Below are 61,284 nucleotides of genomic sequence, written 5' to 3' on the forward strand. Positions count from 1 at the left end.
CATATCCACTCTTCTTCAACTTCAGCCAGGCATTGGAGCATTTTTTGCTCAAAATTATTCTACGTACTTCTAACACAGCACTACCCTGAGGCGTGGACCCTGCCGGCGCCTATTGTAAATAATAAACCATGGCCAGGTAAAAATGAATCATAAATTTGGAATTATTTTTACCAGTCACATCGTTTGATTAAAGTTTATTACAAATCACGACAAAGTTATTACAAATTAGGACAGCTTTGCTTATTACAAATTACGAGGAATTGTTGTTACAAATTTAGTTTACGACAACTTTTTTATCACAAATTACGACAGCTAGTACAAATAACGACACAACAGCGGAGATGTTTTACGGCAAGGTTTGATTGTCTGAAGAACAACGTGAACTGCTATAATGTCACAATGTGCCTAGTAGGTTAAAATTATAGTTTGCTGAATATTTGTTGGTTGAAATCCACATTTCATCAGTTTTTTTTTTTGTTGCAGGCCATTATCCCGGCAGCGAAAGAAAGAAAGAAATACACAGTGACAAGAGTTGTTGGAATACGAAGTGACGAGATAGTAAAGGAAAATGCAGAAGAAATCAGCTCCCGCTCGTTCAAGGATTTCAATAAAACAGAAGAGAATAGATAAAGTAGTCGAGAAATATTGTAAAGCGACATAAAGAAAAAAGAAATTCAATTAAAAAATGCCAGTTCCACAAGAGCAATGATCTTGTTTCTTCTAAAAGAACTAGGTTTTTTTTCTGTAACTATCTGAAAGCAAAGTTCACTGCGCGGTGTGGTCGTATTAGTATCGGTTGTAATTCAATTTTATCCCTTGTTTTAAATTTTGTTTTCTTTCGTTTTTGGGTATGGTAATATATGATAATGATATAAACCACAGCATATACACTAATGCACAGCCAAACTAAAAATGAAGAGAAAACAAAATATAGAAGATAGAGTGTTTCCTTGTGACTTCACTGCCGCCATACTGATGTGACGAATACAATAAACTCGGGGCCATGTTGGCGTACCAAGGCAACCATGTGGAAGTCCACATTTTTTTCTTATGTCAATAAGATGTCATAGCTGATGGCCACGTGACTAAAAGCGTTCCATAAGTCGCTTCTGAAATTTCAATTTTTCGATCATTGTCTTGCTTAAACCATAATGGCGCTGTAAAACCCGGGGTAATGATAATTTATATTAGTCAATGGATTGTGAGGCAAAACTTTTTGACCCATCCCCTGAACTCAAAAAATATTCAGTCAAGAAAAGTTACATCCCATGATTTTTCAGATAACATTTTTTCATCACGTCCCGACTGCTCTACTGCGATTGATTTCACCAATCAGCGCTTCGAGAGCGTCATTAACTTTCTGTATAATTACTAATTCATTCGTTTGCTTTTTTTACACAAGGCCGGTTGTAAGTCCTTCAAATAACGAGTAGAATTTTTCTTTCTAAGTGAAACAGTTGATGCACCTTTTAGAGCTAGAGAATTTTAAACTGGTAATTTTGATAAATCAAAGTATTTTATCCGTGACTTTCCAGGGTACAAATGCAGATTGAAATTAGCAATGAATCAACACTCTTTTCGTAGCCCACAAATGAAAAATAAACATTTAACTGTATATTCCTCAGACTACTTAAGTCAATATTGGTGTCAAATACGATTGTTCGTGAATACATGCACCTACAGTTTTAAGGACAAAACGAATCTCAAAAAAACAAAAAATATATAATTTCTCGAAAATTGTGACGCATATGGTGGCAGCACCATGGCTATTTCATCTCACGGGCGCCATGTACTGAAAATTTTGCCATTTGTGCTTGGCTTTTATAATGAGGTAGGCTTGTGGCATATATAAAGCATTTATAAGCAAAATCTGAGATAACCACTATTGGTCGTAAATTATATAGTTTTTAGCGCGGGTATTTTCCTCAGTTCCCTTTTTCTACTTTGCAGGTTTCCGTGCGGTGCATGTCTGATTCTGGAGGTACAATATTTAATCAATATCATTAATATTGGGTTTGAGTTCATATTTTTCATAATGATTCACATTTTTTACAAATAATCCCTCCATCTTAGATGCGCCACTAGGGCCAAATAGCCTCTACGCGTCTCAAAATGTTTGGTAAGAATGTGTGCCTCTCAAACTAAAGCTTTTCACAGAAAACAACATTTAGATTAAATAATCTTTTTCAGTTTAAAAATGCTTTTTTATCTTTCGCAAATGCTTAATTTAGGGTTCGTTCCATAGACTTTCTCTAATAAGGATATACTGAAATAAGCACAGTTTTAAATGGTTTGACTCGTGTCAGACCTTTGTGGCCACAACTTAGGAAGAAGTCGATATCTTCATATTTTGTTTACACCTCGGCAAAAAACGATGGATTTGTTTGCACAGTTTGTCAATCTTTGAGCAAACCAAGCGTCTGCTGTAAGTTTTAAAGAAACAAAACCTAACACAGCTTGTGAAAGTTTGGAATTTCAGCTGTACAGAGAGAATGGCGGTATCTTAAGTTGGTACTTCAGCTTTGCATTTGTTTCGTACCCGTGTCATAACTACTTTAAAACGGTAAAAAGAAAAGAGTCTGGCACAAAGAAGGCCTGTATACAAAACCAGCTTGAAAAGAAAAACACACAATCCTTTATACGAACAGAGAACATCTTCCTTGTCGGCGCAGTTTGTATCTGCGTTTGTAGTTCGTGAAAGAAAAATCTACAATGGCAAAACTTTTTCAAATCTCCATGACCACGTTATTTTTACGTGCGTACGCGCGTAAAGTAAAATAGAAAACTAAGAAGAAAAGCGCGTAAACGTAAAAGTTGAGCGAGGTTCAACTTTTACGTTCACGTGCGACTTTTTATACATTGCCTCTGATAACGTACGCAAGTAAATTTCACGCTCGTACACACGTAAATAGACAGACAGTGCAGTGGAAAAGAGAATTTTGAAGAAACAATATTTTCTTGTTCAGTTAGTGCTCAAACTTTGAGATCGTTAAAAGTTATTTTATTTTATTAGATTCGCCAATTATTGGCTGGGTCACCGCAACAGCATTACGCCAATTACTGCGGGCCTGTAACAGTCCCTCTCCTCATGAGAGATAGTTACGAACAGTGTGTGGGTTCTTTAACGTCCCACAGAATTTATATATGCAAGGGTTGTGAGACGGGGCCCCTGGTTTATCGTCCTTATCCGAGAAGACTAGAAAGTCTAACCGTTTGCAGATGTCTTTACAAAGGCAGCACTTTTCCTCAGTTATTTAAAGACCCCGAGTGTTGGTCCGGCCGAGACTTGAACCAGCGGCCTCCCGCTCGGCAGACCGGCGCTTATCCAAAGGAGCTAGAATTCACGCAAACGCATTCTATTATTATTATTATTTCTATTATTATTATTATTATTATTATTATTATTATTATTATTATTATTATTATTATTATTATTATCAATATTGACTTAATTGATATTCTTTATTTTCTCCTTTTATTATTATCATCATTATTGTGGCTATTATTATTATCATTATTACTAACTTAGAATTGTCGATTTTTGAGTACACCCCTAAGGAATGAAAATACAAATGAATTATTTTTATCCTTTAACAGGTTGTGTTTCAGGTTTCAAATATCAGGGTCGTTGTGTTGAATTTTTCAAGGAGCGTGTAACTTGGGCTCAAGCTAGAAAACTTTGTCAAACTTTACACGGAGATCTCGTCGTAATTCAAGATGATAAGAAACAAAAGTTCATTTACGACAACTTTGCCGCTGGAAAGACCCTTTGGATTGGCCTGAGAAGAAAACATGTGGGGTAAGCAATTTTTAAACGATAATGTTTATATTAGATTTATTATTCAATACTTTGTTATAAACAATCACAAAAAGGAAAGACAAATGAAAGAACCATGAAGAACTCAGAATAGGTACAAATAAGAGAGGGTCTCAATGGGGTTAACCGATAGGCGTAAAACGGCCAAAAATTTAGTCGATAGCCGTAAAAATTGAAAAATTTTAACCGTTAGCCGTAAATAGGGCAAAAAAGAGTTAACCGTAAAGAAAATTGTTCTCTAGATTTGCTACTTTTAAGGAAGGTACTAAACTCACTTATGGTTGCGTTTTTTATTTCCCGGCTAGTGTGACTCCGTACGCACGTTAGGCGAAGCGCCTTAACCAAGACCTAGGCTCCATTTCCGGCGCTCCGGCTCGGGGAACTAATTTTTTCCATAGCGAAAGTGTGGCTTCTTGCTGGGGATTAATATTTGCAATTTTTCTGGAGGTCGTGCCCTCGAAACACTAGTGAAACAACACGCAGAGATGTCACTGTTTGTAAAAACATGTTGCCGATAAATAACATTTCCTTGTTTTTCTCTGACGCTACGGTAGACTTTGCCATGCCTAGTCCTTGTACAAGGCATTTCGGTGGAGAACTCGCTCGGACCACGTGACCCGAAACGCATTAGCCGCGCGGAATAATGCGGGCCTACGGACAAGGCAACGGCAGACAATCGTTCCTTACAGTCCTTCGCTATCATTATAAACACCGGACACGGGAATTTTGTTATTGGCTGTTTTCACACTAGGGCTAGAAATGGATCATCCGTCTGAGCCTAGCCTGTGATTTTTTCTGGGGGGAGGGGGCGGCCGTACACAGGCTATCTGGAAAGGATAATCCCGTCTTCAAAAGTCAGGCGGATTGTTCATTCAAAATTAAAACTATTCCATTTTTAAATTAAGACGTATTACCTATCTGACGCGAATCATCAAACGGATAACCCGTCTCACACGAATAATCCTTCTCTAGTGTGAAAACGGCCATTTGTCGCGCCCCGGCCCTGAGTTGGGCGTTTGCGTGTCTTGTTTTGCTTTTTCACAAAGATTATTTTTAAACTGACTGTTGACATTTCTAAGTGTAAAATAATATTAGAAGTGGAATACTTTATAAAAACTATGATCTATCAAATGTTAAAATTTTTCAAAAGAATAGCTTATTTCATCCCGAGATGATCCGAAGACCTTTATTTTGATTTAAAGATACAAAAAAATACGGGTTAATTAATATTTAACTTTTTGAAACAAAAGAAGTTAATTTTTAACTTTTTCGTTAACCGTAACTGAAAAAAATTAACCGATAGCCGTAAAAGAGCCAAAATCTTAGCCGATAACCGTAAGAGCCACCACCCCATTGAGACGCTCATAAGAGAAGATTTATCCTCTCTTGTTGACACCGAATGATGGCACCTTGACCCACTACCCCACTATCCTCAAACACGAAAAGCCTTCATTAAATTAAATACCTCGTTATTGTACCAACAACACAAGACAAAGCCTGTGAAATTAAACTTCTTTTCTGCCTTTTATTTCAAAAGAAGGCATCTGATCTAGAGCAGGTTTTACGCCGATATTCACCCTTTTTTCTCTTTGTTCTCTTTGTTGGGACCGAACATCAAGTGGGAAATTTAAATGGGTAGATGAAACTGAACTTGGATTTGAAAACTGGATCACTGGATCACCCGATACTGCAAAAGAGGAGTGCGCTGAAATGACAGATTATGGAAGTTTTAAAGGAAAATGGAACGACAACCACTGCTCCCATAAACAGGCCTTTATTTGCGAGCAAGGTTGGGTATACATTTTTATGTCCGTTAATATATCATAATCTCTATTAACACCTTTTCTGCTGTCTACGACAGCTCTCACAGACAAAAAACTTTCAACCGTTATCAACCTTGAAAGCGAGAGTTTAGTCAAATTATTTGAAAATGTATTTTCTTGTCAGTGAGGTGATTTTGATTTCTATTTTTAGTAATAGTTGTTACCATGAAAATCGCTGTTAACTTTAAATTTGTTTTATTACTAGCTCCATCATCATAGCCCTGTTTATTAGTGAAATACTAAAGTGATTTTATTTTCCTACCGTTGCAGTGACACACCTTGAAAACTTTTTTAAAGTGGTTCCAGGCAAAGCAATTCTTGGCCTTGTTATGGAACGCCTACAAGTAACGACAGAGATAGAGTGTGCTTTGCTTTGTCAAAGATTTCCAGGATGTGACTCAATAAACTTCTTTCATAGAACTACGGGTTCAAAAACGAAAAGTCTCTGTCAATTGAATCAAAAGGCAAACAGGGCTTCATCCGAGACTGAAGCGTTGTACGCAGATGGTTACAATTTATATTCTTATAAAGTCGTTACTTAACCCTTAGGGTCACACGGGAGAAAAGAGGAGATTATTTAAACGTCTGGGTATGGTTCAGTGAAGCCTCATCATTTCTCATCGATTGATCTGTCCAGTTAGTAGATAAACAGATACATATATAAACAGTGGGGTGTGGTGCACACTGAAGACTGGGAACTGATGCTATCTAGTATAGCTATCCTTCTCTTTTAATGACCCCATTGTTGTTGTGGGAACGCCTGTGAGTTTAGCCCACTCTCCGCATCTACATATATACATACATATTTATTAATTCTTAAGTGAAAAACACTATACAGTACTATACAATGTATCTAATACGAAGAGTACACGAATGAGAGGCAATAGGCGACACTTAGAGCCGACACAACTCAAATTGACTTGATTAGTTTTAATAAAAATTTATGTATACTTAAATCTTATAGTACTGTACTTGTCATGGTACTCAGACGTACACCTCGTCCATCTGGACCAGTAAGTTGTACCGGTGCAAGGGGTATGACAGTATGACACCAGCAGGTTTTCAGCTTTTTCAGGTTTTTTTTTTGTGACGTTGCTGGGATAAAGCAATCAATTATATGTTGTGTAAAGAAAAGTCCACATTAAGAAACAAAAACCAAAAAATAAACTAATTAAAAAACAAAGCCTGTCATCCTTTGCTAGAGTCTGTCAAATAAGCCCAAACCTCTTCCACAGGATTAGCCTGCATAGCTGGCGGGAGCAGCGTGGGAGTGCTGTTTTGGCAGCGGACCTGCGAGAAGAGTTGAAAATCCCTCGCGGCTTCGCCGCTTGCTTAGGGACCGGTCACTATTTATCACCTGGGGGGGGGGGGGGGGGTCGGAGGATTTTGGGGGGGATCACTTGATTTTTAGGAGAACAGAGGGGGGATCAGTCGTAACTGAGAGCCCAAAAGGGGGGGATCACTGAAAATTTTGGAAGGATTCAGAGGGGGGACCACTCAAATCTGCTTGAACAATGCCAGTTTGAAAGCATACAACATAAATGTGCCCATTCTGCTGGGAGATGATAGCATTTGCAATCTCAATTTGTTCTAACACAACTTTATTTAAAAAACGGAAGTCCGTCACACTGGCGAATGTGTGCATTTCAATTTATATCAAGAAAGCTTTGTTTTAACGCTTTTATATTTTTCCTTTTATAACGTGCTCATGACGTAGCTAATATTCATCTTTAAACATGACAGGTGAATTCTAAATTGTGAACTATATAAACTTCTGATAACTGAAACATTGTAAAAAAGCGTGTTTGTTTAAACATAAACCATTTATCGCCTCTCCAGGAATGGGCGTCCTGTGTCAGCTCTATACTAAATTCGATTCAACTGCTTCATCTGCCTCATCTTGAGCCTCATCATCCCATTCAACAACTTCATTTGCCTCTTGAGCCTCGTCATCCGATTCAACAACAACATTTAGTCCCCTTCGGCAGGTTGACCCTGGACTTTGTGCCCTTAAAATGGCCGCTACTTGCTCTAGATTTTTTGCTAGGGTCGTGCTAAAAATACCCTTTTCTAGTAGCCATAGCAAAGGGTCTAGATGCAAACGCCTTGTTAGTTTCTTAGCAAAGTCAGCATTGATGCTATCTACAGGAGTAACTCTATCATTCTCTTCGATTGAACCGAAAATTTGCCCCCGCGACCTCGATTGAGGTCAAGTTTCCTAAGAGATGACGTGCCCTCTGCTTGAGTCGCTTGTCCTTGGTTTTTCGGACCTTCCTCTTATTTTCCTTCTTTCTTCTTGACATTGTTGATTTTCTCGCGCACAAAGGAAACTTCTTTGACAGGTTAATATGCGCTGTTGTCAACTTGTTGGATGCGGACTGAAGTTCCTCGTGCAGTGTAGTGATTCGCCTATGTGCTTCTTCTAAATAGGCCAACTCATCGCCTTCAAATGACTTTAGAGTGTGGTCCTCTGAAAATTGTCGCTAAATATGACCTGCTGATAGGGACTTGGCGGACTGCTATTTGGCACTCTAAAAAAAGTAGCTTTGCAGTTTCAAGCACTGATTGCAGTTTCAAGCACTTTGCAGTTTTAAGCAAGATTGCTTGTATGTCAACTGAATTCAGATGTCTGGATCCAGACTAGAAAAAGACACGGATCAAGAGACACTTTTAAAAAAAGACTGCGCGATAACGGCTTTATTATGCTGTAAGTACATCATAGTTAGAAATACTACCTGTATATGAACGTTTAAAACACTAAATATACACGTCGAAAGGTGAATATGGGTACAAAGACATGGGGGGGGGGGGGATCACGAAAGTTATATATAGTTATGAGGGGGGATCACTTCAATAAAATGACATTTAAAGGGGGGATCGGCTAAATTTCATCGTGTTTAGCCCAAAATCCTCCGACCCCTCCCAGGCGATAAATAATGACCGGTCCCTTAGCGTAGCAGCTCCACCACCAAGAAATCCTGCCAGCTTCGCAGGCCACCCCAGGATCTTCTCCCGGGAAAAGCCCTTGGAACGAGGAAGAAATGAACACCGGCGGAACCGCGGCAGCTCCCCCACTGTTTGGTCTTGTCCATTTTATTTCTAACCCATCGGCCATCGCTGGATGGTGGTAATCCTGTTCGATGGATGTCCTGTGTTGTAGAAAGAGACTGGGCTACTGCGAAGGAACGCCTGGTTGAAAACAGTACAAAGTGTTGCAGGCTTTCTCTTTTGAGAGAATGTGGGTTACAAAAGCTAGCCCTGAAGAGGATAATGGGGATTATGGATCATTAATTGTGGGTTTCTCAAGCACTGGATTCACAGAAATAATTAGGCGCTTTTATCGCTCGGCTGGAAGCAGTATATCACGTCCGCGTACAGTCGCTGCCATATTGGCCCCTCCACTCTGTGGAAGTATTGCTGCGCTTTCCTGGCATTACCTCGTGTCTAATCCAATCAAGACACGCAAACTCAGGTGTGCAGCATGTGCATCAATAAGAGGATCTTTAATTCTTGTACTCAATGGCTGTCTGTTGCCATCATTTCTAGTTGCTTTGTTTTATTTTAAGAGGAACCCAAGTTTACAACAACCAGTTGCCGCGACTTTTCTAGACTTCTGTTACAATCCATATCTCGGTCGATCAAAGCCGTATGTAATTGGCCTTGGTGCTTTCCAGGCTGTACTTGGCTATGGACTGGCCAGCTGGATTTACACTGAGGAATTTATTAAAACAAGAAACAAAAAGAAGCTGTAAGGAAGTCAAGGATTTCACGTACCCTTGTTGTGAAAAGTAAACACAGTTACTAGTGAAACGGCTTTTGAAATGTATGGTTTGACCTTATGAAGTATTGTAACAGCCCATTAAGCAGCCAGCCTAGTAGCTCACCAGCTGATGTTAGAAACCAGGAGAGTTATTAATTCCATGATCACCTCAGTTAAGAAATGTGTAATCATTCAAGAACAATAGCAAGTGTCACAAAATGGGCCATAGAAGAAATGCTTTGTACACTGTGTTTTAACAGTGGAAACGTTCCTTTTGGTCATTGGTTCCATTGCTGTAACCAAATTTTTTGGTCGCAGTCTGCAGTTTACGATCCCCTTTCTTCCAGTGTTGAATTTGTTCTCAAGTGCGGTGTACTATTAATTTTAGTGGCATGTCAATCACGATTTGATTACAACTTATTGCACAAGGGCGGTGAGTGGATGATGATGCACCTTAAGATATCTTAATCCACGTAAGATAGAGAGTCTATCCTTAATTAAACATGTTCAAATATTTCACCTCAGGGTCAGAAATTTCTTTTGGCAATTATTCTTTATATCAATATTATCATGTATATAAATAAAGAATGTTTAAGGCTATTCAGAGTTGCCATCCCAGACTTTCCAAGAGCACATTTTAATTAACAAAAATGGGTCCCAACAATGACTACAATGTACATTCTGGCTGCTGCTTTTAATTAATAAAAGAGTATTTTGTCTTTGCCAGTGGGATCAGTTTGCCATGAGTTACTTTGTTACACCTTTGACCATCAACCTGCCATATAAAGAAATAAATAATAATGATTTAGTGGTAGCACATCCATGTACTGGTCCTTTGTCTAGCATTCCTCGTTGAATTGGAATTTGGAAGTGTTGGTTTTTGAGAAGAGGGAAAAAATTGAAGTACTGGGGGAAAAACCTCTCTGAGTAAAGGAGAGAACCAGAAACAAACTCAACCCACATAATTATGGCATTGATACTGAGTTCAACCTGGGTCGGATTGCTATCATTACATCAATTTATTTTTCTTGCTAGTCTAAAGACATTTTGCAAAAAAGGGTAATTGTGACCTGTTGCGTCAGAAAAATAAGCAAGACCTGTTGCATCGAAAAAAATATTAATCTTGATGCAAGAAGTCATGCTTCACTTTCTTCAACGTTGCTCATTTACATGCTATATGAATTGAAGGTGAAGCATAATTTGTTGAATCAGATAAATAAGCCTCACCTTGTACATAAAAAATGTTTTCCGAGATGCAAGTAATCACTCTCTATTTTCTTAGACGCAACGGGTAATACATAATAGGGCCATTTATATGAGGAAAAATAAGACGCATCTTGAGATGCGAACTTTCCATATAAACGGCACATTTCGTCTAAAATAAGACGCGGCTTACCTAAGACGTGTCTTATTAGATAAGACATGCTCGTATAAATGGTACAGTTCGTGTCTTATTTAAGATGCGTCTTATTTTTCCTCGTATAAATGGCCCTAATGTGACATAGCAAGCCAATAAAATTGCATGTGCACAACAGACATAAATAAAACTGTAAACTCCCTAGAGAGCCATTTTTTAATAAGCACCTTTATGGCGTTTAGGCATTTTTTAACATATTTTTGGTAGTTTTTAATCCTTGCTTTTAAATATGTTTTAGGCAATTTTTTAAACTCATTTTTGGTATCTTTTAACAAATGTATAGCAAAGCCATATTTAGTACAGGTAAAGGAACTTGACCTATTTTTAAGAAAAACATTTTGAATGTGTTGTAGGCAGTTTCTAACGTACTTTTGGTAGTAACGTTTTTTTAAATGGTTATACAGAATATTTAGATTTTAAGGAATTTTTCAGTTTTTGTTTTTACTCTAGGGCAGTTAGAAGTTTTAACTCCCATAATAATTTGTTGTACTTGTTAGTGTCAGGAATCTCATGCTTTGTCTAAGTATTTTTATGTTTTCGCAGCATTTTTTGTTCTTTTCATGTTTGCATCTTTAGTGTAGTTTTCTAATTCATTAGTCGCTCATTGTTCGCGTACCTTTGTTCTTCTTGTTAGGTTTTTCCTTTTGCATATGGTATATCTAGCTTCTGTGTTAATATTTTGGGGTCAGTTCTTCATTGCCCTCGGTTCTTTCCACATGCAGTTTGTTTAGCTCATCCTGGTGTTTCATCTTTTCTCACTATCATCTTGTAAGTATCTCACTTGTTTCTTTTGCCTTCGCCGTATTGGTTTCACTTAGTCCAGTAGTTATTTTATCATAACCTTGTATTATTACTATTTTTTTTTAGCACCAATATATTTCGATCGCTTTGTTTCACTTGTTCCACTTACTACAGATCGTTTTGCCTTGTATGAGGTCTAGAAAGTCTAGAAATGAAGCTTGTGTGTCCGTGAGGAAATTTTAAATTGTGTAAAGGCTGCAAATATAATACTAATAACAGACAATTTTATGTGCATTAAACTTAAACTATAACAATGATGGAGGATGTGATTTATTCCACCCCCAACATTTAAAGATTAGTGGTACATGCACTTAATCATCTCGCTTTGGTCGAATGTCTTCATTGGGGCAACCATGCTAACTTGGTTTTAAAAACAGACAACTCTAACAAGCAGACACTCACTATAAACAGAGACCAAAAACTGCTGTCCTTTCAATTTAACCACTAAACCCCCACACATTTAACCTTCCATGAGGAACATTGTCCTCAATTTTAATAATATACAGATTTAGCCAGGGCTAAAAGCGAAGCTCTCGATTATATTTATAGTTTGTTCAAACAAAATATAAAATCATGTAATGCTAAGCGAGGAAGGCATGCAACGCCGGAGCACACTTTTTCTGTATATTTCTTTGCTGTTGTTTTGCACAACTACAACGTGTTTCAAAGATTCTTGAACGCCACGTCCACTCAAATCTCTATGATTTTCTTACTTGTCATGACCTTCTCACTGATTCTCAGTTTGGCTTTAGATGTTTTCGTTCTTGCGAACTTGCTCTAGTTAACCTTACTGATACCTTACTTGCAAACATACTGAGATCAGGGCCTTCTAAGTGGTCTACTTTTAACTGATCTAAAAAAGGCCTTTGACTTAGTAGACCATACTACCTTACTCTCCAAACTTAAGCTGTATGGTTGCTCTGAGTCTTCTCTCAAGTGGTTTTGCTCCTACCTGACCAACCGCTCACAGAAAACTACTTTTAAGGGTTCTATGTCTGATCCGCTACCTATGTCCGTGGGGGTCCCTCAGGGGAGTATCCTCGGGCCTCTATTTTTTCTTATATTTATCCCACTTGCTAAGCTTTGCTGGCCTCCCGCCCACTTTCTCTTTTTCTCTGTCTTTCTCTTGCTCTATATTCCAAATTTGTGGACATGACAATTTATCTAAGTTTAATACTTTAGACAAGATACAGAGACAATTTCTGCTTTCTGTTTTCGTCTTTATTGACTCTTTTGTTGTCTCTGCTTTACAAGATGTTGGTGGCAATGTGATTTCCTGCCAAAATAACCTCAAGTTGCATTTGGGTTGCAATACCTGTTGATTGAGTTATTTTACATTTGTATGCCTGTGGTGCGGACAGACGGTCTCTTGAGCCAGCGGGGGGCGGTGTACGGACATGTGATTACCAAATTTTCTCAGATGGGTAGATTACTTCATTTTCTTACCCATGGTGCTCCGCTGGCGCACTTCGCGTATGAGAGCTCTGCTATAAAATTTAAAAAGTAAAGTTTCAGCTTTGAAGTAAGCTTTTGTGTCTGTTTTTGTCTGTTGCTTGCTCATACCTTTACGATCATTATTTCCCGAAATAGCAGCTGAGCTGTGACTAAGATTTATCACTGCTGAGTATATTCAATAAGCAGGCAGGGAATTGAAGAGTTAGGAAGTTCTTTTGGGTCTATTTTTGCTTTTGTTTCTAATAAAAGTGTCCGGGGGTGTCAAAGAAGCGAGGTAAGGGGGGGGGGGGGGGTGGGGGTGGAATCCCCAGCAAATAGTGACAGCCCTGCTTGCTCACAGGCTATGTCAGGCAAGAGACAGTTAATGGAACTCCTTTACTTTCATCCTTTGGTGAGGTAAAACAACAACAATTAGACAAAAGAAATATAACAAAACAATTTCCACTGTAATTGTACATACTGTAACTTTCTTTACAATTATGCAATCTTATTTCATAATCCCTTACTATACAACAGTTATTTATTTAGTCAGAACCTTGCATTCCAAATAGCCATTGAAACAATTATTAATACAAAACAAAGTTATGCTTTCCAAATGATAAATAAGTACCATTTTGAACCCCAATGAAAATAAAGACAAGCTGACTTTCTGTTTTCTATGGTACCAAACTTGATTAGCATAATGTATTGAAAGCCAGGTATTGCTTGTAATAACAAGCCAAAATCACTTGCACTGTCAACTTCAATGAACTCCATGTATTTACACACAATGTAAATATATTTAATTTTCATAAATAATATAACCTCTTTACACTACTAACATAACACAAGTACTAAGCAATGAGCAACTGATAGTTGTGTTTTAAATTTAGATCTGCACACTTATAGTACAAATTAAGTGACTTTATTTTAAAGACTATATATGAATTTCATCTTTATTATGATCAAGTATGCTAATCACTTAGTATTGGTGCAAAACTCACAAAATTGTGAAAACCAAAAATATTACTGGAATGTCATTTTCTTGCAACGAAAAACTACATGTACACTGTAAAAAGCAACAGTAATACCGGTAAGTTTATGGCTTTTGGCTTGCCTTTATGTATGAACTTTACTGTGATTGGTGAGATACTGTACAATCCACATTCCTGTATTATTTTAGGTGTACTGGTACATGGTCTTCCGAATTTTGACATCTGACAAAAGACGTCTCTGATATTTATCTCTTAAAGCAAAATAATTTAAAACTTAGGAAACTGAATCCAAGAAAATTACTGCAGCATTGCAAGCAGCTCAAGTTATTGTAATATTGAAAGAGGACAGACTATAAATGATTATTGCTACAGAAAATAATCTAACTGTCACAACCATTTATCAGTGGGATGCAGAAAATGCATACAATTCCACTGGTTTATAAAACATTAATTTAAATGCTGCATTGAAGTATCATGGAGAATGGTTCTCTGACATGTCACTTGCTGCCATCTAGTCTCCAAAGCCCCTTTTTGAGATGATGTGATATGACAAACGGATGTGGGCAGGATGCACAGTACACGACTTTTCTCACATCCAAAAGATTCACCACCAAAAAATGAAATATAAAGCCCACATTAATTTTTAGATTCAATTTATTTCCCTGGTAAACAAAATTTCCATAAAATACATTTTAGCTGCTGTTTGTTGTTTAACCAACTGCTGCCATTCGCTGCAGGATTGGCAATAGTCAATCCTGAGGTAGAATATCAGCATGGCACATAGGGCACTTGTCCTGTACGTAAAGCCACTTCCGCAGACACAGACTGTGGAAAAAATGCTTACATCTGGTTACTTTGGCACTATCCAGCTCTTCATAACAAATGCAACATACATCATTTAGCTGTTGAAGTTGTTCCTCTGTTGCCCACTCTAAGGAGTTAAGTCTTTTCACAGCACTGCGTCTTAACAGAAAATTGTTCCATCCTTCTTGAGCTCTTTTGTACACATTGAAGTAGGCATGCATTGTAATAACCAAAGCGCCTAAAGGAGGCAAATAAGAACATGGGTAAAACTGGAGGAAAATGATGGTGGTAATGATGATACATTGTGTAAGTATAAAAATATATATTATACAATGTAATTTATGATTTCTCTTACAAAATTACCATAAAATGTGGACAAAGGCATGATCCAAAGCACATCTCAACTACTTGCAGGTACAATATGCATGAATTGGGTATAAAATGACATGATCTTTTTCGCAGGGTATACAGTACATACATGTAACACTAAAAAGCTGTTCACTAGACATACCTATGTAATTCCACTCTCCAGTTATGGTTGCCCAAGCAGTATAACCTAAAACAACCACAGCTACAAGAAACTCAAATATTTTTGAGCCAGCATTGATATAATACACATAGTCATCCAAATCCTTAACTTGAGACTCTGAATGAACATTTGACACAAAGAGTGCATAAATAATGAGGGAACCCATGACTTGAACAATAGTCACTAGATTACTGGATAAGATCACAAATAACCAGGCATCAAAGCTGAATAGCTTACACAACACAATAACCATATAACCAGGAAGTAGTAGGACCATGGCACAAACTGCTAAAGTGCGCAAATGTTTGCTGTTGAAAACACCAGTGTATGTTGCCCCTAGTGACATAAGCACTGGTTCAGTAAGTTCATAAGCAGACTGCAGAAACAGTGAGATTGTAACAAACACAATGAGACCAATTAACATTAGACGTTCTGGTTTGGGTAAGCCAATAAGCCCAACTTGTAAACCCAAAAGGAAGAAAGATACACTGTCATTCCATGCTTCCTGGTGACGCTCTTCCATAGGCCTGTCAAGATTGCCTTTCAGGATTTTGTTCACTGCGTCAAGGGCTAAATTAGCAGTAAATTAGCAGCAGAAAACAGTACAAAGTGTTGCAGGCTTTCTCTTTTGAGAGAATGTGGGTTACAAAAGCTAGCCCTGAAGAGGATAATGGGGATTATGGATCATTAATTGTGGGTTTCTCAAGCACTGGATTCACAGAAATAATTAGGCGCTTTTATCGCTCGGCTGGAAGCAGTATATCACGTCCGCGTACAGTCGCTGCCATATTGGCCCCTCCACTCTGTGGAAGTATTGCTGCGCTTTCCTGGCATTACCTCGTGTCTAATCCAATCAAGACACGCAAACTCAGGTGTGCAGCATGTGCATCAATAAGAGGATCTTTAATTCTTGTACTCAATGGCTGTCTGTTGCCATCATTTCTAGTTGCTTTGTTTTATTTTAAGAGGAACCCAAGTTTACAACAACCAGTTGCCGCGACTTTTCTAGACTTCTGTTACAATCCATATCTCGGTCGATCAAAGCCGTATGTAATTGGCCTTGGTGCTTTCCAGGCTGTACTTGGCTATGGACTGGCCAGCTGGATTTACACTGAGGAATTTATTAAAACAAGAAACAAAAAGAAGCTGTAAGGAAGTCAAGGATTTCACGTACCCTTGTTGTGAAAAGTAAACACAGTTACTAGTGAAACGGCTTTTGAAATGTATGGTTTGACCTTATGAAGTATTGTAACAGCCCATTAAGCAGCCAGCCTAGTAGCTCACCAGCTGATGTTAGAAACCAGGAGAGTTATTAATTCCATGATCACCTCAGTTAAGAAATGTGTAATCATTCAAGAACAATAGCAAGTGTCACAAAATGGGCCATAGAAGAAATGCTTTGTACACTGTGTTTTAACAGTGGAAACGTTCCTTTTGGTCATTGGTTCCATTGCTGTAACCAAATTTTTTGGTCGCAGTCTGCAGTTTACGATCCCCTTTCTTCCAGTGTTGAATTTGTTCTCAAGTGCGGTGTACTATTAATTTTAGTGGCATGTCAATCACGATTTGATTACAACTTATTGCACAAGGGCGGTGAGTGGATGATGATGCACCTTAAGATATCTTAATCCACGTAAGATAGAGAGTCTATCCTTAATTAAACATGTTCAAATATTTCACCTCAGGGTCAGAAATTTCTTTTGGCAATTATTCTTTATATCAATATTATCATGTATATAAATAAAGAATGTTTAAGGCTATTCAGAGTTGCCATCCCAGACTTTCCAAGAGCACATTTTAATTAACAAAAATGGGTCCCAACAATGACTACAATGTACATTCTGGCTGCTGCTTTTAATTAATAAAAGAGTATTTTGTCTTTGCCAGTGGGATCAGTTTGCCATGAGTTACTTTGTTACACCTTTGACCATCAACCTGCCATATAAAGAAATAAATAATAATGATTTAGTGGTAGCACATCCATGTACTGGTCCTTTGTCTAGCATTCCTCGTTGAATTGGAATTTGGAAGTGTTGGTTTTTGAGAAGAGGGAAAAAATTGAAGTACTGGGGGAAAAACCTCTCTGAGTAAAGGAGAGAACCAGAAACAAACTCAACCCACATAATTATGGCATTGATACTGAGTTCAACCTGGGTCGGATTGCTATCATTACATCAATTTATTTTTCTTGCTAGTCTAAAGACATTTTGCAAAAAAGGGTAATTGTGACCTGTTGCGTCAGAAAAATAAGCAAGACCTGTTGCATCGAAAAAAATATTAATCTTGATGCAAGAAGTCATGCTTCACTTTCTTCAACGTTGCTCATTTACATGCTATATGAATTGAAGGTGAAGCATAATTTGTTGAATCAGATAAATAAGCCTCACCTTGTACATAAAAAATGTTTTCCGAGATGCAAGTAATCACTCTCTATTTTCTTAGACGCAACGGGTAATACATAATAGGGCCATTTATATGAGGAAAAATAAGACGCATCTTGAGATGCGAACTTTCCATATAAACGGCACATTTCGTCTAAAATAAGACGCGGCTTACCTAAGACGTGTCTTATTAGATAAGACATGCTCGTATAAATGGTACAGTTCGTGTCTTATTTAAGATGCGTCTTATTTTTCCTCGTATAAATGGCCCTAATGTGACATAGCAAGCCAATAAAATTGCATGTGCACAACAGACATAAATAAAACTGTAAACTCCCTAGAGAGCCATTTTTTAATAAGCACCTTTATGGCGTTTAGGCATTTTTTAACATATTTTTGGTAGTTTTTAATCCTTGCTTTTAAATATGTTTTAGGCAATTTTTTAAACTCATTTTTGGTATCTTTTAACAAATGTATAGCAAAGCCATATTTAGTACAGGTAAAGGAACTTGACCTATTTTTAAGAAAAACATTTTGAATGTGTTGTAGGCAGTTTCTAACGTACTTTTGGTAGTAACGTTTTTTTAAATGGTTATACAGAATATTTAGATTTTAAGGAATTTTTCAGTTTTTGTTTTTACTCTAGGGCAGTTAGAAGTTTTAACTCCCATAATAATTTGTTGTACTTGTTAGTGTCAGGAATCTCATGCTTTGTCTAAGTATTTTTATGTTTTCGCAGCATTTTTTGTTCTTTTCATGTTTGCATCTTTAGTGTAGTTTTCTAATTCATTAGTCGCTCATTGTTCGCGTACCTTTGTTCTTCTTGTTAGGTTTTTCCTTTTGCATATGGTATATCTAGCTTCTGTGTTAATATTTTGGGGTCAGTTCTTCATTGCCCTCGGTTCTTTCCACATGCAGTTTGTTTAGCTCATCCTGGTGTTTCATCTTTTCTCACTATCATCTTGTAAGTATCTCACTTGTTTCTTTTGCCTTCGCCGTATTGGTTTCACTTAGTCCAGTAGTTATTTTATCATAACCTTGTATTATTACTATTTTTTTTTAGCACCAATATATTTCGATCGCTTTGTTTCACTTGTTCCACTTACTACAGATCGTTTTGCCTTGTATGAGGTCTAGAAAGTCTAGAAATGAAGCTTGTGTGTCCGTGAGGAAATTTTAAATTGTGTAAAGGCTGCAAATATAATACTAATAACAGACAATTTTATGTGCATTAAACTTAAACTATAACAATGATGGAGGATGTGATTTATTCCACCCCCAACATTTAAAGATTAGTGGTACATGCACTTAATCATCTCGCTTTGGTCGAATGTCTTCATTGGGGCAACCATGCTAACTTGGTTTTAAAAACAGACAACTCTAACAAGCAGACACTCACTATAAACAGAGACCAAAAACTGCTGTCCTTTCAATTTAACCACTAAACCCCCACACATTTAACCTTCCATGAGGAACATTGTCCTCAATTTTAATAATATACAGATTTAGCCAGGGCTAAAAGCGAAGCTCTCGATTATATTTATAGTTTGTTCAAACAAAATATAAAATCATGTAATGCTAAGCGAGGAAGGCATGCAACGCCGGAGCACACTTTTTCTGTATATTTCTTTGCTGTTGTTTTGCACAACTACAACGTGTTTCAAAGATTCTTGAACGCCACGTCCACTCAAATCTCTATGATTTTCTTACTTGTCATGACCTTCTCACTGATTCTCAGTTTGGCTTTAGATGTTTTCGTTCTTGCGAACTTGCTCTAGTTAACCTTACTGATACCTTACTTGCAAACATACTGAGATCAGGGCCTTCTAAGTGGTCTACTTTTAACTGATCTAAAAAAGGCCTTTGACTTAGTAGACCATACTACCTTACTCTCCAAACTTAAGCTGTATGGTTGCTCTGAGTCTTCTCTCAAGTGGTTTTGCTCCTACCTGACCAACCGCTCACAGAAAACTACTTTTAAGGGTTCTATGTCTGATCCGCTACCTATGTCCGTGGGGGTCCCTCAGGGGAGTATCCTCGGGCCTCTATTTTTTCTTATATTTATCCCACTTGCTAAGCTTTGCTGGCCTCCCGCCCACTTTCTCTTTTTCTCTGTCTTTCTCTTGCTCTATATTCCAAATTTGTGGACATGACAATTTATCTAAGTTTAATACTTTAGACAAGATACAGAGACAATTTCTGCTTTCTGTTTTCGTCTTTATTGACTCTTTTGTTGTCTCTGCTTTACAAGATGTTGGTGGCAATGTGATTTCCTGCCAAAATAACCTCAAGTTGCATTTGGGTTGCAATACCTGTTGATTGAGTTATTTTACATTTGTATGCCTGTGGTGCGGACAGACGGTCTCTTGAGCCAGCGGGGGGCGGTGTACGGACATGTGATTACCAAATTTTCTCAGATGGGTAGATTACTTCATTTTCTTACCCATGGTGCTCCGCTGGCGCACTTCGCGTATGAGAGCTCTGCTATAAAATTTAAAAAGTAAAGTTTCAGCTTTGAAGTAAGCTTTTGTGTCTGTTTTTGTCTGTTGCTTGCTCATACCTTTACGATCATTATTTCCCGAAATAGCAGCTGAGCTGTGACTAAGATTTATCACTGCTGAGTATATTCAATAAGCAGGCAGGGAATTGAAGAGTTAGGAAGTTCTTTTGGGTCTATTTTTGCTTTTGTTTCTAATAAAAGTGTCCGGGGGTGTCAAAGAAGCGAGGTAAGGGGGGGGGGGGGGTGGGGGTGGAATCCCCAGCAAATAGTGACAGCCCTGCTTGCTCACAGGCTATGTCAGGCAAGAGACAGTTAATGGAACTCCTTTACTTTCATCCTTTGGTGAGGTAAAACAACAACAATTAGACAAAAGAAATATAACAAAACAATTTCCACTGTAATTGTACATACTGTAACTTTCTTTACAATTATGCAATCTTATTTCATAATCCCTTACTATACAACAGTTATTTATTTAGTCAGAACCTTGCATTCCAAATAGCCATTGAAACAATTATTAATACAAAACAAAGTTATGCTTTCCAAATGATAAATAAGTACCATTTTGAACCCCAATGAAAATAAAGACAAGCTGACTTTCTGTTTTCTATGGTACCAAACTTGATTAGCATAATGTATTGAAAGCCAGGTATTGCTTGTAATAACAAGCCAAAATCACTTGCACTGTCAACTTCAATGAACTCCATGTATTTACACACAATGTAAATATATTTAATTTTCATAAATAATATAACCTCTTTACACTACTAACATAACACAAGTACTAAGCAATGAGCAACTGATAGTTGTGTTTTAAATTTAGATCTGCACACTTATAGTACAAATTAAGTGACTTTATTTTAAAGACTATATATGAATTTCATCTTTATTATGATCAAGTATGCTAATCACTTAGTATTGGTGCAAAACTCACAAAATTGTGAAAACCAAAAATATTACTGGAATGTCATTTTCTTGCAACGAAAAACTACATGTACACTGTAAAAAGCAACAGTAATACCGGTAAGTTTATGGCTTTTGGCTTGCCTTTATGTATGAACTTTACTGTGATTGGTGAGATACTGTACAATCCACATTCCTGTATTATTTTAGGTGTACTGGTACATGGTCTTCCGAATTTTGACATCTGACAAAAGACGTCTCTGATATTTATCTCTTAAAGCAAAATAATTTAAAACTTAGGAAACTGAATCCAAGAAAATTACTGCAGCATTGCAAGCAGCTCAAGTTATTGTAATATTGAAAGAGGACAGACTATAAATGATTATTGCTACAGAAAATAATCTAACTGTCACAACCATTTATCAGTGGGATGCAGAAAATGCATACAATTCCACTGGTTTATAAAACATTAATTTAAATGCTGCATTGAAGTATCATGGAGAATGGTTCTCTGACATGTCACTTGCTGCCATCTAGTCTCCAAAGCCCCTTTTTGAGATGATGTGATATGACAAACGGATGTGGGCAGGATGCACAGTACACGACTTTTCTCACATCCAAAAGATTCACCACCAAAAAATGAAATATAAAGCCCACATTAATTTTTAGATTCAATTTATTTCCCTGGTAAACAAAATTTCCATAAAATACATTTTAGCTGCTGTTTGTTGTTTAACCAACTGCTGCCATTCGCTGCAGGATTGGCAATAGTCAATCCTGAGGTAGAATATCAGCATGGCACATAGGGCACTTGTCCTGTACGTAAAGCCACTTCCGCAGACACAGACTGTGGAAAAAATGCTTACATCTGGTTACTTTGGCACTATCCAGCTCTTCATAACAAATGCAACATACATCATTTAGCTGTTGAAGTTGTTCCTCTGTTGCCCACTCTAAGGAGTTAAGTCTTTTCACAGCACTGCGTCTTAACAGAAAATTGTTCCATCCTTCTTGAGCTCTTTTGTACACATTGAAGTAGGCATGCATTGTAATAACCAAAGCGCCTAAAGGAGGCAAATAAGAACATGGGTAAAACTGGAGGAAAATGATGGTGGTAATGATGATACATTGTGTAAGTATAAAAATATATATTATACAATGTAATTTATGATTTCTCTTACAAAATTACCATAAAATGTGGACAAAGGCATGATCCAAAGCACATCTCAACTACTTGCAGGTACAATATGCATGAATTGGGTATAAAATGACATGATCTTTTTCGCAGGGTATACAGTACATACATGTAACACTAAAAAGCTGTTCACTAGACATACCTATGTAATTCCACTCTCCAGTTATGGTTGCCCAAGCAGTATAACCTAAAACAACCACAGCTACAAGAAACTCAAATATTTTTGAGCCAGCATTGATATAATACACATAGTCATCCAAATCCTTAACTTGAGACTCTGAATGAACATTTGACACAAAGAGTGCATAAATAATGAGGGAACCCATGACTTGAACAATAGTCACTAGATTACTGGATAAGATCACAAATAACCAGGCATCAAAGCTGAATAGCTTACACAACACAATAACCATATAACCAGGAAGTAGTAGGACCATGGCACAAACTGCTAAAGTGCGCAAATGTTTGCTGTTGAAAACACCAGTGTATGTTGCCCCTAGTGACATAAGCACTGGTTCAGTAAGTTCATAAGCAGACTGCAGAAACAGTGAGATTGTAACAAACACAATGAGACCAATTAACATTAGACGTTCTGGTTTGGGTAAGCCAATAAGCCCAACTTGTAAACCCAAAAGGAAGAAAGATACACTGTCATTCCATGCTTCCTGGTGACGCTCTTCCATAGGCCTGTCAAGATTGCCTTTCAGGATTTTGTTCACTGCGTCAAGGGCTAAATTAGCAGCTACTCCAACAACAATACTAGCTCCTGCTAAGTCTTGAAGGTTATCAAAACAGTCCACTATGCTTCCAGCAATGGCAATAAATACACCATATTTCACAAATTGACAAAATTTGCCAATAAACTTAATCAACCATGCTAACATGAGCACTCTTCCTAAGTTAATTCTCTTCCAATGGTAAACAAAAAAATCCAACCATCCAAAGTTGACAACAACACTGCAAGCATTTTTAATCACCCCTGGAATATCTTGAACAAGTTGAAAAAGTCCAAGACAGGCTTTATAACCTTGGATTACCGAGGCCAACAAAAGGTAAGCCAAACAGACCTCTCGCAACATTGCTGTCGCTTTAACAAATGGTAATGTCACAAAATGGATAATGATGGGACAGACAACAAACATTCCCACTGTCTGCTTGGTGTTTACTGTATTGACCCACTTGCCAGGTGCAATGGCTATACTGACAGCAATCAAGACTTGGGTATATAAAAGTGAAGAGCCATAAATGGTTCCCAGATAAGATGAATTGTCAAGGTTAGAACTTTCCTTTGTGTCAGCTTCCTCTTTCTTTGGATATGGTGGAGAGTACGTAGCAATTGCAAAGAAGGCTATAACAATGACAACTTGTTCAATAAACCAGACAAAAAATTTTTGAAGGTAGCTGAGACTTGTAAGCAATCCAATGGCACCAACCAGGCCACTAACAATGGCTGCAAGAAAAACAAATAAATCATTTCAGTAGAACTATGAAAATCGTAAACACCAGAAAGATTTCCTGAATATTCACTGAATATTTTGGTTTGGTATTTTTGGAATTTTTTTGAAAACCTATACAGGCCATTCTCTTGAACGTGGAACATGATCATGGAATATTACTTCCACAATTCACGCACTTGGCTTTTAGTTGTTTTTTGTTCCACGGACATTGGTTGTTGCTGCCACTTACCTCTTAAGTTGACACCCTTCCTCTAGCAAGGTACATGTAAATAACCAAAGAAGTTTTCCTAGCCAGTTTAGGAATTTTTTTACTTGTCTATGTTACAGGTCAAAATTCAGGTTAGCACTTTTTAACCTACAATACTCGTCACAAATCGTTGAAACAGACACCGTTTCTCTCTAATTTTCTGGAAAAATCCTGAGATTTACTCTTCACACTGTTTTTCTCACTGAAATGTGCCTTACCCCCTCCCAATGTTGAGCCACGTGTATTTTGAAGCACTGTGACCACTGTGATACCGAAATCAACATTGGGGAAGGGGAAACAGACACAAGTGTTTCAAGATTTTTGACCAGTATTGTAGGTTGATTCTCAATTTCCCTTGTCTCATAGCCTTAATTATTCATGAATTAGGACCAGGAGACAAAGGAAACTGAGAATCAACCTAGTTAAAAAATTTTAACCTGAATTTAATTTTGACCTGCAACATCTATAGTGCCATGAGAAATTTTAGCACACCAACACTAATTTCATTCATTACTTTTTTTTACATCAAATTTTGATCTTTTTCAAAAGTCAGAACTTAGGAAATATTGTAATTCTTCCTACACATTTTGTTACGAATGGAGATTTAATGAATTCCCATAGAGACTGGGATGCCTGTGTGTTGATACTTCAGTTAAAATTTGCCATATTTAAAGTGCACCTAAAGTGTCCGAAGGAAACTTTTGGAAAAATGAAACACTTCTTAAAAACAAAAATCATGACCTTACATATCTAACTAAAAATAAAAGAGAGCTTTTAGGCAGCGAGGCTCTACAAGACGTAAGCTGATATCTATCCAGACAGGAAATTCATGCCTCTGCACAGACGTCAAAAATTCAAATTAAACAGTGCTAACATAAATTTGTCTACATACAGTCTTAAATGAATAACTTGCACAATGTCATACAAAATAAAGAAAATTTCGAAGCGAAAGGAAATCACGTTATTTACAGGCTCCGTGTCAAAGATCATACATGTACATACCAGCTATCTCATACCAAATTTTTGTCTCTTCGCCAGACTCCTTCACATGCTTGTCAAAATACACTGCCAATTGCAGACAGAAGCAAAATGGTACTCTCAAAATAACATTCTCGTTTCTGAAATAAAACGCCTTAAAATCAGGCAATAACTCAAGCTCCATATCTGCCCTACAAAAAAGGCAGGGACGGGAAAAAGAAAATTGTTGAATGCTGCTGTTGCTTGCTGAATGACGTTTCCTCTCCCGCCTCAAACAATGCGGTCAGCGGAGAGTCAAGTCGGGAGATTTTATTTTTGAGGGGAAGGGAGGGCAAGGATAAATGTTTTCGTTTTGAATATCTCAAATGATTTTATTCTATTCTCATTGAGTTAGCAAAAAAACATGCATAAATATTAAATACCTCTGTTTCTGTAAAATGACGCAAGAGCTGTTCTAAGCTTCTCTTTTTTCTTTTAAGTCCTTCCAGTTTTGAATGCCTTCTCCTCCCCAACATTTCTATTCTATCTTCCAGTTGTACCTTCTCCCCAGTTCCTTTTCCAAAACAACAATATGGCGGCCATCACGGGATTTTATCCTTCAAGAAAAAGATATCGGGTAAAGGTTGGAATTGATCATCCCAAAGAGAAACTGTAGTTTGACTATTTTAAGTGCAGTTAAAGACTGGGTAAAAATGAACTCTGTTGTAAGCCACTGGACTAAAAACCTTGAAGAATTTAGTCGCTCTCCGGAGAAATTTCTTGCCGCTAGAAAAATCACCGCTCACAGTTTCGTACTGGACGTTATTGAGGTACGTTTTGACAATTTTTCGAGATTAAGATAGAAGACCGCTAGTTGATACTTGGTTTAGACTTCTGCTTTCGTTTCACTTTTTACAATCACTTTGATCTGAGTTGGGTGCGGTGAGTTGTAAAGATTCCGCCTCATGCTACCCCTATCTTGGTCAATATCCCCTATTCAGAAGGCTTCAGCGGAAAAACCAGCCCCCTGAAATCTGGAAATAAGTGACAGGAATTGAAGTTCAGGTAGCTGGTGTTTTGGCTAAAATCTTATTGTCAAACAATTCCAGCTGCACCCATGCCACCCTCCCCCTCCCTAATTTGCTGATGCCCCACCCCCACAAATGCCCCACAGTTACTAGTGGGGGATGGGTGCAGTTGGAATTGAATGATGCATTACGTAAAAATTAACATTTGCACTTCCAATAATTGGGGAGCTTGGTGTAAGACTATGACAACATTATTTATAAGTAAGAGAGCTCTGAGGCTCTTAAAAAACACCTTTTATACACTTGGGTACTATAAAAATTAAACAATACTTGCCTTTTGAAAATCATATTGTAATATTGCGTTGTATTTTTTTATATATATTTGGTAGGTTCTTTGTCATGAGAACCTTCCCGAGAATTTGAAGCTCCAGTTATTATTCCTCATTCAAGAAAAGGTATGAACTACAATGTGTGAGACTTGACAGTAATGATACATTATCATTTATGATTGGACTGAATAGTGAAGTCATTTTACCATACAATACCATACAAGAGTGAAACTTTCACAGCTCATTATAAAAAAAAAGCGTAACTAAAATTGTCTTTAACTGAACAATATTAAAATAACGGTTGTTTGTGTTCTGAACAGGGGTACAACCCTGCACAACAAATAACTGTATAGTATATAGGTGATATTAGTTATGTGAATCAAATAGTGAAATTATTCCTTAATTTCCAAGTATATCAGACCATTTGATTACCTATTAATTTCGTGGGTGACAAATTACGCACACAATCATAGGTTTTTGACATTGTTCTTTGAATTGATTATCGATTTAGAACTCCTCACAGTGATCATTTTAGAGCTTAAAATTTGGCTTAAGTTTATAGTTTTCAGAATTTTTCAACAAAATACCTGATAGAATCCTTCTTGATGTGCTCTTTATAGTGTTTTGGTTTTGTATAGCGTTTTAACTAGTGCCCTGATATCTTCCTCCATGACATTTTATAACTTGCCATGTCAATTTTATAATTTCACATTTGAAATTATAAATTAATGCCGAGATTTGGGGCCAAAATTAAGGAGTAATTTGTCACTTATGAAATTATGTATGTTCTCTTCATTGCAAACTGTGTCATATCAAAGAATTTATAAGAAGGTGTATTTGAAATTAAATGCTGCAGGTTTTAAAATATTATATGATTCTTTTATTCTTTTGGTCAGTTTGTTTTAAACCAATGCATTTAGATCTTTTAAAAGATCAATAAGTTGTTTTCATCATCCTCTTTTTGAACCTGCTGCAGATGCCAAGTGTCTTGTTCAGCTGATTGTCAGAGTTAATTTTTAGCTGTTTTGTTATGCAGGCTTCAAGTCTTTTCCTAGAATCAGTGAGGTAATGCATTTTTTTAAAAATAAATCACATCACTCCTGGAACTATATTTTCTTGCAAACATGACCAATGTAAGACCCACATGACCCTTGTGCCTTTTATTGTAAAAAAAGATAATTTGCTTGTACAGCTTAAGTCACTAAGGAGGGTGAGTTAGCCCTGTTTTGGCTACAAGTAAGCCTGGTTTTCTAAGCATAAAATTTAAATATGAGTCATTTTCCCTCACCTCTAGTTCACAACTCAAGTCATAAAAGACCAGTAAATAGCACAGGGTAATTACCTCCCAGCTAGCCAATCAGAGTTTGCAAAAAGCAATATTCACTGCTTTGGTCTATACATGTACTAATTAAAATAACAATGTTACATGTAAACATTCTTCTAATCAAAAATGAATTGAATAGTCTACATCTCATTCTAGATCTGTTGTTTTTTGTTGGTGAAAGGTTGTAGCATCTTAAGTTATTTGCTATCTGCTTCTCAATCAAATTGCAGTGTAGAATGTGCAGTTGGCTCACTGAAGGAAATGTTTACCATTCCCTTTAAAAACATGATTGATGTTTACCTAGGTCAGGTATGTGAAATGTCTGTTATTGTGAAAAGTTAATAATTAGAAAAAAAATAATAATAAAAAAAGGTAATAATTTTACCAAGTTCCCTCTTGGTATTTTTGTAAAAGATGTAGCTTCTGCAATGTTCTTACATTAGAAGTATTCAATATCATCCTCACGAAAGAAATGTATGTTATCTCCCAATGCAGACATCAAAGTTTCCGTCTTCAAATATTCCAAGGTGAATATTATGAAACTTGATATTATTGCTAGTATCAGTCATAGTAATTTGTTTGTTAGCAGTGAATGAAAAATATTAAATTGTAGTTTAGATTGGAAAAATTTCAAAAATCTGCAACTTTTTGCTTGCTATTCTTACATTATTTGTGTGGTGTCTGATGGTTTCAGGGTGGAACAAGCAACAGGCTCTAAGAAGGATTTGTTTGCCCATTCCCCTGGGCATTTATCTCAAATTTTTCTCAGCCAGGTAAAATGTTGAAACTGATTTGAAGAAGCTCTTACATAGACAGTAGTGTGGAGGTGAATCTTTGCTGACCTCATTGTTTACATTTTATCTCATTAGCATATGACTTAATTCATAGACGCCAGGGCCATAGATACAAACTAAATTCAAAAGTTGAAAGAACTGATTAACTTGAGTAATTTGCAATTTTCAGCTCTATACAAGCAATATTTCAGGAAATATCAGCCATCAAAAACTGCAAAATTGCTGAGTGGCAAAAAAGTTAATGAACCATACATTCTTTTTAAGTTTTTGAGTTTTTAAAAGGGAATTTCTCTGAAACCATTTGGTTTATTGGGCTCAAATTTCAGAGATAGCTGAAATTGTTATGCTCTTTCAATATTCAGAATTTTTTTTATTAGCTTCATCAGTTAATGATGAGCGTATGTTAATGAGGCAAAAAATGTAAACAATGATTCGCCTATTGCTGGGCATAAATTTATGTTACTTTATTGAATTCATCATAGTGACTCAACACTGTGACAGGGAATGAAACAGGACAAATGTCCCAATTGATATCAACCCCTTCATTACCCACTCAGCCCATGAAAGGTTGCACCACAAAACCAGGCTCTACGCCCCCTACTCTTTATGAACTGCAGTGTGGGTTCTTTTATGTTCCACAAGAATCAGAACAGTGAAAGAGCTGTGAGATGCCTGCGGTTTTTCATCCTGATATGAGAAGACTAGAACCAGGCATCATCACACTGTTGACCAGTGAAACCAATTAGCATAATAAAATTGGAGAGTAGATCACTAGAAGTATGTGCAGTGAGGAGCAATGGGAACTTAATGGTCTGACCTCAACAGAGAACTATAAAAACCCATCGGCCCCGGCAAAGCTATAAAAGTGCCTCCTTTTGGCCAGCATTGTCTCTAGTTTAACTTAGACTGAATTTCATTGAGCTTTACTGAAAGTTTCTGGAATATTGGTTTTGTTTTTAGATTCTTGTAACAGGCACCGTGATCCTGATATCTTCAGAAACCGTGGTAAGTTGAACATAATATGCTAGTGGTGAATTTCCCTTAAAAGAGTGTCAACTCTACTTTTATATATTCTTGTAAGAGTTATATTGATGTTTGAAACTAATTTACAACTGCCGTAACAATAATTATTGCTTCAAATGACAGGAAGCTAGTCAAGATGTTTTTGTGGATTTTGCAGGAGTTCTTACAGACATCATAGAAATGGTAAGAAGAAAATTGTTTGGAAAAATTTTGCTGTAATTTCCCTAAGTATTTTATGAAATAGAATAGAAAACCACAACATTTTTGTCGTTCTTCCTAAGCATTGAGATTTGTCATGCTGAAATAGACAATCTGTCTGGACAATTTGTAATAGTTACATGTATGGTCATGGTCTTTTTAATTTGTTTAAACAGGTCAATAATCCTTTCAACTTGCTTGTCAGGAAAACTGCATGTGAATGCCTGTGGGAACTGGAAATGTCATATCCGGTATCATTATCGCTTTCATTGTGTCTTTATCACTGGCTGGGGTACAGTATTTTAACCCTCCCCTCTTAACCCTTCCTCCACCCTCTGATGCAACATCAGGGTGCGAAGAAAGTCAGTTTTACAGCCTGCCATTCGGGCAAGTTCTAGCTAGCATGCACTAGCCCACGAGTCATTTCAACTAGCCCCAAAACCCTTTTTGATTAACAGGATTGATTACAATCCTTCTGTAATATGAATTTCCCCCAACAACAGCACTTGCCCGTTGGGCAAGTTAAGAACAAAAATCACTAGCCCAATAGCAAAATCCTCTAGCCCCGGGCTATCGGACACGACTTTCTTTGCACGCTGAACATGATAGGGATATACAGTTTATGAAGAGCAGGATATAACTTAGTATGTGAAAATATAGAATCAAGTGATGTAATAAGAAATGTCTTGTCTGTTTCAGCTGCTGTCAAGCGTGGATTCATTCTCTATAGTGAATAGCTCATAGTTGATATATTAATATTCTAATATGATTCCGAGGCTTTCTGGTCATTTTTCTATATTTGGTTTGGATTTCTTTGTGCTCAAGTCTCTTATGGGAATTGCACGACAATGGAGTCATGAAAAATTTGCAATTTTGACCCTAAAGCCTTTTCTGCTTTTCAAGGCTGTGCTCTAAGGAAATTTAAGGGAGCCCAGCTCGCTGAACCGGTGAAATCTAGAGTGCCCAACCTCTGACTTCAATGACAAAAGTTACAGTTCCTAGTCACCTGCACGCAAAAGTAAGATGCCAGAGGCCACAAGATACGGCTAGAGCACAGCCCTGATACCACATTTGCTTAACATACCAGGGCCTTAGGTTTGATTACTCTCTGCCGCACCGTGTTTTTACGTTGTGACATACGATCGTTTTGATGTGCTCATATTTCTTTGTTACATTATTATTATATAACAGAGTATCTTTTTATCATTCTAATCGAAAATTATTGGTGGCTGATTCCCTTAGTCAGAATATTTCTTGCTGTCCCGATAATAATTATTGTTTTAAGATTCATAAAAGATTAATAACTTCTAGTAGTCATAGTTTAAGATAATAAATAATTAATATTAGGCCTAGAAGACCATTGGCTAATTAAACATATCCTTCACAATTTGCTCTTACCAAGGGACTTCTCCATGCTAAGCTTGATCATCTCTATGCCAAATGTGCTGCTGAAAACAGTCCAATTTTTCAGAGCTATATGGTAAGAGTATTAAAAAGTTGTTATTTGTTATTAGCCGAGCAGAAGGCTGAGGCTGATAACACTTACTGAGACCTTGATCATTCCAAATATCGCAAAAACCAAAACTAAAATGAAACCAAAAATAAAGATCAGCACACTGTCACACCGAACGCAGTTTGACATTGCTCTTGAAAATCATGCATTACATTCCCAACCCACAGCTTATGACTAACTAATCTGTAGGTCATGCTAATATCAAAAATTAACTGTAGGCTCTGAGCCAATGAAAAGACAGTTGGCGAGTACAATGTATAGTAACATGAAATATCAGCAAAATTCTCTCAACTGCTTCATTTGCTGTGCTTCTGATCAGGGGAATATTTTATCGTTAATGATCTTTTCCTTAATTAATATCTCTCTGATTAATTCAGTATAAAAGGTCCAGTAACAATGCTGACTGATTGCATGATGTTTATGTTTCAGGTTTTGTTTGTGACTGTTCTGCATCATGCCATAGAGCACCTGTTGCAAGAGCCTACTAATAAGTAAGAAAAGTATTGCTGGTTACAATTCCTCTTTTGGCTGCAATTATGTAAAATTATATTTCATTTCTTTTCTCTTAATGTATAAAAAATGCACTGTTTGAGAGTCAATGGATTTAGTACTTAAGACACGTACCAATTGAGGGCAATATTTTTACGTTTCTTACTGGAGACGGGACAGCCATTTTACGCGGTGATACGAGCTATGCGAAGGTCTAGCCAAACTTCATTTCTCAGTTATTTTAAGACGCTTAGTATTGGTCCGGCCTCGTGAATCGAACCCACCACCTCCCGCTCTGTAGTCAAGCTCTCCACTCACTGAACTAATCCTGCTGTGATTCTAGAACCACTGAGATGGAGTTAGGTAAGTTCACAGTAATGTACCACCAGTTATGTAGAGTTCCATGTTTTACAGTTGAAACATTTATGTATAGTTTCCATAATGCTCTTTGGAGACAACGAAGGGAACCTGCGAGTGCTTTGAGAAAAAACAGCCAGAACCTCAGATCAAGTGCAGTTGGAATGGAACAGTCAACAGATGATGGTGATGATGATGATGATGATGATGATGATGATATAATTGCCTAATGATCGGCTTCAATGTCTCATTTTTCTAATGTTTAGAAAAAATTTCGTTTTGATTTTCATCGTGTCTCGAAAAAGTGACTACGTAGTTTATTCGTACTGATTGCTATTGTTTACTTACAGATTAGATGATAACTGTGTTAATAACTTGCTCACAAGTCGCACAGAACCCTTTAAGGTACAACTTGTTTCACAGTAAAACTGAGAGGATTTTATAGATAAAGCGCCATGTTTTTTTCTTGGTAAACAACAAGAGGTAAAGTGCTGCGTTGGTGAAGGATTATAAGACGAAAAATAAAACCTTCTTAGACCAAGAAAAGAAGCTCAATCAGAACCTGCCAGGACCTTTGATCTCTCTGACAGTTTTTTCTTTGGTTCCTTAGTTTTCCCTCCTATCAAAGACCAGTGCTTTCAAATTCCAAGTCTAAAACATGAAGCATTTAAAGAGCTGCTAGATACTTCTATATTAATTTAAAACATTTGCAGGGTAGCTTCTGAAAATAGTACTCCTGTGACCTCTTGCTTACTTTTCTTACTGGAAATCATCGTATCTACCTCTTCTTTGTAATGACATATTAATTTTTTTTACTAGCCACTATATTTATCTAAGGAAGCTGCAAAACAATGTTTGCCAGTAACAATTCAGGTAAGATGAACACGTCAATACTTGAGCTGGGGCAATGATGCCGGGCTGCAACTTCTTTTCTCGTCAGCTAATGAAACTCTAAGTTGTTGACCATTTACATGGATAAATTGTTCTATCGATGGTTTAGGCAAATGGTAAATACAATTCAGGACTGGTACTAATTGCGTTCGGGAGTCGCCACAAAACAGCCCAAAAGCCCACGGTCGATATGAATTACTAAAATTCTAACATGACTGAGAGGCTTTCTTGTCATATTTCTATATTTGGTTTGGTTTTCTTTGTGCTCAAGTCTCTTTTAAGAATTGCGAGACAGTGGAGTCTTTAATTTGCAATTTTCACCCTAAGGCCTCAAAGTCATTTTTAATATATCGAACGTGGGTTATTAATTTACCGGAAAAAACTACCTCGAAGGCCTGAAACTGGTATCAAAGATGGACTTAAAGAAGCGGAACAAGAATTTTCCGTTTTGAAAATTTCGACCGGGAAAACAGGACTGCCTTTTCAGACATTCTGTTTGTTTTGGAATTCTACTGATACTACCCAAAGAGTCGAGTTCTCTCCAACGGGATTTTCCAGAACGTTTTTGTGAATGATAAACAACTTTAGTTTCCAGTTCACCATGAACGCTTTAACGTGACAGCTGTTTGTGCGACCGAGATCTTGATAACCTGGTCTAGCTCAAGACATCGAGTTTTTTATAAAGGAAATATATGCGAGGTGAGGCCTCAAAAACCAAACCCTCACGGTTTACCTGGCTAAAATCGGCATAAAAGTGATGTAGAAAGTAGTGTTTAACAAAGCCCACTGAAACAAATTTCCTTAACAAAATGAAAAACCAACAGTGAAGTCATAAGGAGTTGAACCCTTTTTTCCTTAAGGCCTAGCTGATTCAAAATAGTTATCTTTTTTTAATAATTCGCGGAATTGTTTTTGTTTTGTACAGGCCAACGCTTTTAGCCCCAACTCGTCAAGTCTACCTGGCAATGTGGACACCACAGAACTGAAACGAACAATTTCCTTTCTGATGGACAACATTGGTTTTCTTAACACTACTGGTGTGTTTCATGTCATGTGCCAAGTATGTCAATATCGATGTTTTTTATGATGACTTAGAAACGCTTTATCAGTTTTTAAGGGCCTATTGATACTCCAAAGGTCTTAGGAATTGATGAATGCATGCACTCGCCAAGGGAAGATGTCATTAATTTTGGAATATTTTTAGTGCACCGTTTGCTGGGAGAACTGTCGGAAACAGCAGTCAGTGATCATGTTTGTTACAAACAGTTGTGGTTAGTCGTGCAACTCAACTTGTGAAAAATTATGAGTCCCAGTCCCGAACCATTGAGTCCCAATTCCAAAAAAACAATGAGTTCTAAACTGAAAATGCTTGGTCCTTTATGCAACCAGACAGTTATTCTGAAGACAGACTCCAAAACTCTGTATTAAAGTTTACTGAAATAAAAGTATACTCCTTCTATTGTATAGCACAACAAAGACTAAAAGAAATATGTGTCGTTAAACAACAGCCACAAGAACGGCTACAGAAATCACACAAACAGGATGTTCTACAAAAACATCTTCAGACCGATCGATCGATCTTTGCGTCCTACGGGACGCCTGTAATCAATTATTTTGTGTCTTTCTGTTGGGCATCTTTATGCGTCAGGGACGCAGGACGCAGAGGCAACAAAATCACTGAACAGTTTGATAAAGGTCATAAACAATACACGTAACCTTAGACCAGGGAATCAGTAACAATAGAGGCCTAGAACAAGAAGTACAGATATCACACTACAGATCGGCCGTTCTTTCAAGTGGCTTAGATCTGGCTGCAAAGTAGCTCCGCTGGTTGCTGTTGTAGATTGGTGCGTCACGATCTCCACTGAAGTTAGTGAGATATAGCAAGAAGGATGTTCAAGAAATGACGATAATAGAGGATTTTTAATACTTAGTTTCTATTGCAGAAATTATCGTTCAGTGAAGATCATCATGCAACAGTATAAATAACCCGAGAAGAGGGCTTCTGAAAAATGCTTAACTGACTTCACTTAAGCTTGAGACTAATAGTTAAGCCACGCAGATAAATCGAAATCTAAAAGGGCTCAAACCAACAGGTATTATTGAATATAGAACTGAACGTGCTAAGAAAAGTTTGGTTTTCTTTACAGCTGTTGCAGTGCGTTAAACTTGCGCAACTTTCACCAAATGTAAGTTGAACATTTTTTTTATTATTTTTCCTTCAGCGTCTGTCGTAGCAGTGATAACTTCCATATTTTTGTCAGTTGTATTTTTAGTAGACCGTAAACCCGTACTCTTGTAAGTGAAAGTGGAGTTGTTGACCTGTCAAGGCTGTGTAACTGAAGCTGTGTATATTAATTTTAAGTTTATTTGAGTGATCAGTCACTATCCCCTGCGAAAATTTGGACTTCTCTTTGTGTAGTGTTTTTTAGGACGCAAGTGACTTTTTCTTTTTTTTCTTTTTTTTTTTAGACATTTAAATCTCAGTTTATCTCTTGGGTCTCCACCACAGACCTACCTGTGTTTCATACCCTGTTGCTTTTAAAAGTAAGTGTATTTTACGTTTATAACTTCTACATTTCCCCACTCTCCCCCCTCCCGAAAAGTAGGGTTGTTTTTCACACTCGCGGGAACCGAAAACTGAAGTTAAGGACATATACTTAAGACCAAAAAGAAAAACTCTCTGTTCCTCCCAAAAAAGAAACCGCATAGCAAAACTGGCTTACGATAATTGCAATTTTAACAGAGTTTTTGTTTATTTTTGTGGTCATGTTCACCTTGATTAATAAGCTTGTCAGGATAGCTGTTTGCACTTGTAGTGGTATATACTGTGGCGTTTGGCCAAGAAAAAGGGCCTGCCGTTGATTTCAGATAATAATTTCGGTGTTCATTTTATTAACCGAGAACGCTGTTTTTGGTCTTTGCGGACTGCCTAAAAATCTGCATTCCACGTAAATTAATCTGCCTCTGATTCACTAGGTGAGCATCGCCAAACATCAACAACAACAACAATCTTTATTACGTTTTACCTTTAAGTGGTTTAATGCTTGCCCACCGCAGTTCGCCTGTATGCTATTCCAGGAGGTAGCATGATGGCAATCATATGAGTTTTGGCTTTTAGAGTAAATTTACTTTTGACTTAGACACTGTATTAAACTCTAATTTCTTTGTTTTCTTTTGTTTCCTTGTGACGTAAAGTATTCTTCATTAAGCCTTCAACACTTGTAACTTTTTATCCCTTATAGACATTGTTTCATCATTTAATGCGGTCACTGTAAGTTTGAGATTAAGTTTTTCGGTATGAAGTTAGAGCTTATGATTCTTGCAATGTATTTTCCTTATTTCAGCTGAAATTTTTAGACGACTTGTTTCTGGAAGGAGATGAATTGCTTCTACTTCAAAGGTCAGTTGATCATATCATGATTGCCACGCACTCGACGCCATTTATTAAAGTTCTCCATTAACTAAAGGTAGGCCGAAGAGGCCTATTTCCCTTTCGTAAACGGTCTATGCCATTTTTAACGGTCGATGCCACCATTAGTAACCAAGCCTTAAATCATGATAAATGTGATATATTCCCTGGATTAAGTTACAAAAAGGCAAAAAACACGTTTTCGGATAGTGTTAGAACGACTGATTTTGGAGCCCAAGTTGAATTTTCGTTAAAATTTACGAAAAGGGCTAGGGTCACCTGTTATTGATGTGACAGTTAAGAAAGACAGTTTATTACTCTATACTTAAATTTTTCGGAATTTTTGCGGGTCGGTGTGGTAGTGTAGTTGTTAGGGGAGAGAGATTAGGATACGAAGGGTCCGGGTTCAAAGCCCTGGTTCTACTCTGGGTTGCGATTTTCTTTCTTTTTCATAAAACACTCTCAATAACAGGTCAAAAATTTTCTAAGTGTCGTAAAAATGGCAGCGACCGTTTACGAAAGGGACAACTGCGTCGATGACACAGAAGAGAGGTAAAAATCACGTTTACTGCAAAAGAGAGTCAAACGAGACGTTTTTCCATGATATTAATTTTGGATTTCGATTATGCAAGTCACACCTGCAGTACCTACGCCAAATTAAACCTATTTCACATGAAGGTGGGGGACCCCAGGTAGGTGAGGTAACATGTGTCAAGTTACCCCACCTAACATGTAAACGTGATCACATTAAAATGAGAGATTATTTGGACAGGCGGGTTACCCCACCTAAGCGGGTTACCTCACCTACCTGGGGTCCCCCACCTCCATGTAAACAGGCCCTAAACCTATTTCACATGACACCGGTCGAATTTTCGACCGGCTGTACAATTTGACCAGACATTTCGTTCACACGGGATGGTTCAATATTTTTGCTCTGTTCACGGAACTTTGAACTGCCAGGCGCCAGAATTTTGGTACGGTTAAGGTGGTTATGTGTGAACGGAACACCCAAACGCACTAAATTTCAACCTGTCGAAAATTCATCCGGTTCCCGCTGTGAACGCAGCGTATGAATAAAAGCAAGTTCCATTTTCCTTTACAGAATTTTGTTAGTGTCAAGTCAACCTACTCTTCCTCAAGGACAGAGGCTGTTGTGTTTTGAATGGCTTATGTACTTTCCTACTGACGAGGTACTATTAGATTAGATCTAGAATCAAGTTTGTGATAAACAGCACAAGTCTTTTTGACCGGGTTACATCTCAAGTGACAAATGAGCAAATATTCTCATGGATGAAGCCGACATGAAATACTTTTCAGTTTCAGTTTTATTGCTTTGCCACACTTTGGCTTTTAAAATTTGTGATCCCGCTATTGGTCAATTTGACACTCTTTCAATCAATAGAATCTAATTAAGTCGTGTGTAACTGAAATGGTGAGCAACCAGTAAAAGGACCAGTTGGAGAACCAACATCTTACATTATAAAGAACGCTACTGCGCCAAAGATTCGCTCATGGTTAAGAACTTTTCGCGTCCATGGCATTGTTTTACCTAACTTACTGTTTAACAACGAAAAAACCGTTGCCCGAAAGCTTGAGCGATTACGTCAAAGAAAATTGATACAATAAACTGTGCCGCATTGATCAGTCAAACACTTCACGCATGAGAAAGACCCTGTTTTTTCTTCATGTTTTTACAGGAGACACTTGAGTTACAACCCAGCGTTCCCCAGTGTCTAGATTACTCCCAGTTCAACTTCTTTTACCCGTCCGTGTTTGATTCTTTGGGTGAGTACAAACTACTCCCTCAATTGACTGCAGCAGTAACTACTACAAAAGGGTTGTGTAAGACTAAAGTCTAACTCTAGCGGTGATGCCTTGTCTTGGAACTGATCATGACGCGACCAACATAATGATGTCGTTGGAAAACTGAAATGCTAATTATTATCCATTCAAAACATTTCTTCGTTTCTGGTTAGCTCAAATTCCTCTGCTTATTCTTCATAACCGGCTAGCGATGGCCAAATTTGGAAGACGTTTGCGATATCCAACTAAATGACGTCAACAGTGCAAGATATTAGAGAGTTTTAGATTCGAGTTTACCGCGAACCTCTAACCGCTGGAGGTCACGTGACAAGTCTTTCGCGTCACGTGTGAGGTTTACGACGTGCGTTTTCAACGTGGGGAGGTAGGTTTTCACGCATGTCATTTACCTGAAAGCTTTTAGCGTATAATTCTTGTTTTATCCCACGTAATGATACAAAAAACTTGTGGAGCAAGTCTTTATCCATTAACAGAGGCACAAATTCGGGCGAAATGCTAAATTTGATAAATCCTATTGGATCTTGAAAACAAGTGCCATTCATGGCTGCTGATTCAAAATGGCGGCCGTAATCTAATCTACCGCCAATCTAAATCGAATTATGTTTGAACGTCGAACCGCAAACGGGTAACCGCAAACCGCGCGGTTAGAAGTTGGCGGTTAACTCGGATCTAAAACTCTCTATTACTAGAAAAAGGGACGGTAACCCAGAAGCCCTGAGGTTGCGTTAGTTCAGCCGTTTTGGTAAAGCTGAAGAAAATGGCGGAAAATTTCACACGTTTTAGAAGAAGAAAGAGGCGAACTACAGCCTAAAAAGAAGCAAGAACAGTAAAAATACTACTCCGCGGTTGAAAACTGCTTTTTGAAGAATTTCCTGTTAGACTAAACATCCAGTTTATTTCCTGAATTTGCCGAGCAACAGGCAAATCAAGACGGGAACCTAAATTCGATCGAGATGAGCATATTTTTGGTAGCCAAGGTAGCCAAACATTTCCCGCCGTGGTTGTGTGTGGTCGGTAATGTTCAACCACGCCTGCAGAGCTCCAATATCAAATACTGGATATCCATCTCTGCAGTCTATCCTTCCATCCGGTCTGTAGAGCTAGTTTCAAACAACTCTTTCGTTCCTCCACTTTTCTTTCCAGTTGGGATGTGTTTCCCTTTATGAGATGCATGTGCTGTTCTGACAAACGATTGTGTCCTTTCAGATATCACAGTGGATAAACTCAAAGTGTTGTGTCTCTGCCTAGATCACGAAACCTTAAACTTGTCAGGTACTGTGTACTCAGTTTTGGTATGTAGTATGCGTTATCGACCACAGGTGTGGTCAAGGTGACTTGATATTGGCTTCGTTTTTGTTCTGTTCTGTTCTGTTCTGTTTTTTTGCTATTTTTTGAACCTAAAAACGCGAAAAAAAGGATGAGACTAACATCTAGCCATCTCCATCGAAAAAGCTTGGTCAATAAAGGATTTATTATAAGACCATGCAAAACAGCACTTTTTTTCTCGAGGGACCAAGAGAGTGATCCCAAGCAAGCAAGAGAGACATCTTCCCCTCTGGGGTCACCAATCGGAACACAAGATTCGCTTCATCTTTCCAAATCATTTAATAAAACATGTTCAGTTATTGGTTACTGTTGTTTAACTGTAGGTTCTTCAGGTGTACCCTTGATGCAGTGTCTTGTACCCCTCCTCAGTAGAGTGCAGCATGGTATCGGAGGAAGGACTGCTGTGGCACTTTTCCGGTGTCTCTTTTGGTACTACAAACACCACTGGGACTCAGAACTTGAACAAGAAATTTATAAGTAAGTAGTAGAAAACAGCCGTCAGTTCGCGACGGCACCAATGGTCTCCTCGCGAAATGACTTCTGAGGAAATTTTATTGACCTGAACAAAACGAAGAAAACTGAGCAAACTGTAAAATAAGAACCACATTCCTCCCTAGGCCTCCTTCAATCGAGAATGTGATATTAACGTGGTACGCTTTCCGGCAGAGATAACCATGTAGGTACAAATAGTTCGACTCAGTAAATCGATGAAGACGAGTTTTTTACGTTCATGTCATGAAAAACTCAAGGGACAACTTTGGTTAATCGTTGTTCTCAGATACATTAGCAACCGTTTTAGCATCTCTGCTGATCTTTATTCTCGCCTTTGGTTCACAAAGAGGGTTGTGATCCGCGGATGAGAGAGAATTATTTCTTCTCCTTTTCAGGTTGGTGTTATCTTTGGTAACCAATACTCCTCAGTTCATACCCCACACAGTGAACTTGCTGAATGCTGTGACTTCCATTACTCCTGATAGGTAAGTCTAAGATTTAAAGGGGCTTGGTCACGGCTGACATCTTCTTTGTCGATGCCAGTTACGCCTCCTTATTCGCTATGAGACTTGAAAAAAAAATTTTTGGATAACAAAATCACAGATTTTTTTCAAACACATATCCCTCTAACCATTTTATCAAACGTTAAAAATGACAAAAATGAACTTTGAAAACTGTTAGACTAACAAAATTTCAAGAACCAAAATTGCAATTCGTTTCAATCTTCTTCCAGTTTGTCCATCCGTGCTTACTTTTGCATTTGCTTTGCTATCCATAACTTCTTCCAACGTTTTGAGCGGTGTTCTTTTTATGTTCAATTCGGTGGCAGTTCCCATGTTTGAATTTTGATAAATTTCGTGACAAACCAAAACAACCGAAACAAGCAACCGAAAAATGTTGACTTCAAACCTCTAGCAGTTACTGGAAATTTTCATGTGGGTCAGTCTTGAACAATACAGCAAACGCATACAGAGGAAAAAAAACAGACAAAAAGTATATATTGTTATGCAGTTCGTTTTTTAGACCCGACGGGGCGAAATACATGTATGAAAGCTGTGAGTCAGTGATGGTTTACTTTTTTCTATCAGTACCCCTCCCTCTCTTCCAAACAAGGTTTATATTTTCATATTTTTATAGGAACGTGGCTCAATTCATTTCTTTTTCTTGATACAAGTTTTGGTTTCCTTTAATTTAAACTCATCATCATGCATTGCCATTCCCAAAAACAAGGAAACCTACACTTTAGACAAACTATAGAACTGAGCCACCACACATACATTTTTATTCATTTTCTTTCTTTTTCTTGTGTGCCATAAGAGTCCTATTGTTCTGTTTGTTAGTTTTTTATTATTATTATTTTGAAGATTATCCCAGCTCTAGCCTGCGAGCAAGCTCTCCGGGGCGCTCTGGCGGCGGGGCGGGAAAAGGAAGGAGAGCTTGCAACTACGTCTCTGGGATTTGAATTCCACCTCCAATTTCCCTGTGGCTCCCCGTCGACTGAGCTGTCAGATGTCCGCCAATCAGCGCGAATGTAAACAAACGTTAAAAAACGCGTGCCAAGGGTAATGACGACATTACTAATGTCATCTCCGCCAATCAGCATTTCGCATCGACTTTTCGAAAGACGTAGTTGCAAGCTCTCCTTCCTTTTCCCGCCCCACCGCCAGAGCGCCCTGGAGAGCTTAGTCGTAGGCTACCCCAGCTCCAGAGGTCCATTTTCACCATATCTAGGGTTAATTATTACCCCTGGCACCCATGGTTGTTGAATATATATTTTATGTCTTGTGGGTGATGATACTCACTGTGTCGTCTCTCTGTTTCAGTACCTTCCCCTCTAATTTACTGAGGTCTCTAAGCGAACATGTGGTGTCACAGTCCGTGGAGTGTGTTCTGCCAAATCTGACTCATCACCTGAAACTGTTGTCTCTTGCTATGAGATCCACCGATATACCACCTACAGTAAGTGATTAACAATTGTTTTCTCATTCGATGGACAATTTCTATTGGTTAATAGTATAGTTGTGTTTATTGTGTTGTGTATGCTTGTCAGGCGCTCGCTCTAGTACTTTGAGACTTTATTGAGACCAGAATCAAATTTCTCGTAATAGCATTGCTGGTTAATAAACGTATGGGAATAAGGGAAATGATTTTAAGGCAAATTCTCGTCATTAATGTTTTTAGAAACATTATGGAAAACAGTGAAGAGAAAACAGTTGTCGATGTAGGGGCTTGAAGGGCGTGGAATGCTTCTCACCAACTAACTATAAAATTTAATGAAAGGAATTCCACTTCCTTCCCTGTATTCGTGCAATCTATTATCAAACATCTTGTTCTGGTAAAATCTAGTCCAGTTCAACTGTATATTTCGCTGACTATTAAATTTTAAACGAACAGTCGTATTTTTCACTCCCTGACGCAAGCAACTTGAAAGAAAACATTCTGAGTTCTACCAACAGGAGTGGAATTTATGACGTTCTGGTTATAGTCCTAATGCTAAATTGTGACTGACGTTTAATTAGTAAGGGTCTTACATTGCAATTTCACCTGTGATTTTTCTGATTTTAATTGGTAGCCATCTATTATTTATTACCTTCCTTTTACTATTTTGCCTTAAATTTAAGTTAAGGTTAAGTTTCCTTATTGGTTTAATTCGCCCATAGCAAGCTTTTTATACTAGTTGATAAGTTTTCTTTAGTTTCCAATTCACTTCGCAGAGGGTTTACTTTTCAGTAAAGACTAACGTTAAACAGGAAATTCCTTCTAAAACTCAGTGGTACTTAAAATGTTGTTCAGTTACTTCATATTGTATCTTGTCCTCTTAATATACAAGAGCAGAAGCACAAGACCGCGCGAATTAAAGTAACTTGAGTTTCCCTTTTTTATTTTTTAGCCAACAATTCGTTTCATGGTTCAGATTCTTGATAAATCTGAGATCGCCCGTAATGGTAACTGGAGTGTTGGCAACTGTGTATTAGCTGTATGTCACAGTATATTATTACATCACCATACAAGTGCTACAGTCACAGGTGATCATTGTCATATCCTTCCCCACCTCTTCCCCCAGGGCGATCATTTATCCCCTCCTTCCTTAGGTAATCTTTCGTATAACCCCGCTCCTTACCACCCTTTAGCAGGGGAACATTCGTATTGCACTCCTCTCCCCACAGGTGGTCATTTTGCCTCTTCCCTCGCCGTACCTCTCGCTGCAGACTATTTTTTAATGCATAAACCCTGTCACTATCTCCCCAGCCCCCTTAAGGTGATTGTTCTTGCATTATCCCTCCCCTCCTAATTCCTCACCTTCCCCCCATAGGTGAACGAGATGATTATTTTTGTATTCACATTCTTTCAGTTCCGCCACGTTCTTCTCCGCCCTGCCTTCCCATTCTCTGTGAGTTTTGGTGCTTAATAGTTGTGGGGCGAACTATCAGTGGTTGATTCAGATTCTCATTGTATGGTCGTGAGATCGACAGTGGAAAACGTCCCTGTGGGTCCGCTAATTATACTTTAAAGAGGGAAAAATTTTCCATCCAAGGCATATTCTGTTCTAATCCGGCTAAAGATGATTTTTTTAAGCAACTACTGATCTTCCTTATTTAATTGTCATTTTAGAGCTTGGAAATCTGCTGCTTTTCATCTGTGCAAGTTATCGTGATATCGGTATCCTATACATTATATTGATGACGTGCTAACTTGAACATCAGTGAGGCCCCATGTTATGTTACAAACAGGAAACAACATATGTTGCTTTGTTTGTGTCCAGGTTTTGCACATGAGAGTTTAGTAAGACGTAGTGAAGCAAAAGAAATGATCCTTTGTGCTCCAAGTGAATTTTGCCTCTAGCCTCTTCTAGCAAACGAGAAATAAAATTGTCAATCGTTAGTGAGTGCCATGACACCTCCATGGCACTTCACTTTAACAGTTTTTAACAAGTTTCAGGACAGAACCGTTTCATGACAAAAGAACAAGTCCGCAAAGTCGTTTGAAAGAACGCTTGCTGTGATTGTTTATTTTTTACGTTGAATTCCTTAATAAAAACTCCCACTACCAGATATTAGGGATCGTGCAAGGTTTTATTACTGTCTGTTAACCAATGTGTCGAGTAACAAGGTACGTCAAAAAGAATATAACTACTACAATAAAACTATTAGGGTTTCGTATTTTGAGACAGCACGTTTTCTTTTCCTAACATGTGGTTTTGTATTTTGGTGAGTGATTTGTTCGTTCTCTATTGTGTTTTCTTTTGAGAAGTGTTCCAAGATCCTGGCCTCAGAAGCAACTAAAGAGAGGCTTCCCATAAATATTGCTGGTACGAAAGTTTTATCTTGCGTTTATTTATTCAATTTTTTTTTCTTTTCTTCACTTTTTTTTTTTTTTCACAAGTAATCGTTTTTCTTATTTAACAATTGCAGATGACATAACAACGAGTTCGTTTCCAGTCCCTCCGCCTGTAAAACACATCGGAACACCATTTCTTAAGCTAACGAGGTATTAAACAAATGTAACTGTAGTAAGATTGTTTAACGTAGAAATGAAAACTTCTTTTAATGGTGTTTGTTTTCTAAGAGATTGCATGCATGTTGCGTGGATGTAATTTCAGATTGTTTTTATAGAGGAGCCCTTCTCCTCCAGAACCAAACTTGGAACCAAACTGTAGGTGTTCCTGAAAGGCCGATTAGCGCTAATCCAGGATTATAATTTTGTTCCATTTTGTATTTTACCTATGTATTTCTTAGAGTAACAGTTTGTGATATCATCATTACAGTATCTCGGAGTAAAGACTCAACACCATTTTGTAAGCTCTAGTTACATGTTCTTAGACGAGAAAACCTTGCTTAGAATTTGGATTAACCTTGGGTTAAACTTAACCATCTTTCGCGGAACCGGGCCCTGGTGTGTAATTTCAGGATGAATTGGTGAATTTTCATTCCATTAGTAGCTTACGTAGCAAGCGTTTCCGTGCCAGTTCTTCGAGAAAGCTGGAACGAGAGCGTAAAAGAGACCTGGAGAAGGAGGGGTGAAAAGGAAGCCTCTCTTCTCTTGTCTTCTACCCCCCCCCCCCCCCCCTCCCCCTTCGTTGATTTTTCCTCTTCTCTCCTTTTTTTTTTTCGGCTCTTGTTCCAACTTTCGCAGAACAACTCAAGTGGAACCGCTTCCTGCGCAGGATAATTGCGAAGTGATACTCTCTCCTCTGTTGCTCTATAGAATAGGGATACCAATTAACTATTCAGATTTTAATATTTTAATCCTGATTGCTGAGAATAGAAACTTTACTGTATTTATTTTTTCGTAAAACAGGGTTTCTCAGCCTACATGCGAAGGTTCTCTTTCTGAGATGAAGACCTTAACCCCTGATGAACACGAGGAAGCTGGAAACTTGAGAGGTTTGAGTCGCCATTAGTCCTCTTCTTCTTGACTTTGTGATTAAGTATTGTTACTACCAATATTTCTTACTGTTACTACCAATGATTATGACCGTGTATCGATCGTGTAGGTAATGAGTAAAGGTTGTTATTAAGAATAGCTAGATAAGGAATTAAAAAATAAATTGTAGTTTGTATATCAGGAGAAAAAATTTGACGTCCAAAACTGAGGCTTTGGTTTACGTCTGTGTGGACATCTAAGTGATAATCTTCAGATATAAAAGTTTAAACTGCGCTTGGATTTAAGCAAAACCATGATAAATGTTCGAAAATGTGCTTTATCGGAATAAAAGTAGTGGTAGTGTTTACGATAAATAGCGGAGGGTGAATTTGAGCTTTTCGTTTTCTCCATTAACTTCAAGTTAACTTTAAGGGAGATGAATGCGAAAAAATTATTTGTGGCAGAATTAACGGAAATGTTACCTGTTCCAATGCGATTATCAATACCTTCCCTTAATGAACTTGAAATCTGCATTCCTCGCGTTGAAAAAAGGATAACTGACGTGACTTATGGGTGGGTACGTTCATTACTGATTCGCTTTGTGCCTGGCTTAAGTTTGATTCGAACTTACTTAATCCCCTCTACCGCTGCTTATCATATTGTTTATGGTTGTGGTTACGGAATGTCGCTTGACTGATCTACCCATCGCTTTTTCGCTGTCTGTAGGTCTTCTGGATCAGTATCTGAAGGTGCTTGAAACGAGCTACAGTAAAGAAATATCAATCACTTATTACTTGCACTTTGTAAGTACTAGAAAGATGAGTTGGTTTGATCCATTCAGTTGCCGTTCTGTTTCTTTGTTCGCTTTGAACTTCGGCTACCTAAGTGAGTCACCTATGATCTACAAACCAACTGGCTGCAGTTAACTAACAGGCTGACTTATTGACTGACTCATTTACTAACTGACTTGTTATTCCACTTGACTAAATGACTAACGGACTTGATTGCGGATTTAGTGACTTACTGTGTCTCCTTTTGAGCGTCTTGCGATTGGTTTATTGATGGACTGAATTACTGACTTGATGACTAACCGACTGACTGACGGGATGACCCATTACTGAACATGACAAACTAAATGAGTAACCATTTAACTGCTGGCTAACTTACTTTAATACTTACTGATCTACTGTTTTAGTTAATGAATACATGAAACATGACCGATCTGTTGTTATATTGCCTGACTGATGGACTGTTTGACAGACTTCCTGACTGAATTACTAACTGCCCTAAAGACAGATTTACTCTTTTACTGACTGGCTGAATGGATGACTGACTGGCAGACTGACTGACTTGACTGACTGATATTCTAACTAATATATTTACTATTTGACCCCTTGAATGATAGGCTTGACCCAGATCAAACGTCAATCTTTTTATGTACCGAACTTAATCCCTTCAATTAAATACAAGAAAAGATCGACGTTTGAATCAATTAAGGCCGACATATCTAATTTGGGTTAACCCATGAATTATGTTCTGGTGGCCCGGTGAGGGTAAAAGACGGCATGAGTTTGCGGAATGGCATGTGGCATGGCTTGCGGAATGGCATAATTGTGCGGAATGTAATATACTCAGAATGACCCAAAGAAATAAATGAAACTGAAAAGTGCGCCTTTTTTTGGCCCCAATCAATTTGCTTAATATGTTGCGGACCCGACATACGATGACAATCAAAAAGCCACGATGGCTCATTGTCGGATATTCCTCTTTGCACAGCCACAAAGATTCTAGTCTTGCCTTTATTAGTCAGGCTGAATGGCAGCACCGATACTACAGCACGAAAGTCAGCCATTGAAGAAAAGATATTTTGTAAGGTCATTCTTCCCTTCTACAAACCGCGTGAGAAGTGTTAGTTTTTCAGACGGTGGGTTACGTGATCGTGACATAATATTCAGAGATGAAATGGATCTCGTATTTTGTTTCCTTGGCTGCGTGGTTTAGTTTTTAGCACGCGAAGCTAACAGCTGGCAGAGAAGGGCGAGTTCGAATCCTGGCAATTGAGTGTGTGTCTTTAATTCTTTTTTTTCCCTTCCTACCGTTTTTAATTTGCATTGTTTTCACGATCAAACGCACACACTCACACAATCAAGGAAGATGCGAAGAGATGCGGATTGCCGAAAGGAGACAGAGAGCAGTTCGCTTCACTCACTCGATTTCTGGATTACAGATTAATATTTGACTCGGGTTCATTAAGTTTCAAATATGATCTGATTCGTTCACCGTATTAATTAATAATCCCTAGAATTCGGATAGAATTTTAGCTAGCCCGATTTCACGTTCAACAAGCGCCTCTAGCGTTTTGACATTTGACTATATAAAAATGGAGGGCAAAAAGAGAGAAAGTATTGTCGAAAACACCAAAGATAAATTAAGTATTAGTTAAGTATTACATAGACAGGAATGCAGTAAAACTTACCGCTACATTCCGCTCTGCCGTGTTGGTTTGAGCCACCAGTAATAAATGGCCCGGTAAAGCAGTTGCTCACTCAAATTGGCGCCAAAAAGGGCGCGCGCACTGCTTTTCAGTTTAATTTGTTTTTTTGCTCCATTTTCCATATTTTACACTCCGCATAATTATGTCATTCCGCAAGCCATGCCACATGCCATTCCGCAAACTCATTCCGCCTTTTTTACCCTCACCGCTAGTGGCCCACATTTCGACTGAGAAGCGACTTAGTTTCAAACGTCGAACTTTTCATATGTTGAACCTAATGCATAAATTACTGTAATTTATTTTCCACCGGTAAACAATGACCACTGTGCATCGTAAAAATCAAAAGAGGATGAAGCTGTCTTGGTAAATTTGCATTAATTTCGACGTCCCAATCAACCGTCGAACTTACATCATTTGGGTCGAGCCAAATAGCTATTAAGTTCAGTACATGAAAAGTTCGAAGTTAGAAGGCTGGGCCTGGGAATCTACCGATCAACGGTTCGACTGTGATTTAATTTCTGACTTCATTCCCGACCGTCAAACCCCACCGGCGGACTGACTAATGTACTGATCAACTGACAATGCAAATGAATGACTGCGATGAATTTTTTCTCGGTTTCGTAACAGACAGATTCTTCACCTCCATCCACATCAAGGATAATCTATGCTCTGGTTTTGAAGTTTCATACCGACAGACGCTACAAGAAATTGGACGGTTTGTCTCCTGACCACCTGTATTTACCATTTGATATTTTACAGCTTACGCACTTTTGTCGATCTCTTAACTAAGTTCTCCTTGGTTTCTTTATCAGATGTCCACATTTCTTACCTATCGACAGCAAAGTCTTCTAATCCTTCCGAAGGTAATAAAGCAATTTTTAATCCCAGGTAGCGAGCGGCTTACAGACACTTCTAAGCTCAGTTTAATTTTAGTCTCTGTGCTGTCCACTCTAGAGTTAGGAAATTACAGAGACTTGCGGGCGGAAAACAGTTGCTAAGGCTATGTTCTAACTAAATCGGACAGCTTTTTCGCCGGCACGAAAACCATACTGGATATTGCTTCTGGCCACACATAAAAATGGTGATTTTGGCGCGATTTCTGTAACGTAGCGAAGCTGCGCTGCGCCGATCTCGAAAATGTGGCGTCACGTATTGGATAGGTTGTATGCTACACTTTGTTGCAGTGTCAATAGGTTTTCGGAGCGTAGCGGAAGTGAATAAGTAGGAAAGATGTCTAGAGTGAGGATTGGGATTTAGAAAATCAAACCCTGTCGCCAGCCACCCCGGCATGATGTTCGATGTGTGTGAACGACTTGTTTCAGTTCTTTGCCGTTGCTGTTCACACCATAACGGATAGCTTTAGTCGACACGAAAATCTATCTGGTGCAGTGTGAACATGCCTAAGACCAGCAGGTTGTCACAGAGACAGAAGTTCGCCTTTGATAAATAAAAGAAAGAAAAAAAAGGCGTTTGTACGTATTAATTTTGTTTCTTTTTTGCTGATCAGGTTGTTGCCAGGTTACAGTCAGTTTTCGTCCTCTTGATCCTGTACCAGCGATATTTGAAGTTAGGTAAGTCTCGTCGGCATGACGTTTGCGGGGATACTCTTGAATCATAGTTGCTCACGCAATTTTGGGTGTGATACACCCTAGCTGTCCTAGCAAGAGAAAACCCAAATTTGGTCTCGTCTGTATCGAACGCTGTAGTTTTCCTTCTCTAAAATTGTGAGCTTTATCTGTGCAGAGGTTTGAAACTGACATTACTCGGAGTTATTTCATGGACTCGGCGAAGTATCTGGATTTTTCAATTGTTTCTTGTACTTGTTTCTGCGGGCTCAATTTTTCTTTGTTTCCACGCTTGTCACGATATCGCCAAATGGAGAGCTTGGTCGCAGGCTAACCACACTACCTTAAAACATAAAAATAAATTTGAACTAAAAGTAAACGAAAGACAATGCTTTCGCTTATTCATAAAAAGTCTTATGTCTTATCATTATTATTTCTTATTTTCTATGAAGTTTTGATTGTCGAAGCGCCCGCTTGGATTAGCTTCATTGATTTATCAACAAAACTCAACCGTTGAGAAAAAATTAACTGGTATACTTTTTTTCAGGGCTGTTTTTAATGAAGAGAGTGGTCTCACATGTGCAGTAACACTGGATGACTTGCCAGTTCAGTTTTCGGACTTATTTACTCCCCTTCGCGTTCCAGATAAATTCAAGGTAAACGTCTTTTTGCTTTTTTCACTTTGTGTGAAGTAATTTTTTTTATGAGTCCCATACTGAACCAGCTATGTTTCCCTGCCCGCCTAGATAAGTTTATCAACTATTTGCAGGTCAGTGTAATTGTTTTTCAAAATTGTGTTATAGTAAACAATAAAAGAAATAAATCCGTCCAGAAAGTCGTAACAATGTTGACTTATTAATTATCTACGGATTAAACAAGCCAGTCCCCTGCAGCTTATTGATTTTAGATGTGTTACTGTAGACCTGCCCACATCATGTTGTCAAAGGAAAACTATTTTCTGTGCTGTGGGACTATATCACCAAAGTTCAACGAACCAGGTAGGCGGTTATTTGTTTCTCAATAATTAATTCCACTTCACTGCATAACCACCGTACTCTCTGCTTGAAAGTGATGAGGAAGGGATGGGAGGGAAGGGAGGGGAAATCAAACGATCAGACTCGAAAGAACAGCGCGCAAATCTTTGTCGAATAATACTTAAGGTAATAGAGAGACTGACATGAGAAGGAAAAAATCGTACACAAAATCGTATTTTGCTTAAGGCTCTTATTGGAACGACTACTCTGAAGGATTTCCTAAGGAAAGCGATCCGTGCTGAAGAAGGGTGCTGAAAATTAATTTTCCAAAACTTCGGGCAACAGAAACTAGTCTGCCGACTCTACAATCAAACAACGCTTTTTTCCATTGTAGGACTTTCTTTGGTGGGAAAACAAGGAGTCCATGTTTTGATCTTTCCTTTCGTTGGCTGATAAAATTATTAACGAAAACTTAGGGGAACCACTTCTGATGGTCAAATGACAATCGCTTTATATCGGATCTCAGTCTTACGACGGTACAAGAGTCTTACGTCCAATTTCTATATTGCAGTGGAAACCTTACAGGTACTGGGGCCGAGTCCGTCGTTTGCCTCACTGTGGAGTGGGATCAAATGAAAAAGATAATCGAGGAACGCTTACTTGCTTTCGTTATAAGTACTTCTGGTAAGGATTTCTTGACTGATACCATTAGTTCTGTACTGTTGGTGTTTTCTTCGCCGATCTCCAAGCATGTTTATGTTTTTAATCGATACTATTTCTTGCCAGATAATGAAATACGACTTGGGATATTCTTGCCACCTCTTCAACACCTCCTACTCGAATTTCGTCCTCTCAATCAAAAAACTGTAGTTTCCGTGGCAACGGATGATTGGCGACTGCTTCAGCTGGTGGAATCTTACCTTCTTCAGTTTGAGCGGGTCAGCGGATAAGGCGTGGCATCTAATTAAACTTGAGAAGTTTGGCACGTTGATCCACTTTGGTCAAGTTGTGGACTGGCATACGAGCTGTGACGAAAGAGGACCAAATTCAGTGATTGAACTGTTAGCTAAGTAAAGAGGTTATTTTATTCGACAATGTTGTTTAGGTATCAAATCAGAAATGGTCCGTACACCTGTGGATTGAACAATTTTTAATCGTTCACACCCATCTGTGCGAGAACTGTAACTCAAAGGAGTCCGTTTGACAAGAAATGAAAGGAAGATTCTGAAGTATTTAAGAAGAAAATTAAGCGATAAAAACACAATGTTTCGACGACCTCTAGTGGTTATTGTAAGTGTCATGAAGTTAAAAAAGATGGTAGTTTGGTATGTACGTACAGAAAGTCGAAGTGATATTGTTGAATATTTATAGCAATGAGAACCTATCAAATAATGAAAAATGCTCCCTAAATTAGATTTACCTTTGGTGATGATGGTGAGTATTCATCTAAACGTTATGTTTTATCGCTTGCCTTTCGTTTAAAATTTTTCGCAAAAGATAGTGAAGTAAATAAATAATTTGTAAATAGACAAGAAAGAAATTTTGTATGAAAAAAAAAAATTAAAGAAAAGATGGCATGCAAACCTCGTGTATTAGGTAGTTATGAATTTTAGCAATGAGCTCGTAGTTTGCAGCTCAGACTTAACAGGACTTTTCTAAAATTTAACGGAAAGTAAATTTAAACTGAGTGTTTTGTTCATATTGCAAGTAAGGTAAAGAGTTAATAAACCTTCTATTGAACAAACAAGCGAGAGTATATATTTAACACAATTCTTTTTGCGATTCTTTGTTCTCCTAATAAGATTGTTCTCACAAAGTTCTTTTAAAATCACTATCTCAATATATTATTACTCCTCGCCCGGGTCACCTCTTATAGCTACATCAGTTGTAACAAATGGTTCCTTATAATACATGTATGTACTTAACGTTTTTGGTTTCGTGCCGGTACCCTGACAGATATACACAACATATACATACAAACAGGTTTTGGTAAAAACATTCTCAGTTAAGAAATGGTTATTCTTAGTGTCTAAACAATGGCAATGACCTTTGCGAAATAGAAATTTGCTGAAGCGAGCGGTTTTATTGTTCAGTTACGATTTTTTTTTTTGCGTGGGTTTTAGCGTAAGGTTGGAGGCTGCGGCATTTCAGTGTCCGGTAATGATTTCAGCCACTGAACGCATTTTTGCCTGTAGTCCTGAAAGTGAGATTCTCTTTCCAGGGAGACTACTTCGGACGATTTTCCATCATTTTTTCTTGTTATAGCTGTCTCGTCAGGATTGTCTTTCTTTCTTGATAACTGCTTCTTTTTAGACTTGACACCCCTTGTCTCTTGTCTTTTATAAAAACCGTTACCTTGTTCATGAGTTTGCACTCTCGTGTTGGCCTTGACATTAAATACGTTCACACCATTATGTCTATCGTGAAGGGCTGAAGTTTCACTTATCCGCTCTGACTGTCGGCTCTCCTTAACCTTTTTATTTTCCTGTAGCCGCGGCTGGCTTGTACCAGGGGCCTTCTTTTCTAGAGTTGGCGTTTTCATCGCTCCCATACTTTGCCTGCGCTCTAGTAACGGACTTCGGTAGGCAATTTCTCGCCGATAACTTATGGAACTTTGTACAGGTTTAGCTATAAAGGTTTCCGGTAATCTTGTGACTGGTTGTACTTCCTGGATTTCCTTGACGTCATGTTCTATGTTCCTTGTCTTTAGAGCCTCGGAGCCGCCGAAAGTGCCCCTGCGAGGAATAGATCCCTTTTCTTTATACTCCAGGGATATCACCGATTTCTGCGGAACCAGCAAGGGCATGCTGCCGTATTTTCTTGTCAGGGGTACTGAAAGAAACTGTTTTGTATTTGCCATCTTTGTTTTAATGTGCTCTTCCCCTTGAATTGAGACTAGAGAAGAAAAAAAAAACAAACGTAAGTCGTAGAATAAGCAAGTTACTGATTTTTAATTCTTCACTAAACTCAGTAGCTGATGCAAACGTTATGTCCAACAAAAAAATCCAACAAATTAGTAAAGGTAAGAAAAAACGGGCAGCAAAAACGTGCAACTTGTTTTGCACTGTTGCTGCAAAACAATTTGAATAGCGATGTTGCGCGTTTTACCACCCACATCAAACCTGTCTTGCAACAAATCAGATTGTTTTAAAATCTGCTCGAGAATGAAAAATAATTGTACTGATGGATTATTTTGTAACCAAGGTTTTATTTACCTTCAGGCAAATTATAATTTGGAATAATTGATTTAGGTATAAGTAGCATTTGTTTTATTCCACTGTCTCACCACTGCTAACGTAAAGTATGACAAAAAGATACAAATGCAAGCGAGCTCTCTTCAGTGTACGTTGAAATAATTGTCTTTCAGAGGCGCGAGTTAACAAGAACAATTGCACCTTTCTCTCTTCCTCCGCATCTTGTGTATTTTATTAGACATTTTAAAGTCAGTAAGTTTAGGATTCTGTCCGGCAAGCAAAAAGGCCGACCAAATGTGTCAGCGTTGTTTTATCTTTATTCGTTTACTAAGACCTGTGCGTGTTTTTTTTTTAATAATTGAGAAATATCTACAATGTTTCAGCCTAGTTGAAAAATAAAAGAATACTCAAAGGTACGAAAACATGGAGATCTTAACTAATATCGTTCCTGTAATTTGTATATTTTCCATTTTGTCGTTTTTGTGGTTTTATTATCTCATTTAATTTTCATTTTCGTTTTTTAACGACTTTTATCTTCACCTAAAATCATCGTTCACAGTCTTTCTTGATCGAATTCGGGATGTAAAAAATTTTCAAATTTTCTTCGTTGTACTCGCGGTCTTGATTTCCAAAAATCTTTATTTTTGTGTCAACTCTTTAAAAGGATTTAATTGTCAAAAATGTCTTGAATATAGTTTCTCTATTTCGATAAGCGATCCATAGGGAATAAATATCAAAAACTATTCGACCATGAGTAGTTTATATCAACAAAGGAGTTTTCAGTCACGATCAAATCCGTTGAAATTATATTATTAATTTACCCTAGTTAATTTATGATACTATCAAGGAGACTTTCCTCAGTGTAAATTGCAAAAACGCCTGGAATATTTAGGTTTACTTAGCACATTTCGTGTACCTGATACTAGGATACAATTGAACATGATTAAAATCGACAGAGGAGCTCTAACCTTTGATTGGCTTCGTTATTTCGAAGGGCAAAAATATTCATTCGCTTGTGAAGTTCAACCTCTAGGTATTTATCGGGTGTTTTTCGTGCTACAGCTTTCGCTCAAGGCTGCTTCGGTCCTTATACAGTTTATATATGGAAAAGTTCTTAATAAACAATGTCTTTTCGCTTAATGGGTTTAACGTTATTCCAAACGCATTTATGTTATACGTCATTGCGGAGGCGGTATTTTGTATTTTTAACTTTTTTTAGCCTCTAGATGTCATTGGTTTAATATTCTCGACGCCTTCAAATCATAAAGATACTGACAAAAACAACAGGCTGCTACCGAAAGGAAAACTGAAGATAAATGAAATTCGCTTGATTCACATTCACCGCAAGAGATTTGCTGTTGGCAGGTGTTGTAAGGAGTTTCCGGCCTAAATAAGTTAATAATTTCGTGACTTGGATAAATTCGCTGTGTGTTTATAAACGATGAATCGGATGCTTTTAAACGCATTTGGTTTGCGTTCTTTACAAAATGTTTTACGGGATATTGTGTTTTGTCTCAGACCTTTTGTGTTTCTGCCTAGCCAAGAAATTAGAGAAAGACGTTCTCGCGCAGTTAGTCGCCAGTTGTCGCCGTCTCCTTATGAAACATTTTTTTTTAAATATTCGCTTCGTGGCTAAGAGATAGATAAGTGAAAACGAAATAATGCTATCCGTCATAAACTTGGGCTGGTACCAGGTTACCATTGAATTAAGGAAGTTCCTGCTCTAAAACAGCGTAAAGTAGAAACCGCAGGCCAATATCTATTGCCTCACTGACTGGCGGTAGTTAAAGCGGCAACACGTGTGGCTTAAGATAAGCTCACAACAGAGGAATAAATCATATTTTCAGGGAACATTTCAGTTGTCTTGATGTCCAACTCCAAGTGAAGAAATTTAGCCATACAAGCACGGTGAAACGGCGGGAATAATATTGAATCAGAGGTCTGCTTACTATTGCTTTGTTTTTTGGTATGATAATGAGTTTGAAAAAGAGGATGAATTTAAACACAACACATCCGTACATTCAGAAGAGCTTGCGCCTTTTCTGGGTTTAACAGCAACGTTAACCTTTTCTATTAGTTTTGCGGAATTTTTATTTTCGCAGCAGATGTGAAAAACCTCATTTAGAGCTACAAATTTAACTTTAGAATCATGCTATGAAATAAAAACGAAGAGCGTCACTGGTACGTTTTTGTGTGTAGAAGTTAAATTTTCTGAGCAGTAAATTGCCTTGAGGAAGATAAAATTCTAGCAGTGTTTTTTACGAAAACTAAGAAAGGCAGAACATTTCCAGTGCTAATTTTTCCACGGTTTAGCAAAGCGAAGTTTCAACGATACACTAACACAGAGAACATAAAGAAGCAAAACACCCACGCGAAAATAACAAGCCTAAAGGGCATAAATCGGTTCCTTTTTGGTTGAATGACATTATACAACTATTCTCATAACAGAAGCACATACTTCAGTGATATGCGAGTAATACACATACCCACTCTCCGAAGACAACACGTAATATATTTCATTTCATATCATTCATGAAATCTCTAAAATAGTATCCTCTAGTATAGGTGCTCTTAAGCGGGCCAGGCCATTTGTTTCAATGCACACTGCAATTAACATATACAAACGTCTTATCGAGCCACACTTCGATATTTGCAGCGCTGTATGGGATTGCTTGACCCAACAGCTTAGTGAGAAACTTCAAAAACTTCAAAATCGTGCTATCAGAGTTATCACCAAATCTAGGTATAATACTAGTTCCAGATTTCTTCTTAACTCGCTTGGTTGGGACAATTTATCGGTTCGAAGGGCTAAACAAAAGGCTAATTTAATGTACAAGTGCATTAATAATCTCGCCACAGCTTATCTCTGTAATTTGTTTGCCCCAAGAACACCGAATTATTATTTTCCCAACGCGAACAAAAAATTAATGCTCCCAAAACCAAGAACTGATTACCTGAAGCTTAGCTTCAGTTACAGTGGCGCTTTTCTATGGAAGAATCTTCCTGAGGAAATGCGTACATCAAATTCCTCAGGTCTCTTTAAGAGAAGTTCCCATAGATGGTTTTCTGATCAGTACTCCCACACGGCAAATATGTAAAACAGTTTTTGAGAATTTTTTATTAATTTTCTATGTTAGACTGATGTTTTTAACCGTGTATAAATAAAGTTGTCATTCATTTATTCAGTCATTTTTGCTTCTTTCGAAAGGCAACTCATTTGTTAAGCTACGTGCAAAAAGACGCAACCAACAATGTTGGGAGTTGCTGCGTTCGTTTGCAAGTCACTACATGTATTATATTGGTTGCGTTCGATTGGGAAATCCGGATTTAGATTTTGAAAACGGATTTCACTTCTAAGAAATCCGTCCTCATGGTAGATTTCAATTAAGAAATCCAAATCCGGATTTCATGGATTTCATTTAACCGTTCGATTTGGGATTTGCAAAACTATTCTTGTGAACAGTGGTCTTCTTTTTGTGAACGGTTTGAACCCAGGTTTCATTTCAAAAGTACGTTGAGTTTGATCGTCCGGGTGAACGTAGTCGTGAATAGGACTGCTGTTGTTGTTGAAAGTGACTGACGTTTCGACAACCTGTGCAGTAGTCATCTTCAGAGTCGAGGTGAGTTGTATTACGTCAGTTGATGGTATTATACTCTGGTTATTGGTGTGATTGGTCAATTATGTCGCGATGTTATTGGTCGTCTTTCAGTTAAGCCGTCATGTTATTGGCTATGAAGACTCGTAATCAGTAATTGGTGCGTTTCGATCCGTCTGTTGTCACAGTTAAACAGTCGTCTATTCTGAGTCAAATTGTCAGTTCTCCAGTCGTTTTCTCGCGGTTAGTTTTGCTTGATCTCGTCAATAAGTCGTTTGCACGGCGCTGGTAACTGTTGGCTACGATTCAGTGGTGTTTGTTGTAAGTTAGTAAACCAGCTTTCTAAAGTAAGACGTTGATAGTAGTATGTAGAATACGTTATACATGTCGCAGAGTCCCTGTCAATTCGATGTTTCGTCTGTAACTGGTACTCAGCAATGTGATTGTTCACGTCACCATCGTCGCTCGTTTGTGTTCGGTCAGTCGCGTGCTTAGGTTTCTGCCGGTTTCACCAATGTAAGAAGCCTGGCAGTCGCAGCATTTGATCTTGTATACTGCTCCCTGTCTATCCTCCGCTTTGTCTTTGTCACTGACATTGGTAAGCAGTCGCCGTAAAGTGGTTATCGGTTTGTGTGCAGCACGTATATTTTAAGGTTGTAATATACGTGCAATAGTTTCAGAGGTGCCTGTGATATGCCTCTGATAGTCGCTGTCGTAACAGGGCCAGAGTTGGTCTGAGTGTTGGAATCAGTGTTACTGTGAGTGTTCCGTCTAACAAAGTCCGTGTTGTAATTGTACTTACTAAAAACGTTGTTAAGATAATCAGTCTCGTCTTGTAAGCTGTCAGGTGAGTAGCAAACTAGTTGCGCCCGTCTCGTCAAAGTTCCGATAGTAGTTACTGTAGCCTTGTGAGAGGTCGGGTTGTAGGAAGACTGGTAGTAATCGGTCGGTATGTGTCGCTTTTCTGTAAATAGTCGTTTTTAGTTTGTTATGGTCGCGAGTGACCAAGCAGTCTAGAAAAGCTATCTTACCATTTTCTTCGATCTTCTTGGTGAACTGGATGTTCGCGTTCTGTCTGTTAAGGTGTTCGTGAAAATCGTCGATTCCGTCTTTGTGTACGGCGGTGAATGTCTTATTTTTTGGTCTTCTTTTTGCTAATTATGCGTGCGCGTGCCAGACCGCTGTTCTTAGGAACAGTTTTTCAAATCCTTTTTCGGATTTCCCAAAAGAGGGAAAGAAAGGAAATCCAAGAAGAGACATCTTAGCTTTGAAACCCGTTTTCGGATCTTGCGTTGGATTGCAATCCAGATTTCTCATCGAACGCAGCCACTGAGTTTTTGTTTTCCTTGGACATGTTTAAGCCGCCTCCGTCATCGAATATAGTTTTTTTTCTTCTTCCAGAAACATGGTTTATTTTGTCAATGTTTTAATTCTTACTTTCTTGGTGTCATAAGCTAAAGCCAAACGCGCGCAATTGCAGTTTTTGTGCAGTTTCATGTTGGAGTTCTTGTGCCTTGGGTACACCCCAGCTATTTACCTCGTTAAATGTCATGGGCGGTTTCTGTCTTCTTTTTGACGTATCCTTGGACATTTCCCATGGTTAATTTATCTCGGGATAGTGCGGTCACACGCACTACACCAATTCCTCACGGTAAAAGGGTCATTTACCACGGTAAACTGAGTGTCCCCTGTAACTGCACCTAATGTTTATTTACACATACATACAGTTTGGACTGAAATAGCTCCTTTAGTTTCTTTGCAAATGGGAAATATGGGAAATATCACAGAAAGGTCAGAAATAGGCTTTGATAGATTTTGCTCGCAAAAGTAGCTTAAGATGTTACTAACAGTGCTCGTATATTTCTAAAATTATACCAATAATTATGTTAGTTTTTGTAAATTATGCTCATTTTATAAAAAAAATCGGAAATTATGCTCCTACTTTTTACTTTAAATTTGGTAAACACACCTCAATAGCTATGTCACAAACAAGTATATGGCAATTTACCCTATTAACATCTAGAAACTTTAAGAGTGCATAATTCATTGTATGACAACTATTAAAAGTCACTGAAACAATTAATAACCTCCACGCGGACGCCATTTTGGGTAACCGAGCTAGTTATGCGCATGCGTTGTGTCCTGTGGAAAGAGTCCTGGGAAAAGTCCTGGGTCACTTCCCGTGGGACCCAGGTCCCATGAATGTGACAATAAGCAGACAAAAAATTGATTTTGTTACTTAAATTTGCCTGTAGTACTGATCATTTGTTGCATGATCAATAAACGATAATTTTGTGCTGCAAAACTAGCCAGAAGTGCAAATTATGCTAACAGCGCTTTTTTCGGAAAAAAGACGAAAATTATGCCAAATATTATGTATAAAAGCCAAGTCAGAAAAGGTGTACAAGAAACACAGAAAAGAAGGCGGGCGCTGAGGAGCAGTGCTCAATCTCTCTGTTACATGTACGTACATGTCATTTGGGCACCGAACAATACACAATAACAGTGTAGGAGTCAAATATAAACAAACCCCTTAAGTGATTTTTTTTCTGCATTATCTAAGCTTTTTTCTATATGCGATATATAATCAATACAGTCAATGGGGCCTCCATTGGTATCAATGAATGTCTAGACCACAAAACACTCTGGGCCGGTTATTTAAACGGCGTTTAACCAGTGTTTAAAAAAACCGCGTTCTAAGTCATTTTCAGTCTGCCCAACGCTTTTATCTAAACAGCATGTGTCGTGAACAGTTTCATCAAAGCATATGTTGTAGACTAGAAAAGCGGTTATCTTCTTAAATTAACCCTGTAAGGAAGAGATCTGAAGGTCCAAAGATTCCTCAAACCGCACTCTAAGTTAGACTTCGTTTAAATAACCAACTTTCGAAGTTTTAAGTTGGTCGTACCAATACGCGTACGCGCGGCTCTTCGAGCGAAAGGTCTGGCCCGAGTATGATAACAACGATTGATACTGGGGAGAGTGTTTTAAACTCGTTTTCCCCTTTCTCTGCCCCTCGTTTTCACTCATAACTCAAAGTCTGCAAATTTCCATTTCAGATGAAACACTTCTTTTCGTTGTTTTTATCGGGTACTACTTATACGTCCTGTATGGGTTCTGCCATGACTACTCTGGCTTTAAGGAAGTTTGATAATTGCTGTATGCACGGGTATATTACAGACGCGCAAAGACGCCACTAAAATAAAATAAAATAAAATTAGTTTCCTTTATTAACTCTCGGCAGTATTTATAGCACAAAGACTTGTGAACCGAGTAAATGACTGACCTTGTGGCTTCCGCTGACAGGATGACAGGTCCATGGAACGCTGTAACAATTTGATTAATATCGACGAAGCGTCCTCGCCGCCTCCTACAGCAGCTAGCATTTTGTAATGAGCCCGGGGGTTACTTGGGTCAAAGCTTGCTGGGTATGTGCCGCTGGCCTCCCAGAGCCCCTACCCCCATTATAGTCTATTCTGTGGCCAATTATAGACCCAATCTTAGTCACTTTTGGGCAAATATGTAAATTTTCGCGACCCCAGCTTAGTCACTTTCTATTTTTTTATGTATCTACCTTACATTGAATAAGGAACACTTTTAATTACTTTTCACCTACAGTGCAAACATTCTGGTACGTTTACTAACCGTAAATATGAAGAACTGTCTTACCCGAAAAATCAAAAGATGTGCGACCCTATTCTAGTAACTCTATCGAAAATGCGACCTGTTTATAGTGAATCCAGTTGTTAAAATACGACCCCATCCAGCGGCACATCCCTACTAGCCTCTTATAAGGAAGTACCCCCTTTCCTCCCCGCGGGGTAATGAGTAGTATATGAATCCAGTGAACTGAATCCTGATACTGTTATTGAACCATTTTTTTGCACAACCTGACGAGCAATCTTATTGGCAACAATATTGCGTTCGAAGAAGGAGAATCTTGTCGTTTTCCCCGCGGACCATCTCTATGACTTTACGATGTGGACGCCATCCTGGCATATCTGGCCTCGATCTAATTTTTTTTCGTCGGGAAATTGGTATCTATTTTGTGCCACCAATGAAACATCAGTTAAATGCAGT

At 38.1% G+C, this 61,284-nt stretch overlaps 4 protein-coding genes across 4 annotated transcripts; 1 reads left to right on the forward strand and 3 right to left on the reverse strand.

Annotated features, from left to right (window-relative positions):
* Positions 1-13,500: 13,500 nt before the first annotated feature.
* LOC140933075 (RING finger protein 145-like) lies at positions 13,501-15,956 on the reverse strand. The gene is made up of 2 exons (XM_073382592.1): positions 15,363-15,956; positions 13,501-15,089 (listed from the first exon to the last, which is right to left on the reverse strand). The coding sequence occupies exons 1-2, from the start codon at positions 15,901-15,903 to the stop codon at positions 14,797-14,799; spliced, it is 834 nt and encodes a 277-aa protein (XP_073238693.1). The 5' UTR covers positions 15,904-15,956; the 3' UTR covers positions 13,501-14,796.
* A 4,683-nt stretch (positions 15,957-20,639) lies between these two features.
* Positions 20,640-25,299, reverse strand: LOC140933077 (RING finger protein 145-like). Its single transcript, XM_073382595.1, has 3 exons — positions 25,066-25,299; positions 22,502-23,809; positions 20,640-22,228 (listed from the first exon to the last, which is right to left on the reverse strand). The coding sequence occupies exons 1-3, from the start codon at positions 25,223-25,225 to the stop codon at positions 21,936-21,938; spliced, it is 1,761 nt and encodes a 586-aa protein (XP_073238696.1). The 5' UTR covers positions 25,226-25,299; the 3' UTR covers positions 20,640-21,935.
* A 312-nt stretch (positions 25,300-25,611) lies between these two features.
* Positions 25,612-52,353, forward strand: LOC140933079 (AP-5 complex subunit beta-1-like). Its single transcript, XM_073382597.1, has 37 exons — positions 25,612-25,850; positions 26,438-26,503; positions 27,414-27,442; positions 27,932-28,010; positions 28,197-28,228; positions 28,396-28,474; positions 29,456-29,500; positions 29,642-29,701; positions 29,893-29,967; positions 31,119-31,196; positions 31,659-31,720; positions 32,426-32,480; positions 32,895-32,948; positions 33,892-34,026; positions 35,117-35,155; positions 35,439-35,513; positions 36,314-36,369; positions 37,481-37,568; positions 38,076-38,163; positions 39,406-39,471; positions 39,849-40,002; positions 40,413-40,502; positions 41,841-41,976; positions 42,908-43,043; positions 43,630-43,677; positions 44,069-44,127; positions 44,269-44,326; positions 44,430-44,505; positions 45,316-45,401; positions 46,108-46,184; positions 48,503-48,590; positions 48,688-48,738; positions 49,383-49,446; positions 49,988-50,096; positions 50,362-50,438; positions 50,986-51,098; positions 51,201-52,353. The coding sequence occupies exons 1-37, from the start codon at positions 25,734-25,736 to the stop codon at positions 51,362-51,364; spliced, it is 2,964 nt and encodes a 987-aa protein (XP_073238698.1). The 5' UTR covers positions 25,612-25,733; the 3' UTR covers positions 51,365-52,353.
* A 5-nt stretch (positions 52,354-52,358) lies between these two features.
* LOC140933078 (uncharacterized) lies at positions 52,359-54,663 on the reverse strand. The gene is made up of 2 exons (XM_073382596.1): positions 54,577-54,663; positions 52,359-53,309 (listed from the first exon to the last, which is right to left on the reverse strand). The coding sequence occupies exon 2, from the start codon at positions 53,272-53,274 to the stop codon at positions 52,534-52,536; it is 741 nt and encodes a 246-aa protein (XP_073238697.1). The 5' UTR covers positions 53,275-53,309; positions 54,577-54,663; the 3' UTR covers positions 52,359-52,533.
* Positions 54,664-61,284: the final 6,621 nt, after the last annotated feature.

The sequence above is a fragment of the Porites lutea genome, chromosome 4 (genome assembly GCF_958299795.1).
Source record: "Porites lutea chromosome 4, jaPorLute2.1, whole genome shotgun sequence".
In the NCBI taxonomy this organism is placed as follows: domain Eukaryota; kingdom Metazoa; phylum Cnidaria; class Anthozoa; order Scleractinia; family Poritidae; genus Porites; species Porites lutea.

Coding starts and splice junctions, on each gene's coding strand:
- LOC140933075 (XM_073382592.1), bottom strand. CDS start 15,903: ATGGAAGAGCGTCACCAGGAAGCATGGAATGACAGTGTATCTTTCTTC. Junction 15,090..15,362: donor TGGAGAGTGGAATTACATAG/GTATGTCTAGTG, acceptor TGCCTCCTTTAG/GCGCTTTGGTTATTACAATG.
- LOC140933077 (XM_073382595.1), bottom strand. CDS start 25,225: ATGGAGCTTGAGTTATTGCCTGATTTTAAGGCGTTTTATTTCAGAAAC. Junction 23,810..25,065: donor AATTTGGTATGAGATAGCTG/GTATGTACATGT, acceptor TTTTTCTTGCAG/CCATTGTTAGTGGCCTGGTT. Junction 22,229..22,501: donor TGGAGAGTGGAATTACATAG/GTATGTCTAGTG, acceptor TGCCTCCTTTAG/GCGCTTTGGTTATTACAATG.
- LOC140933079 (XM_073382597.1), top strand. CDS start 25,734: ATGAACTCTGTTGTAAGCCACTGGACTAAAAACCTTGAAGAATTTAGT. Junction 31,197..31,658: donor CAATTTTTCAGAGCTATATG/GTAAGAGTATTA, acceptor TTTATGTTTCAG/GTTTTGTTTGTGACTGTTCT. Junction 35,156..35,438: donor TTGCGCAACTTTCACCAAAT/GTAAGTTGAACA, acceptor TTTTTTTTTTAG/ACATTTAAATCTCAGTTTAT.
- LOC140933078 (XM_073382596.1), bottom strand. CDS start 53,274: ATGGCAAATACAAAACAGTTTCTTTCAGTACCCCTGACAAGAAAATAC.